The sequence below is a fragment of the Hyperolius riggenbachi genome, chromosome 11, assembly GCF_040937935.1.
Source record: "Hyperolius riggenbachi isolate aHypRig1 chromosome 11, aHypRig1.pri, whole genome shotgun sequence".
Taxonomy (NCBI): domain Eukaryota; kingdom Metazoa; phylum Chordata; class Amphibia; order Anura; family Hyperoliidae; genus Hyperolius; species Hyperolius riggenbachi.
In genome coordinates, this window is record NC_090656.1 from 86,540,475 (window position 1) to 86,612,563 (window position 72,089).

Sequence of the window (72,089 nt, forward strand, 5' to 3'; positions counted from 1 at the left end):
ACCACGATGACCATTCATTTTGAAAGACTGTAATTACTGTTTACATTGGGAATAATCATTCACAATTCCACTAAAGTCAATGAACCTTAGTGGAACAATCGTTTGCACGACAGCTCGCATTCCGTCATTTGTTTTCGCTGTCTGCCGATGTTAGAAGATGGATTGAGGAAAGATAGTTTGTTGGCAGAGCGCTTCCTGTGATCTGATATTCCTGTGGGTATGTAGTTTTAGGCCTAGGCCAGGCCAGTGGTCTGCAAACTCATTCAAAAGAGCCAAAGATCAGCAATACAACAATTCTTTTCAAGAACCATGCTTGCTTTTCGGAGTCTGTTTAACCACTTCAGCCTACAGGGTTGAAATTTTTGTTTGCATCTGAGCAACTTTCACCTCCCATTCATTTGCCAATAACTTTATCACTACTCGGCACAATGAATGGATCTATATCTTGTTTTTTCCGCCACCAATTAGGTTTTCTGTGGGTGATACATTTTGCTGAAAATTAATTTATTCTAAATCAATTTTAACAGGAATATTAAGAAAGAAATGAACAAAATCATTATTTCTCAGCTTTTTGCCATTATAGTTTGAAATTCATACATGCTACCATAATTAAAACCAATGTACGTTATTTGCCAATTTGTCCTGCTTATTACACCATTTAAATGATGTCCCTATCACAATGTATGGCGCCGATATTTTATTTGGAAGTAAAGGTGCAATTTTTCAATTTGCGTCCATCACTATTTACAAGCCCATAATTTTAAAAATATATAATTAATATACTCCTTTGACATGCATATTTATAAAGTTCAGACCCTTAGGTAACTCTTTATGTTTGTTTTTTTATTATTGTAAAACTTTTTTTTTTATTAAAAATTGTATGTGGGTAATTTTTGGTGTGGGAGGTAAACAGGTAATTTTTAATGTAAAAGTGTATATGTGTAATGTAAAATGTATGTGGGTGTAGTTTTACTATTTGGCCACAAGATGGCCACAGTGAAAAAGTCCTGGGAGTGATCGAGCTCGCTCCCAGGAAGAAGTCTGAAGCAAGGGAACTTTCTGAGCTCAGAAAAGCCGCAGCGTCTGAAGAGAGAGCACCCGCGACCCGCGGGAGTGCGCGCAGCCTAACTGGATGAGAAATTTCGTCCAGTTAGGCTGAAGTGGTTAAACTAGCTACTGACATTAAATAAAACCAGGTATCATAGTAATCTTATAACATGACCAAAAACTATATTTCACATTTAAATAGAAGTATGACAAAACTCACATTTAATGTGAAGAATGACCTTGCATTTCCTTGGAATTTTGATATTGATTTGATTGAGATGATTCGCTACAATAAGACACTGTCTTATAATCATTTTTCTTCTAAAAGATGTGATAGGGCTTATTTTCAGAGGACGTCTTATTTTTGGGCAAACACTGGTAGCATTCCTATACAAATTGTACATACTGCATGCCATGATGAAACATGCAACATACACAGAGCTTGTGGTTTGCGATATTGGCTCTCACAAGACATTGATTCTGCTGATCATGTGGGTAAGAGTCTATTTCTTGCAGGCAGAGTACTCTGTCAGGCTCCCTGGAGCTATGATAGGATAAGTTGTGTGTTCTGGGAAAAGGTGAAGAGATGAAGTGCTGCTGATGCTTATCAAGAAAGATCAGCACTGGCTCCAACAAAAACAGAAATTGCCTGACACATATACAGGACTGTAGAACTCATATTATACTGCTGCTCTCCTGTATCCAAGCTTTGTATTGAGCGTGACTTGCTGGTGTCATGTGGGCTGCTGCTAGCTAGGACTTAAATTCAGGGGATGTCTTATTTTTAAGGAAACACGGTACCAAAGTTATTGACACAGCATTTCATTAATAATGGTGGGTGACTGAGCCGACTGGGTTGATAGTACTGGGCTGACTTTAGACTTTTCAGCAGTGTACTAGTTATAACTAGGCCCTAGACTACATTGAAGCTTTAAAATCATGAAAAACTGTTCTGCCTTCTTTTGCCCTTCATAAAATCACTGAGTACTGTAAGAGACAGCTGTAAAGCATTTACCGGTTTATGACAATGTCAAGGCTGTGAGAAAGCCCTTCATTCAGTGCAGGCCCAAGATAAGAGCCCAGTCATGTTTGGCAATTATACTGAGTCAAGTAGGACAACACCAATATCCTGAACCACTGCCTGTTTAACCCTCTCACCTAACCTATTACAATTTACAAACCATTCCCTCCCCACCACCACCACAACTTAAACTTCACAGTGCTGTGAAGTGGGTACAAAAATCTGACTCAGACTCCTCACTTTATGAAAGCTTTCGACTCCAGGTACCCAAAAATTGCTCTGACACCGACTCAGACTCCACAGCCCTGAAACTTCACACAGATTAGATATTTGTAGCCCAAAACAGTTGTTTATGATATTTTTTATAAGAATTGTTATACAGATGCTGCTCAGCTCCCTGCTAGAAAGCCGCTTTTGTTCTCATAGAAGCAGTCTCGCTGTCTCTGCATCTGCGCCGTCTTGCCAGGGCAGAGCAACAGGAGCGCAGGGCCAACGAAACAACCGCTATGAAAATCTACATCATGTCAGAAACCAATGGCCACAAACACATCGTAAACGTCCACTAGTGAGATCCCAACATGACAAAAGAAAATATTCCTCTGGAATACACAGCATGATGGGAGAAAAAAAATTTGAATTAAAACTCTGTATTTTTAAGTTGGTGATAAAAGCATTGTCTGTCTGGTAATGTAATAAACACAAGCGCTGCATAAAATAGTGTAGTTTATATCAATCTTGCAGATGGCCGTGTATGCAGCCATTAGTACACAGCATTCCATGTACTCGGAATACAGCAATAACCACATTTACAGAAATCGGTTTATTGGCCATTTCAGTGCATACACAAATCCTAAAACGTAACAAAGAGGCTGAATCCTCAGGATAAAGAGCATGTCGGGTGTCTCAGACACAGGAGGAACCAGATCGTTCCCATAGGAGTCCTGCTATAAATGTATTAACCATGCCGATGCACAGCCGTTTCCTGGGAGACAGAATGGACCGTTGTAATCTCCTGATGAACTGGAAGGGGTCTACGTCAAGATGTCGTGGGCCTGGTGTTCTACCAGCATCTCCATACTCTTCACATCTGTGCACCAAAACTCCAGGCGGTCCTTCATGCCCTTAATCTGTGGGACAAACACAGCAACCATTAGAGACAGGTGATGGGGAAGTACAATACAAAGATTCCAGACATGGTCATGGCATAAAGTATTCACTGTACATGTACAAATGACACAGCCATCACAAATCAATTAGGAAAATCAGTGTCACAAGTGATTTCCTGGTCCTAGGCACTTAGGCAGAGCAAGCTTTACTTGTGTATAAGCTGAGACAAGCACAAAATCAAAATCAATTATTAGTGTTCCTGGTAGCAAAAAAGTTTTTGTACCGTGTTAGCCAAACAAATTATGTAGGTAGGAAAAACAAAGTTTTGTAATAGTAATACATTTAATGGCTAACTGATAGAAAATTAAATGATGCAAGCTTTCTGGGATCTAGTCCCCTTCTTCAGCAAGAAGTAAGCTGAAGTAAATCACTGATGCAGGTAAATAGTAAACACAAAGATGACAGTTGGGCTGGTTAGTGTTCCTAAAATCAGGGCTGCATCTAAGACTTTAAAGCGGTATTGTCACCATAAAAATCAAATTTCAACAGCAACTGGTCTGAGTGTATTAAGTGATAAAGATGCTAATCCTGCATTCAAAACTTTTTCTGCTGTTATGGTTTGGAGTTATCACATACTTTAGGAGCTCTGGCCCTAGTGCCAAACAGTGCCAAAAAGTTGAATGCTGGGCGTTCTTTTTATCTATAATATATTCCTCCTCTTCCATTTATTTCCCTGCCTAGCTGATCACTTGTGTTTACAAGCAAGGCTGAGAAGACTCAGTGATTGGATGTGTAAATAAAAAAAAAAAAAGACTCTGGGAGGAGGGCAGCTAATGAATACACAATGAGCAAGAGAAGGGAGGGGGGAAAACAAGAGTCAGGGAGGATAGGATGTCAGCATTAGCTTGGCAAAATGGCCACTGCCTGCAATAGGATTTTCTGCTTTTCCTTTATAAAATTCACAGGAATCATTACGTGGATAGCACAATACATCTGTTATGTAAGTATAAGTAGTATTCATCTACTTATATATGTGTTTTTTATTACTAGGTTAGCATGGGTGTCGCTTGTTCTTTAAAGTACTCACAGAATGGACTCAAAAACAGTTCACACTCAAGTCAAATTCCCACAGACACACTTGGATATGGGTGGTGAAATAGGCTGGATAGAGCGTACATGTGAGGATCATAGGAATTAATACAGCACACATTACACAGGAGTATACAGTATAACTTCCCTGCTACACACAAACCACCATCCTGCACACATCACCTCATGAACAAAGCTTTCCACAGTGTATGCACAATAACCCACGTTTCACCCCGACTGGGGGTTTCGTCAGGAATCAACTAAAGTGCAAAAGTAAGTTCTCGTGAACAATATGCAAAACAGTCAGACCCCTACACCATTTAGGCTATAGGTGATTGACGCATCTGTACAGCACTCAGCTCCGAACTGTTGCTGATCACTACTGGAGGAATTCTGTAACGGCTATCAAGGGTTGTATACATAGTCTACTAAATATTTACACAGACTACAACGGTCATTTGAAATCTGTGGTAACCTTTCCAACATTACACAGCAAGAGAGAATAGGTTTAGATGTGCCCTTAACACAGGATAGGATGGCTCAGACCTTGGCCTCTTTTTCTGACCAAAGCATGCCAGAAACCAACAGGATTCCCATAGAACTGTATAAGGAATTGTCTGTATGCGCTTCCAAATATTAACCGGAGATGTATAATCAATTATTGGGTTAGTCCACAAAGCATCGGCACAACATGTAGTATTAATAGCTCTGATCATTTATTAAATAGTGATAGTAAAATAACAGCAAATGCTGATCCTTTGTGGACCTTGCTGATTGTGACCCCTTGGTATGGAATTGGGGGGGTGAATAGGAGGATCTTGGAACACATTTTAAACCTTGGCCGATTGTGGGTGCTCATGTCTCTAATCAATTATTGGGGGAATAAAGGTTTGTGCCTACTCAGTGGAAGAAAGCACTCATGCCCAGGATTTCTCCACCAGGCACGAGTGCTTCCTTTTATTGGGTATGTGATGACTGGAACTAACAGTCACGTGGTCGTGTACAAGAGCTTCTGGGCAACAGAGTCCTAAAATAGCACAGAACAGCAACAAGCAGTGGTGAGACAATTAGCAAGAAATTCTTTATCACACATTTTATTCATTTTGAATATTTTAAAACACTTAAGGAGTCCTTTAAAAGATCACCATCACTGAAAAATTGTAAAACTTAAAATACATGTAAACACCGTAAAACGCACTATATAAATTACCTTTTACATAGTTTGCAGTCACCTACAGAAGGTAATAAAAATCTGACAGTTTTTTTTACTAGTCCATCGCCTCATGAGGGATTTTAAATATTTCCTTTAACCTTTACTAAAGCACTCCGTGGAAAGGATCTATACAAAATTCCAGCCGGCCTCCCTTCTCATATGCCACTAATTTGGCAGTTGGACTGAGTAACTGTTGTTCAGTAAGTGCTTTTAAAAATAAAGAAAACCCAGAGAATCAGACAATATTTACTACCTCTGTAAGTGACAGCGACATAGGAAAAATTTAATTTATTGTGATTTTACTCTGGGACAAATGAACATTTTACGTGTACGTTTTTTTTTTTAAATTTTTTGGCTATAGTGGCTCTTTAATAAAAGTGGCTGTGTGACCGGGCCGATACCGCTGCCAGTCACTGATGTCCGTGGCATTGGGCCAGTGGGAAGCAACGCAGTTCAGGCCAAATTTTCAGCCACTGCCACAACGCATCTCTACAAGGATGGGATAAGCTATAATGAGAACAGAGCTTCCTGTAGCTCAACAACTTCTGGTATATTGGCGCTGTACTGGGACAGAGGTAATATATACATTTATAAAAAATTACAAAAAAGTGGTGATGGGTGGCTGGGGGGTTGAAGGTGTTTCACTGAGTGCAGTTCCATCGCACTTTAAAGGACTTACAAGGTCAAATCCTAAAAAAAGTAAAATACCTGTATGTTAATTTAAGGCACGGAGGACGCCGTCCGCGCCCTCCGTGCCGTTCCGCCGGGTCCCCTGCTCTCAATAGCCCCCCAGCCAGCCCCCGACCGCTCGGCCCGGGTCGGGCTCTCTTGGCTGCACAAAGATGGCCACATGAGCCGCGGCTGCGCAGCTCTGGGGCCAACCCCCCGATTCACGCTACAAATTGCGTGGATCAGGGGGTTGGCCCTAGAGCTGCGCAGCCGCACTCGCGGCTAAGCAGACTGCGCAGCCGGCTCATGAGGCCATCTTTGTGCAGCCAAGAGAGCCCGACCCGGGCCAAGCGGTCGTGAGCCGGCCGGGGGGCTATTGATCGCAGGGGACTCGGCGGAACGACACGGGGGACGCGGACGGCGTCCTCCGTGCCTTAAATTAGCATACAGGTATTTGACTTTTTTTTAGGATTTGACCTCGTAAGTCCTTTAAGGCATCATAACTGGTCTACCAATATGGTTTCATAAGACTCCAACTCATTGCTTCAATCTTTGTTGAGTTTAGCAGGGCCTTTTCAAATGTGAATAAAGATTTTTTTTCAAACTGAATGACTTCCTAAAACAGGGCTGTCCAGTGTGAAAGCTGATCAGAGGAAAACCCTTTCAGAATAATCACCTCTGTGGCTAACAGGTATTGTGATGGATATCCTATGGTAATGCTGGCCATGTACTTCTTCCATAATACCAAAGGGTATAAAATGTAATGTCTAAGCTAATATTTATGCCACTGGCTTTGGATAAGGCTTCCAGAATGCTGTAACCAATGGGCAGTGCCATATAAGATGACAGAAACCAGCATCACTCCACACACATTTAAGATTGTCTCTCAACTGTTTATTTTGCATGGACACAAGGGATCAGTATGTCTGATGAAGAAAATATAACGGAATGAATCTATTATGAGCTGCAGGGGATGACTGATTAACTGTAAGATATAGATCTTCCCACTTATCAGCTGTATAGATGCATTACTTAATTCTCGTAGCAGTCTCCTCTCTAATCTATCCCAAAGATGTTCTATCAGGTTGAGGTCCGGGCTCAGTGCAAAGCAGTCACGTTCCTCTACACCCAACTCCCTCATCAATGTTGTTATGGACTTGCTTTGTGCACTGGTGCCCAGTCATGTCGGAGCAGGAAGAGGCAATCCCCAAATTGCTCCCACAAACTTGCCAACACGAAATTGTCAAAAAAAGTCTTGGTGTTCTGAAGCAGTTAAGAGTTCCTTTCACTAGAACTAAAGGGCCAAGTCCAACCCTTAAAAACATACTATTATCCCTTCGCCACCAAAAGATACACTTGGCACAATGCAGTATAGCAAGAACCGTTCTCTGGGCATTCCCCAATCCCAGACTCATAATTTTTAAGATTATAAAACAGTAGTGCGAGTTGTCACTCCAGAGAACACATCTCCAGTGCTCTAGAGTGGAGTGGTGATGTGCCTTACACCAGTGTTTCTCAACATTATTTTAGTATGTACCCCTTTTGAATATATGTGCTCATCCCTTGCTATACTAGAGACTATCTGAGGTACCTCTTGGCACAGATATATTTAATAGTAGTCAAGGCTGTGGAGTAGGAGTCAGACATTTTTGGGTACCTGAAGTCGGAGGTTTAATAACCTGAAGTAAAGTCGTCGGATGATTTTTGTACCAACTCCACAGTTGTGGTAAGTATAAGGGCTAAGGAGTTGGAGTTGAAGAGTCAGAGCAATTTTGAGTACCTGGAGTCGGAGTCGGTGGTTTCATAAACTGAGGCGTCAGAGTCGGATGATTTTTGTACCAACACCACTGTCCTGATAGAAGTACGCAGTACTGGTAATTGTTTCTGAACAGTTTGCAGGCATTTACTATTGCCTTTAATTAGCTAAAATACTAATTTGCCATCAAGCCCAAGTACCCCCCTGGACCCATCATAAGCACCCCTGGGGTACGTGTACCATTGGTTAAGAACCTAGGCTTTACACCACTGCATCTGACACTTTGCATTGCACTTGATGTAAGGCTTGGATGAAGCTGCTCAGTTATAAAAACCCATTCCATGACGCTCTCTATGCTTTGTTCTTAAGCTAATCCAAAGGGCATATGAAGTTTGGATGTCTGTAGCCATTGACTCTGTGGAAAGTTGGTGACGTCACACACATGCGCAGAGAGTGCCCGGCAACGGGAGCGCGATCTAGGACGCGCTCCGCCGGGCCAGCGCAGGCGTACTACTCCGGGTCATTGCGACCCGGAAGTAGTAAGAGGCAAAGAGACATGACAGATTCGACAGCCGAACTGTTCGCCCTACATTAGTCATAGGCAGCATTTTTCTTCCTCCAAACACAGCGAGTTGAGTTAATGCCAAAGAGCTCTATTTTGGTCTCATCAGACCACAGCACCTTCTCCCAGTCACTCACAGAATCATTCAGGTGTTCATTGGCAAACTTCAGACGGGCCTGCACATGTGCCTTCTTGAGCAGGGGGACCTTGCGAGCCCTGCAGGATTTTAATCCATTGCGGTGTAATGTGTTTCCAATGGTTTTCTTGGTGACTGTGGTCCCTGCTAATTTGAGGTAATTCACTTACTCCTTCCGTGTAGTTCTAGGATGCTTTTTCACCTTTCTCAGAACCATTGACACCCCACGAGGTGAGATCTTGCGTGGAGTCCCAGAGCGAGGTCGATTGATGGTCATTTTGTGCTCCTTCCATTTTCGAACAATCGCACTGACAGTTGTCACCTTCTCTCCCAGCTTCTTGCTAATGGTTTTGTAGCCCATTCCAGCCTTGTGCAGGTCTACAATTTTGTCTGACATCCTTGGACAGCTCTTTGGTCTTTCCCATGTTGGAGAGTTTGGAGTCTGCTTGATTGATTGATTCTGTGGACAGGTGTCTTTTATACAGGTGACTAGTTAAGACAGGTGTCCTTAATGAGGGTGACTAATTGAGTAGAAGTGTCTAACCACTCTGTGGGAGCCAGACCTCTTAATGGTTGGTAGGGGTTCAAAAACTTATTTCACTCAATGAAATGCAAATCAGTTGCTATCTTTTATTTAAGGTTATTTTTTCGATTTTCCTTTTGATGTGCTATCTGCCACTGTTAAAATAAACCTACCATTGAAATGATACTGCTCTGAGACTTTTCATTTCTTTGTCATTGGACAAACTTACAAAATCAGTGAGGGGTCAAATAATTATTTCCTCCACTGTATATATATTTTCTTCTCTTTTTGCATTGCTTTCCATATGTAGTTACATTTATGTAGCAAGAGTGGAGTGAACAGACAGCTATGGATTCACGCAAAGATGAACCCCCTTCCTCAGCTAGCAAGTCCCATGTCTTTGGCAAAAAGAATGATATTACTACTATGCTGTTGCATTTAACTGTACCAGTACTTGTTAACATTCACTAAATATGCCCCACAATGTAGTGTACTATTTGATGTATATTGCATGCACTGTGGATGTGTAATCAGGTGCTTCTGTAATATTTATTCATATAGTGTTAAAAGAAAAGAATGCAAGTCTGGAGTGTTCATTTTACACTCAAAGGTTCAGTAGTTATTTCACATGCTGAAGAGAAAACACAGGTTTCGGTAGCTAGATGGGTCAACAAAAACCTTTAAGTAACTAATCTTTACCTGCTGGAGATCCAGGACCCGTGGCTGAACCCATGTTATATGTACTCTCTTATCTACCTCATCAATGCTGCCCCGCAGCAAACCAACGGACAGTGCCTTCATTACAAGCAGCTCTACCTTCAAGGAGAACAGGAAGACAAAAACAAAAAAAGATTGACACATGAGTATATTTCTCAGCCATACACCAGTTCTTATAACACTGTAAAAACATTTGCTATTTGCTTTAGGAGGATTTCTGAGTTTTGGTCTGGTTTTACTATAAATGTTCTCGGGTCTTTTCATAAAGATGGCGATCAGGTAAAAATAGTATTTTTTTTTTCAGACTTCAGTTTAACCATTTACCGCCATCCTAACGTATTAAAACGTCATGCTTACCGCTATTAACAGCAACATGACGTTTTAATACGTCGCGCATTCCCGCCGCTGCTACCGCCGTGTGTCCGCCGCTACCGCCGCCATTACCGTCGGGATCCCGTGCTGGGTGATTGGGGAAGAGGACCGAACAGTCCTCTACCCAATCGCAGTGCCTGGAGTGAATGGACGTGACCGCGAACAGCGGCTACGTCCATTCACATAAACAGGAAATGTAACAGTTTAATAAAGTGTAAAAAAAAAAAAAAAATTAAGGAACACGTCCTATGAGTGTTCACTAGCGCCATCTTGTGGCCAAAAAGTATATTACACCTACAAAATACATAAATTTTCAAGTATATACACATCATTAATAAAATTACACTTCCAACCCTCCCCCCCCAAAAAAAACACTTGTAAAAACAAAAATCAGCTTAAAAAAAATAAATAAATAGTTGCCTTAGGGACTCAGCTTTTTTTATTCTATATTTTATGGGGGAAAATTAATTTTAATTTATTACATAGGGGCTTGTAATTATGGCCAGAACAAACAGAAAAATAACCACTTATATTTCAAAATAATATACTGTCGCCATACATTGTGGTAGGGACATAATCTAAACGGTTTAATTATCGGGACCACTGGGAAAATAAAATGTGTTTGTTTTATCCACAGGAGAATGTTTAATTTTAAAACTATAAAGGCTGAACACTGAGAAATAATGATTTTTTTTTCTTTTTTTTCTGTTTTTCTCATTAAAATGCATTTAGAATAAATAAATTCTTAGCAAAATGTACTATCCACAGAAAGCCTAATTGGTGGCGAAAAAAACGAGGTATAGATCATTTTCTTGTGATAAGTAGTAATAAAGTTATTAGGGAATAAAAGGGAGGAGCGCTGACAACTGAAAATTGCTCTGGTCCGTTAGGATAAAAACCCTTGGGGGTGAACTGGTTAAAGGACGCCGGACATGAGAGGGATATAGAGGCTGACATATTGTATTTATTTCTTTGTAAACATTGCAAATTGCCTGGTTGTCCTTTTGACCCTCTGCCACTATTACTTTTAGCCATAGACCCAGATCAAATATGCAGATCAGGTGCTCTAACTGAAGTCTGACTGGATCGTACTGGTGAGAGAGATGAGGCAAACACAGGCACTGCTGCTACTCAAATTTAGTGTGGAAGAGAGGCTTACATACAGCATGTCTGGTAGAGGGCAGCTACATGCGAATCAGTGGGTGCCGGGATGGAAGACCTCTGAGACGTCAGTTTCACAAAGCTGGCACTTGTTTACCCAGGAGGTCTTACAAAACGGATGTGTGAAAGAACACAGTTGTTTGCCTAGGTCGAGTACTCGGCCTAGTGTCCCACTTTGTTTACCCTGCTCCATCTCCCTAAAGGGGCCCATACACTCAGCCGATTTTTGGCCGATCGATTACAAATCGATTGACCAATCGACCAATTTGCGGCCGATTTTGGAAAATCTAGGTCGATCTGTTTAGATTGCTTATTTTGCATTGACCCTAATGGAAATCTGATGGCAAAAAAATGCCATTAGATCGATTTTCAATAGATTTCAAACTGAAATCTATTGGAAATCTGTTCCTAGTAAAAAAATTTCCTAAACACATCAGATAGATCAGAAATCTGATGATCTATCTGCTGCTAATCTAATGAGTGTATGTAATGCACTTTTATAAGGTATCTTTCTTATCTGTGGCAAACAACATATTTATAAAGAACTGATTAAAATGATCTCCAACCTAAGCCTCATACACGTGTATGATACATGTCACCCAGCGAGGGGTGTCCCTCGGGCGACACTGCAAGGCTAAGGCTGTACAGACGTGTCGCTAGACTGCAGGCTAGTGACCCGTTCTGTTGCTATGCGGAGAGGGAGGAGGTCCAACGGATTAACTCGCAAGGTGTGTCATGTGGCAGGCGGAGAAGAGCGGAGATAATGCTTTAGGCCAGCGCTCAGCCAAGTAAATCTGTCACACAAATGGCTGTCAATCGTTAGGGGAAATCTGGGGTCAAGGTACACACGCCAGATTCTCAACAGAGGTATTCCTTATCGGCTGCCTTAGCCGAGTTTCATCCACCGTGTGTATGTGGATTTAGATTTCCAGAGGAAATTTGCCATTTGCATAGTGGAAACCATCAGTAGCTCCAATAGAGAAAAGTGGTATATAACCCAGTTTGGCTCATCTCACCACTTTTTAAGGCTCCTTGCACACTAAAGTATTTTTTCATGTTTATTCTTCACTCAGAAACGTTGCATCACACATCAACAGTGCGACCATACAGTACCATGAAAGTATGCTTCACTGGCAATGCAAACACGCACGTTACCCTGCAAGTGCATCCAGTGTGTGACCCCGAAGGAACCCATTGTCCCACCGAACTATCATTGCATTTGTGATGCGATGCAAGGATTCTGTCCGTTGCAACACAATGGAAAAAGTGTGAAAGGACCCTAAAATTTGGTGTACACCACCTCCATGAATTCTATGAGCTGCGTACTGCTGCTATTACCAAAGAGTTGAACCATTCATGTGAATTGAGCGGCAGATTTCACATTTAGAACAATTATGGGTACAAAGAAATAATCTCCACCGTAATAAAGCTAACAGCTTGCAAAAACGCCTTAACCTCCCTTACTACCTGGGATGATATGTTCTGGGGGTTTCGTGTCCCCCCTGCACACCTTGGCGGAACCACAAACAGCCAATCAGATTTCACCCATTCACATCAATGGAAAAAATGTAAAAGGCTTCCATTCCCATAGCAATAAAGCCAGAGTCCCCAAACTTGGCACAGTTTGTCACTTGGTGACTGAGGTTAAAAATTCAGGAAAAGTGGGTAGAGCATAAAACAGACAATCAAATTTGAGCAATTCCATAGGAAAATGTAATTCAATAGGAAATTGAATTACATAATTCAATAGTAAAAGGTAAATAGGAAAATGTAAACTGCAGCCATTCTTAGACTGTTAATCACTGACTTTTCAAACTTGGCACAGTTGGTCACTGGCTGAAGGATATATATTCAGCAAAGTGGGTGGAGCATACAACAACCAATTAAAATTCACCTATTGATTTTCATAGATCACAATCTGACCAATGACCCTTTTCAGCACATCAGTTTACAGTTACACTATTTACTTTTGACAAAGGTATAAGGTTCAGTGATTACACTTCATTTACACGGACCTAAGAAGACCTATTGTGAAAGTACATTTGTCTGCTGAAAATGATGAAAGGCATGGCTTGAGGCACAGGTCACTATGCTGGACTGGCTGTGCCAGTGATCTCGTATACTTGGGGAAAGGATGTGTGCCGTGAATGATATGGGCCCACTCTGCATGTCCATAGATTGGTCTGCTGCTCTCCATTCTGGTATGACCAGAACCTCAGACTGACTGAGGCAGGAAGGAGACAGAGTAGGCAGCTGGAGGTTGCGAAGGAGAAGAGGAGGAGGAGGAACTGTGAATTGGTGTGGCCTTTTTTTTTTGGTTTTGTTTTTTTTGTTATGCAAAAATTGCTATATAGGTTTTACAATATGATTTCAATGCCTAATTTATGATATAATTATACTAATGTTAAGCTTTAGAAACAAAAAAATCTATTACTGAAGTTAAAGCTGTGTAAAGATGCATACATGCTCAAGTTATCACCCACAGGGATCATGGCTCAATCCCTCCATCTGCCAAGAACCTCTCGATCCAGCCCCCTCTTTTCTTGTCCCCACACCCTCCCTCTAGATCAGGCCTGGGCAAAGTTTATGCGGCTCGGGCCGCACTGAGCGTGCAGTAGGGGATTTGAAACTCACCGCACCATCTCCACGGCAACAGGACATCACATGACGTGACGTCAGGACATGCTAGCGTATTACACGCTGGCTGCCAGCATGTAATACGCTGGCGCGCCCTGACGTCTCGAGACGTCCTGTTGCTATGGAGATGCAAAACGGGACATCGGTGAGCGAGGTGACTTTCGAATCCCCCGCTGCCCTCTCGCAATTTTACAGGAAGGGGGGGGGGGGGGGGGGGAGGAGGAGGAAGGAGCGCAATCTGGCCACCTGTAGTTTGCCCAGTGCTGCTTTAGATTGTAAGCCTTTGGTATGTGGTATGCCCCTCTCTCCTTGTGTATTATACTTGAGTGTACACTCTACCCAGAATAATGTAAACATGTATAATAAGCACTACCACCCCAGTGTATGATCTGGCATTGTATTACTTCCTGTATTGTGTTGTTGTATCTTATTGCTTATTTACCTGTATTGTGTTGTTGTATCTTATTGCTTATTACCTGTATTGTGTTGTTGTATCTTATTGCTTATTTACCTGTATTGTGTTGTCTGTCACCCCGTTATCATTTGTAATCTTATTTATTTGTACAGCACTGCGTAATATGTTGGTGCTATATAAATACAATAAAAAATAATAATCCCTCGAGTGACAGCTCAGAGCTGAGTGTCGTACAGCCTTGCGATGCATTCTCTCGCTATGGAGGTAAGGGGGCAGGCCAATGGCATGGCTTACAGCAGGAGGGGTAAGGAGGGGAACAATGCACTCGGCTGGCACTCTGGATTTTGATGATGCATGAGGGCGGTGCACACACGCCTGGAGGTCCATCTCTGCTGAGTTTAGTCTACACCTTAAGACACCTAGCTTTTCTAAACATTCCCTGAGAGGAATAAACCTACATTGGTAAACACTATGGATCATTGAGAAGCACTCACATCATTAACATTGACTTGTGCGCTCTTTGCAATCTCTTCGAATGTTAGCTGGCGGTGGTTAGCTGGTCGTGTGAAAGTCATCTGGAAAGGAAATATGAGAAATGATGAAGCATGGCATCGTATCTGCTGTTTCTAAAGGTGCACTTCAACCAGTTTATTACAAAGAAAATATTAAAAAACTTTATATAAGATCTTACCTCCATTAAACAGAGCAGCTGAATCTTCTTAAGCAAAAGTGATTCATTGGCAGCAAGGTCAGGCTGGGGGCAAAACATAAGACATGTCAGCATGGAGGAAATAACTAACTAATGTTCTTTACAAACCTGTGTCCAACACATCAGTCCTTACCTGCTGTCCCCATGCTTTTTTCAAGGTTTGGAATGTCTCCACGTTGCCACTGTTGAAGGCATATAGTGTGTCTATCAGCCATTGCCGGTCAGAGTTACGCAATGACTCCAATATTGGGTGCATCAACTGGAGCAAGAGAGCAAAACTTCCATAAATTTTAAAGGCTTAGACAGTAATTATTGGTTGATTTTACTACAGTTTAACCCCTTTATGCATGTGATGATACAAACTGGCGCCTGTAGCATCTCTTTTGGCCACGTGAGAAGTAAGAGCATGAAAAAGAGTGCGCGATAAGAAAAGGGAATACGTTTTTAAAAGATACCCAAGGTGAGAGGTATATGGACGCTGACATATTTATTTCCATGCAAACAATGCCAGTGGCCTGGAAGCCCTGTTGATCTTCGCTCATAAAGTAGTGTCTGAGTCAAAACCCTGGAACAAGCATATGGCTAATCCAGTAAAACCTGAGTCAGCTGAGTCCAAGTTCCTGATCTACTGCATGCCTGTTTAGGGTCTATGGCTGGAAGTATTAGAGACGCGGGGTCAGGCGGACATCCAGGCAACTGGTATTGTCTGAAAGGAAATAAATATGGCAGCCTCCATATACCTCTCACTTCGAGTATCCTTTAAATGCAGAACACAGATGAGTTACACTTTGTGTGGGGGAGGGGTGTTTGCACAGGTTTACAGGCATTATAGGGATGAGTTTCTGATTTCTGCAGAATTCTGAGTGCAAATGAGCTTGCCGCGGCAGAAGTTGGAATGAGGAAATCAGTATGCGGTAATCAGAATTCCACACAATACCGCATTATTGAGACATTTTAGGCCAACCACAAGACTCGGATTGGACCAATCAGAGAATCAGTATTTCACATAGAAAGTCAGGTTACCACAGAATTTTACAGCCCATCCCAAGTATTGGAAGTATAAGCCAATCAGAGAATGTGCAAGTGTACTGCAGTTGCCAAATGGAAAGGCAGATCATGCACAATAGTGTTCATAAGCAAAAAATAGCGGATTCTGGGAAATGAAAAATATATACAGGTACATTTTTTCAAATTAACTATATGGACAAAAATAACAAGGAGCATTCCATGGAGATTGGAATTCCCCGGAAAACAGAAAGACGCTTCTTGGAAAGCGGAACTCCGTGCTTTCCTGTGCTTTTTTCCTTTCACTCCTGCAGATGTGACAGTGTACAGAACAGGCTGCATGGAGCAGCTAATCCCAGAGCTTCAGTGGATTAAAGCCTTAGGGCCAGTTCACACTACAAATCACAATCGCTGATTTTATGGTGATTTTGGGCTCCTATACTTTTGACAAAAAATGCTGAAAAATCACAAAAAAAGTGCTGCAGTGCGAATCCAACACAATACATTTAGCAAGTAGGGGTGTGGTCTCCACTCAGCAGGCCTTACAGAGATGTGAGTAAGCATCCAAATCCCAAAGCAGAGTCATGCATGACTATAGGGATTCCGGTGCATGCTGCGGGAAACTGTGTATGCCGTCCAGAATCACACCAGCATGTGATCTGGACAGCATGCTATTGTACAACATAGGCTTTGTTACCCCACCCGGCATAGATGCGGGGGAAACGCTGTGTATTCGTACATAGTGGAAACACGCTCTTAAAGAGTCTGAGGCCTCATAAAAATTCTATTTTTATTTGGCATTTATCTTCCACTACCACCAGTGCTAAAACGCCACATCCCCACGGCAGAACGCTGTATTTAAACCCCCTAAATACCGGGGCAAAATTCCACAATTTTCAAAGTCGTGGATTTTGCTGCCCGGGGAGGCAAAGCTTAGCACTGTAGCTCTGCCTCCATTAGCATCAGTCACCGCTGATCGCCGCTTCTCCCCCACCCCTCTCTCAGTGAAAGAAGAATGGGAGGGGCGAGGAGAAGCGGCGATCAGTGGGGACTGATGCGAGTAGAGGCAGAGCTACAGCGCTAAGCTCTGCCTCTACAAGGAATCGCTCCCCACATTTTGCCCCGGGGATTTGGGGGTTTATAAATAGTGTTCTGCTGCGGGGAAGCGGCATTTTAGCACTGGTGATAGTGCAGAAGATAAATGTCAAATAAAAATAGGATTTTTAGAAGGCTTCAAACTCTCCTTAAACATACGTTAAAAGAATTACTATAATTTCCACGATTGAAGATCATACATAACCCATCAGTACTCCCACAAAATATAACAAAGGAGGAGTCACTCACCAACTCTCCAAAGTTATAGACTCCATCACCGAGTAATCCAGCCAAGCCAAGTGTAAACGCTCTGTCCTGCTGCTCTGATACTGCAATGACAAAACACAGAGTCAGTCTTCTCTAGCTCCTGAAAGGGTACTTGGTAAAAAAGATCAGTTTGATACTTCCCCTTCAGTAGAGGGAAGCCTTTGGACAATCCTCCATCCACCTAGAGTGCACAGTTCCAGTGCTGGGACCCTCTTTGCTCAAGAGCTAGACAAATCTGTTCTTGCAGTAGCACTCATTCGCTAATGCTTCTTCCTTAGAGCATGAGGGCCTTTGTGCTACTATGCAGGCCATACTTATGGCTGTGCTTGTACATGGATGGAAGCGTGGCAGCTGAAAAGAGAGTCTCGGCTACCATCGGTGGGGTGAATGAGTATTGGAGAAGCCTCTTGTTCATCCAGAGGGTTCCCGCTACAGAGGTAAGTATCTAACTACTTTTTTTTTTACTCCACATATTTGCTTTGTGAAGTGACTTATTGCAACAAACAAATATAATACTAATTTTTTGCATCTTTACATTAAAGATGGCCATACATGCAAAGATTGACACCTGCAACGTGACAAACAGATCGATCCCTATCTGACCTGAATTTGATCAGAGGAATCGAATCCCTCTCAGAGATGCAGTCTGTACCAATCCCTGAAAAGTAGGATGATACAATCCAAGCAGCTCCACCCCCAAGGTTTGCTGCTAACGCCCCCCAAGCAGGAGTAGTGTTCAGAATGTTCTAGTTTTGGGGGAGGGAGGGGGAGAAGTTGGTTGCTGCAGAAGCTTTATTTCACACAAAAATTAAAAATGAAACAAACGCAATGATTACTGAGCTTAGACGAGATTTTGTCCCAGCAGTGTCTCTTTTTCGCCATGCTGGGAAATGTAGTCTGTGGATACGAGTACAGAGATGTTTTCGCATCCACGGACTACATCTCCCAGCATGCGGTGTGCTGGTACGAGTGAGACACTCCCGGGAACTACAAAATGCAGTACATGCGTCCGGTCCAAGGAGAAGATAGTACATCCCATACAGGCCAGTAATCTGAGGCTCACCCCAACCCCCGCCATGGCATGCTTCATTACAAACCTACCTCATGGGGAGGTTTCATTGTAAGAAAAAAATATATATCTACACCTATCTAGAAAACTACACATTTTTGATAGTTCATTTTTTTTTAAATGTAAGTACTGCAATTTAAAATAACTTATTAACCCTCTGGGCGATACAATTACATCGCCCAGGAGGGAGCGCAGCACTTTTTTTTTTAAATTTTTTAAATCATGTAGCGAGCCCTGGGCTCGCTACATGATAGCCGCTGCGCAGCGGCATCCCCCCACCCACTCCGATCGCCTCCGGCGATCAGAGTAAGCAGGAAATCCCGTCAGGAAATCCCGTTCAGAACGGGATTTCCTGCTGGGCTTCCCCGGTCGCCATGGCGACTGGGCGGCATGACGTCACCGACGTCATGGACGTCGTGACGTCAGAGGGAGTCCCGATCCACCCCTCAGAGCTGCCTGGCACTGATTGGCCGGGCTGCGCAAGGGGTCTGGTGGGGGGGCTGCGTGGCACAGCGGGTAGCGGCGAGCGGAAGGTACACGCAGCTAGCAAAGTGCTAGCTGCGTGTAACAAAAAAGAAAAAATTATGCAAATCGGCCCACCAGGGCCTGAGAAATCCTCCTGCGTGACATACCCCGAGCTCAGCTCGGGATTATCGCCCAGGAGGTTAAGTGCACATAAAGGTCCCTGAGCTTTGAAAGACAAAAAAAAAAATATACACCAGTTAACCGCTTCACCTCCAAGTATTTTTTCCCCTTAAAAACCAGAAGAATTTTTCACATTTCAGCACTGCGTCCATTCATCTGCCAATAACTTTATCACTACTTATCACACTGAAATGATCTATAGCTTGATGGTAGAGCATCTTCTCTACCTGCACAGGCACGTTCCCTTGTGGAGCCGGATATGAATAAATGATGAATACAGCAACTTACTCGGCAGGTCTTTGAGGTCTGTGCAGCCCAGAAATCTCAGAGCGTCTTTGTAGTAGGAAGCGTGATTTCCAATGGTCTGGTAATATTTGCTGGACAGGTCATAGAATCGGCTGTGCACAGATGTCACACCTGCAAGTGCTCCAAGCATCTCCTCCACTCCTTCAATTGTTTCCTAGGCAAATGAAAAAAATTGTCATTTTTCCCACATTAACAGCACATAATGTCTATAACTAATAATAATGTTCATAACAATATTCCACACAGGATCACCACAAGCAAAATCCATCACTAAACCACAGAGAGAATGTATTTGTGCATTCACATGGAAGTGGGTGCATATTAGGATTGCATTGAGAGGAAAAGGCGACATTCTCAACTGCAAAAATGATCACTGGGCACTTCCCTCGTACCACCCCCACCACCACACACTTTGCTTTAAGCCCAAATTCTATATCGTCTAATATTTAGATCCAGAATGGTGTTTTACAATTGCTGAGATCCAATGATCATTGAAAGAATTTTTATTTATTGTATTTTTGCATTTGTATAGCGCTGACATCTTCCACAACGCTTTAAACAGTATATAGTCTTATCACTCAGAGGAGTTCACAATCTAATCCATGCCATAGTCATGTGTCCATCATAAACTAAGGCTGATATGCGGGGACGCACACAAACTTATTTGTATGTTTTTGGGATGTGGGGGCGGAAACCCATACAAATACGGATAGAGCAATAAAAAAAAACTCCATGTAGACAGTGCCGCAAACCCAGAGCTTAATTCACCTTTGATACAAAAAAAAATCTTCCAAATTAGAGTAAAAAAAATTAAATAAAAACAAGCTACAAGAGGAAGCCACATGTGTCTGTTTGGAATGAAAAAAGTACTGCCTTATTAGAGACCACGGGCACAGCTTCCATAGTCTTCAGTCACACTGGTTGATATAAGATTAGCCATAAGGTACAACTGTCAAGTAGTTCTTGCTCAATAATCAAATCCAGCGGCGACTGGAGAGATATGTAAAGAGCGCACTTCCTCTTGCGCGACTGGCCGAACTAACGGGACCCGGTACCGGAGCGACAGGAAGCGGAAGATGGCAGCGTGGGAGCGATCTGAGCGCATGGGGCTGGAGGAAACCCCAGGTATGTGTAAAACGGTAAGTATTCTTCATCTCTGGTTTCCTTTAAGATGCCATGAAACGCAAGATGAACTCCAGATTCCTGATTTGCTGAGTCACCCTTAAAGGAGTCATCAGGGCAAAATTAATAAAATAAGTGCTACTTACCGGGGGCTTCGTCCAGCCCCAAGCTCCCAGCATGTCCTTCGCCGCAGCAGAACTACTGCGCCTGCGCAGTCCGCTCCGGCCCACGTGGGGGTGATTGACAGCGCCGCTCGTGCAGGCGCAGTACAGGCCGACCTGGAGGTCGCCCTGACGTCATCGCCGGGGACCGGGACGGAGCTGCGGCGAGGGACATGCTGGGAGCTTGGGGCTGGACGAAGCCCCTGGTAAGTAGCACTTATTTTATTAATTTTGCCCTGATGGCTCCTTTAAAGACATATGACTGACTGCATTTCTGCTGTATACCTATATTGTCAAATAAACTCCTTAAAGTTTGAAGAATTGTGATTTCCCTCCGTACCTGCTGCTGTGACAAATGTCAAGTTATCGTAGTTCCTGTGATATGGTGCTGAATGAAGGTGGTAACCCATAGCAACCACAAACTAAGTTTCTAGAGAGGGAATCCTCACACTTTTGTCCCCAGCTAACCCATGAACCAGTCGGATCCTCCCCCAATGGTCCTGCAGCTTCTGGTGCCCCCTGTAACTTACTAAATGCAAAGTAAACAGTGGAACATCCTTCTCTCCCTATGCATTGGTGGTTTACCCCATTCCTCAAAGCAGATTACGATAAACAGAGCTTGCTGGAGAGGTAGTAGTAACAGCTACTGCTCCCGCCTTCACAGCTGTGTCTCCTCTCTTCTGCTGCCACCTACCTGCGCAATCTCCCACACATCCTTCATCTTCTGCTGCTGTCCTCCCCATGTCTATACTGCACAGTACATAATCTACACTTCACAATGCTTTATTTTCATGTCAGTAAAATTATTTTGAATTCAGCAATTTCGATTGTCCAGTAAAAGGAAAACTGTGTCTCTGCGACGGGCACATACCTTTGTGGCTTGCAAGTCTCCAATATTCAGCTTCAAAGCGCCGATGGCAGTCCTGCACAGGATCACTGCTTCATCACTGCTTTTTACCTGGAAATGGTACAAACAAGATTGAAGAAAAATGCTACCAAGTTCAGAAAACAATCAAGCTAGATCATAATAATGAAACTCGATCTTCATGCTTTACTGCCCACCATCAAATACAAAGCATGAGCTTAAAAAATGCTGGGACACAAATTACAGGGTCAGACCACACTCAGAATGGGGTCCCTCACCCAACAGAGGGGTATCCTACTGAAGGGATCTGTAACATGCCTGCTGCTTATATTTGTCTCGGACAAAAACAAATCATAAATGACTTTTTACCAATGTTCCTGTCACTAACCGTAGGCCGTAAAAATGTGACAGATCTGACAGATTTTGAACTCATCCATCTCTTCGTGGGGGTTTCTCAGAAATTCCTTTATTGTCAAAAGCACTCCATGAATGGCAGTGGAACACTCCAACTGCAAAGATAGGAGAGACTGGCTTTCCATTGTAAAGGTCTTTTGCAGAAAGAATGCTTTTTGCAAAGAATAAAGGATAATACTGATAACCCCCATAAGGAGATGGACTAGTTAAAAACCTGTCATATTTTTAAAAAAGGTACTGTAAGCGACAGCAACATAGGAAAACATATTTATTGTGCATTTTCATCTGGGACAAATCTTCAACTAATACATGTATATTTTAAATCTCACAAATATTTGTGATAGTTGTCCTTTAAATTAAACTTGCCTCTGTTAAGTACAATGGACCCCGATGCCACCTGGCGCCTCAGCCAGCGATCAGTCCAGCAGATCGATTCGGCTGTTTGCTAACCGAGAGCATTGATTTCCCCAATCAGCCCATCCGCTGCCTGTCATCCCTTGCGCACCAGTTCATCGGCCTACCGCACAGCAATCGAACATATCCCTAGCCTGCAGTCTCTGTCCGACCTCAGCCCTGCAATGTCGCCCAAAGGATCGGCTTCCGGTTCCCCTCAGGCAACATGCCTTGTACACAGGGCTGTGAAGTCGGTACAAAAATCTTCCGACTCCAACTCAGACTCCTCAGTTTATGAAACCACGACTGAATCCAAGTCCGGGTACCCAAAATGGCCCCGACTCCGACTCCTTAGTCTAATACTTAACAGGGCTGTGGATTTTGTACAAAAATCATCTGACTCCCGACTCAAGACTCCTCAGTTCATGAAATCAACGACTGACTACCCAAAATTGCCCCGACTCCACAGCCCTGCTTGTACATACATGTGAGGCTTCAGTGCTGTTTTATGACTAGAATAGCTCACGAGTAAAAGTTCTCTACAATTCTATTGAAACGTGTAATACATTCACTATCATACAATATTGTGCTTACAGAACTTGTGGTCTGGTAGCGAGTTCTGGCAGAGATGTATATATTAATGTGGAAAAAGTACTGAAAGTCCATAGAAGAACCTCTAAACTGATTTAAAATATACCCATCACAATAAAAGCTGCTCACCTTCTCACGAGTCTTCTCTAGAAAAGTAAGAGCCACTGTGGGATCTAAAGACAGGAAACACAGCAGGATGAACCATTTCTAGCTTACGCTTCACACTGAAACCATGGCTTCTCTCTAGAAAGCCATCTCACTGATGAAAGCACATATTTACTCACCTGTCATCTGTCTCACTACATGGAGGATGATTTCAACCAGAGACAGTGGGTTAATCCTGTAACAAAATAAATGTGAGTGAGAGGGAGAGCAGACAAAGTATGACCCTAAACGAGTGGGGTCTACATCATACATGGCAAACTCTGGCCCGTGGGCCAAATCTGTCTCACAGTAAATTATGCCCACAAACGATTTCCTTGTTTTGCATTATATTTTGTCAACAAGCACCGGAGTGCTAAACCTATATGGCTAAGCACTGACACTATAAAGCCACATGGTAAAGGGAGAGGGGCCACTAGACCACAGGGAACTGTATTTGGGAAGGAGGGAGGACCACTAGACACCAGCGAACTGTATGGGGAGAAAGGGGGACTACTACTTACCAGGGAACTGTTTAGGCGTGGCAGGCCACTAGACAAAAGGAAACTGTATAGGGGAGGTGGGGAGTACTAGATACCAGGGAACTGTATAGGGAAGGGAGTGGGGGCACTAGGAAATGGTATAGGGGAGCAGGGCCATTAGACACAATGGGGTACTATATAAGGGAAAGAAGTGGCCACTAGACATCGAGTTTGGCCCAAGACTTGGTCCCAGTTTTTAATTTCAGCACAGTGCATTTGAGTTTGACACCCTTGGTCTAGAATAGATCATACATGTCAAACTCCGGCCGGCGGGCCAAATCTGGCCCTTGGAGCCATTAAATTTGGCCCCAAAGTGGTTTCCCACTTTGGAATAGGTTTGGCCAACTCTAGACCACCAAGGAAGCTATATTGGAGGTGAAGCCTTATATCAACAGGGAAGCCATATGAAGGGAGGTAAGGGGAAAGCACTAGACACCTGGGAACTGTATAGGGCAGGTTGGGGGTCACTAGACACCAGGGAACTGTATAGGGCAGGTTGGGGGCCACTAGACACCAGGAAATTGTATAGGGGAGTGTTGGGTTCTCTAGACACTAGGGAACTATATAGCGGAGGGAGATCCACTAGACACCTGGAAACTGTATAGGGCAGGGTGGGGGCCACTAGACATGAGGCAACTGTATAGGGGGGGAGGGAGTTCACTAGACACCAGGGAACTGTATGGGGAGGGAGGACCACTAGAAAACAGGGAACTGTGTAGGGGAGGGAGGAGTACGACTAGACACCAGGGAACTGTATGGGGGTCTACATTAGACACCAGGGAACTTTATAAGGAAGGTAGGTGGCCAGTAGACATTGAGGTTGGCCCACGACTTGGTCCCAGTGTTTAATTTCAGCCCACTTTGTATTTGAGTTTGCCACCCCTGGTCTAGATTAATAAGGAAACCTAAACTAAAAATGGTAGCCATTCTCAACTGGCATTCTGATATTTAGGATTCGGTAGCGTCCGAGACACACCAGCCAGAAGCAATCAACCAGGGAAGAGACAAACTTCAACATGAATGCTTGCCTAGGGACAGTAACTTACTTCAACAGCCAAGTAAGGATCTGTCTGCACTGCCTTTTTAGGGTGAAGGAAGTTGGGCCTCTGCTCACCGTTTCTCCTAATCAGGATTCAGCAGGGGGTGTGGCAAAGCTGCCACTTAAAAGAAGCCTAAAGTGAGAGGTATATGGAAGCTGCCAAATGTATTTATTTATAAACAATAACAATTGCCTGGCAGTCCTGTTGAACCTCTGCCTCTTATACTTTTAGCCACAGACCCTGAAACAGGCAAGCAGATCAGGCGTTTGACAAGATTAGCCGCATGCTTGTTCAGGTGTGTGATTCAGACACTACTGCAGCCAAAGAGATCATAAGGACTGCCAGACAACTGGAATCATTGAGGCCAGTTTTACACTGGAATTTGCGCAACTGCAGTGCAATGCTCCTGCCTTTTGAAAACCGCTTAATATTGTTCACTTCCTGTGGCTTGAATGAGTAGTGAGATAATGATGTTCCTTCTCTAAATGGTGGCCTCACTATTTTAAGGCACACATTGCCCTCCAGGACTGTTCTGCAGCCACGCTTTCAAATGCAAAAGGCTTGTTCATAGCTAGCAGACAGGATGGACATCACCAGTTAATTGGCGCCTGCGCATACACACTGCCAACATTTTTAAGAACCCACGTCACCATTGACTACTTTTGGCGCCGCAGGATCAAGCGGTAACACGCTGCAGACTTTGCGTCAGATCGGATGCTTGAGGCGCATCGCACTGCATGGACTCTCCAAGGTTTCATAGATTTACGTTGCACTCATGGCACCATGAAGTAAGAAAGGGTAACGCAATGCAGGTTACCAATGCCAGTGTGCAAAGGGCCCTAATGCCTTGCTACATGCCCCATTGACTGCTGCGTCTTGCTACCCATCCTTCTGACTGCTACTATTGGACAAAGCTGCAAGCCTGAGTAGCTAAGGGGCTGCAGGGCTTATGGGGGCAAGGGAGAGGTGCCAGGTATGGCCAACTTGTATTTTATTATCAGTTTACAGCAGGTGTGCTTTAAGATATTAAACTAGAACATAATTTCCTTACCTGTGCTCAAAATCACTGATGAAGTTCTCATATATCTGTGGAAAGAAAAGCAGATTATTATTCATATCCTCCAGTAGAAATAATACTGTGTGCATTATTACTGAAGAGGTTTTAGGGCTCTTTGAGACTACCGGAAAAGATTCCGATCACTAGCACAATGCAAAAGGCTAGGTATAGTTAAAACTGATGGAAACTGTACTGACTGTTTCCATTCATGTGATTTGTTTGCAGTGTGAGCACAAGCGTCGCCCTGGCGCATTTGCTGTGCAATTCGGCTCCTATACATTATATAGGAGCGCAGGATCCCAGCCCAATTGTGGTGGTGGAAATTAGGAAGAAACCAAATCTCATCACAACACAACTGGAAAAGAGCCCTGAAGCATACGAGCATAGACTTATGTATGAAATCTCACCCTTACCTTAATCAGTCCATCTTCTTTAGCACACTCAGGATCCTGCACAAAGTCCAGCAGTTGCAAAGTCAACTGATGCCATAACCTGAAAATGCAATCACTCAATCAGTCCATGCACAGTACCTTACTACCAGCTCTACATCAGCATGCAATCTAAAAGTATGTATCTAAAATAATGTCTGTTGAGGTAATACACTAATATCCCTATGTAGTGAACAGATGATCGGGTGATCCCTGGTTAGCTGCAGAGTGTAGTAAGAGGATGATGGGGGTGACCTCTGGTTAGCAGCAGTGTGTAGTAGGCAGTTTATGGGGGTGATCCCTGGTTAGCAAGTATGTAGTATAATGTGGGTGATCCCTGGTTCGCAGTAGTAAGTAGTGGATGTTGGAGTGATCCCTGGTTAGCAGCAGTGTGTAGTAGGCAGTGTATGGGGGTGACCCCTGGTTAGCAAGTATAATGTGGGTGATCCCTGGTTAGCAGTAGTAAGTAGTGGATGTTGGAGTGATCCCTGGTTAGCAGCAGTGTGTAGTAGGTAGTGTATGGGGGTGACCCCTGGTTAGCAAGTATGTAGTATAATGTGTGTGGTCTCTGGTTAGCAGTAGTAAGTAGTGGATGTTGGAGTGATCCCTGGTTAGCAGATGTGTAGTAGGCAGATGATGTGGGTGATGCCTGTCTATCAGTATTGTGTATTGATAGATGGATGATCAGTATGCAGCAGCCCTCACTTTTTGCCATAGAGCTCTTCCAGGCCATGCCACACGGCGGCGGCCTCGGGCGAGGCGCTCTGGCTCTGTTGCTGCTGTAAGTAGCCGGTGACGTCCCTCATTTCCACGGGAGGCCCAGACCTGATTCAGGAAAACGTGAAAGAAACACCGGTCACTGTAACCGGAAGTGTCAATTGTAACCTGCAAACTCACTTCCGCCGACGTGCAGCGCTCATAGCCGTAAACTGCGGCCACAAACTACATCTCCCGGCATGCTGTGCTGCACAGTGTAGTCTCTAGTGTAGTCTGTGGGCTGTAACTAAAAATAGATTGCAAGTACTCTGACAGCTCGCGTTTGTTCTGTATATTCTGACAACAGAGATAAAAGGAGCAAAAATGTATACGGTGACTGTAGGAAGAATGGTTCATGAGATACAAATAGCTCTAAGTTGATGCAAATTCTGCTGCTAAATTTATCCTGAAACTTTATGCAGTTTGAAAACTGCTGCTGTCATTTTATTTTTTCAGCTGCAATTTCTATGCATCTGCATTTTTATTCATGTTTTAAACAATTCTATTAAAAACACCTAGTAATGTATGGTAGTCTTCTACCCTTTCAGGGCTGGCACCGTGTTTTCTATGTTTAGCAGTTTCGGATAGTGTTGTTTCCCTCTTGAATGAAGGTTAAACTAGCTGGCAGCAGAGCAGATTGCAATGGAGTCACTGGAAGCCTATTGGTGGGAGCCTGGAAAGGGAGGAGAAGCAACACCAATACATGACAGCCTGTACTGAATAGCACAGCTTTATGCATACCTGCATATGCTCTGTGAGGACAAACAGTTCACTCACCGCTAACAGAAGCTGCACACAGTGTAAGATCGTATGTACAAAGCTGTACAGCAGAAAGGAAACAAATACAGCCTCTGTCATAGCCTAAGCTGATATACACTGTATACAAGTCACATAACACTGCCAGTCTTATATACTGTGCTCAGGGTAACTGGTCAGAAATGGTGACTGCACCTAATTCCTGGGGATCTCTGAGGGTAGTTCTGGGGTCATCCAAACCTCGACTCATCACAGGTAACCCTAACTTCTTATTACTATCTTAATATTATTACATAAATGTGTATACAGGATCCTGATAACTATTATTGTCACTATTATTACTATATGTTCAGCCCTATGTGTATGCACCCTCTCTGTGTGCCCTTCCTAATTATGGCTCTGTTTCCCATTCAGTAAGAAGAATTTCTACCAGCTCCTTTCAGCTGCTGCCATCTACTGGCAGAAATGGCATAACACAACTGTCCTGCTGTTTAAGAAAGGGACCAAATTCTTACCAAAGGTGAGTATTATTACTGTATTATTATTTAGTATTTATATAGTGGTGACACCTTCCGCAACGCTGTACAAAGTACAGAGTCTTGTCACTTAACTGTCCCTCAGAAGGGCTCACAATTTAAACCCTACCATTGTCACCTCTCCACACGCTCTTCCGATGCAGCCCCACTGTGCCATTCTCTCCACTGGTTACCCATTACCCAGAGGATCCAGTTCAAACTCCTGACTCTAACATACAAAGCCCTCCATGAGTTGTGCCCTCCATACATCTCATCACTAATCTCAAGATATTGTCCCTCCCGCAACCTTCGCTCCTCCCAAGAAATTCTCCTGGCCTCTAAGCTGATCACCTCCTCTCATGCTCGCATCCAGGACTTTACACGAGCATCATCCCTTATCTGGAACTCTCTTCCACAGCCTGTACGTCATGCTCCAAACCTGGACATCTTCAAACGCACTCTTAAAACACATCTTTTCAGACAAGCTTATGGGCTCGTTTCCACTATTGCGGTGCGGAATCGCCTGGATTCCACCGCTGATGAAATCGCATGCGGATGCGATTCCCCATGCAGGTTTTGCCGCGAATTCGCATAGGTGAGAGTGTATGCGATTTTAACCATATCACTGCCTGTGTGAATTTACATTGGTACCTAAGCGAATTTGCATGCGAATTCGCGGCAAAAAACGCATTGGGAAAACGCATGCAATTTCCCTATTAAATGCATCGTGTGCGATTCGCCTGCATTCCACAAGCACGCAAATTCTGCAGGGTGTTCCGTGCAGATTTTCTCCGCACAATAAAACGCTCCCGCAGACGCATAAGTGGAAACAGGCCCATTCACTTATATTGTCTATGCGAATCCGCATACGCAAGACACATGCGGATTCGCGATAATGGAAACGGGGCCTAAAACATTTTATAGCCCTTATTTACTTATCTGACACAATGTAATCAGAGGCAAAGGGTCACTGCCTCATCCATCCTCCACCCCCTTACCCAGTGTGTCCCCCACTACCCATTAGATTGTAAGCTCGCAAGGGCAGGGTCCTCCTCCTAATGTTTACTGTTTTTGTCACAATATTTGTGCTGCTTGGAACTCTGTTGTACATTTTGTTAGTGTATCTATTTTCCCCTTGTCATCTTATTGTGCTTTGTAAAGCACTGCAGAAAATGTTGGCGCTATATAAATAAAAAATAATAATTGTCATATGTCTATGTATGTATTGTGTAGTGTATGTATTGTAGTCAGGGCCGAGGCAGAGGCGAGAGAGGCTCCAGCCTCAGGGTGCAGTGTATCAGCTATCATTCTCCTATTGAGTTTGAAGCAGAGAGAAATAAGAAAAGGGGATACATGACAATGACTGCAAGCCAGATAACTAGAGATTAAGGTGTTGGGGGCCCTGGGGCTCCTCTTAGTCTAATAGCAATCAGTGTGTGGTGGCTGCAGGGGGAGGGATGGGGGGTGAACTATGGTGTCTCAGCCTTGGGTGCTGGAGGACCTTATCATGGTTCTGATTGTAGTCTAATACCGTAGTAATCATAGACCTGTAAAGCAGTTTGATTAATATGTAAATATCAGTTCCATTGGAAACAGAAGTGACAATTGCCAAATCAAAAGCAGGGTTGCTAGTGTCACAGTATGATCTTTATAAGCAGAGAGTTTAGCAATTTGTTCAGAATGATGAGACTTAAACCATGGTATAGTGGATAGTACCCTTGCCTTGCAGCTCCAAGGTCTGACAGTCAAATGTGTCCCACAAATTGGTAAAGTAGGGCCTTGGGCAAAAAATTGACTTGGGGGACAGCGGCATGGGAGCGATCCAGGCTGATGGGGCTGGAGGAAGCCCCAGGTATGTACAAAACTGTTAGTTACTTCGTATCTGGGTCTCTTTATACCATGGTATAGTGGATAGTACCCTTGCCTTGCAGCTCCAAGGTCTGACATTCAAATGTGTCCCACAAGATGGTTTTCGGTAAAGTAGGGCCTTGGGCAAAAAAATTGACTTGGGGGCCCTTTACAATAAATGTTGTTCTGACAGTAGAGTTATTGCGTTCACAGGCTATTGTGGGGAACAGTGTCAAAAGCCTTTGCAAAGTTCAAGTACACTACATCTATAGCTTTCCCAAGATCTAAATTTTCATTCGCCACTTTATAAAAGCTGAGCATGTTGGTGAGACAGGACCTGTCTTTAGTAAAGCCATGCTGTGGTACTGAAATAAGATTATTCTCCAGTGTCCTTTATATGAAACATTGTGATAAGGTGCTGCAAGTCGCTTTGCGCAGACTCTATCACAATGAACTAACTTCATTTTATTTTGTCTCTTATGACAGGTGGGTGCGAGCCGGCAATAGCATCTTTCCTCACAGAAGAGGACACAGTACAAGTGAAAGCCTGACTCTCTCTGATGTAGCTGACAGGATAAAACGGGGCGAGTACAAACGCATTATAGCCATGGTGGGTGCCGGGATCAGCACTGCCAGTGGAATCCCAGATTTCAGGTAATTAAAACTAACACTGAAAACATTACACATTTATACAGCACTGACACATTTTTCTGCATCACTTTACAGCGAAACAGGAATGAAGGGCGCAGGAGCCCTTTCGGAAAAAATGATACTGCCATAGGCACCTATTATAAAAGCCGCAATTAGCAGCAAAGAAATGAAAATTGGGTGCACGGCGGTGGCCGCTATCGGGCACCTCCGAGCACCAAAATTGACCTTCTTTGCCACAAATCGTGGCTTTTATAATGGCCGCGATATGCGGCAAGCAAGGTAAATTATGATTACTGGTAATTATTTTAAATATTGGTGCCCGATAGAATCTAGAGCGCCAGGGCTTGCGGAAATGCGAATAGCGGCATTGTTTAGAGCGCGCTCTAATCGAAATTTACCTTGTTTACCGCACATCGCCGCTTTGCAGTAGAGGGGAAAGGAAAGGTTTAGGAAAGGGGGGGTTAGAGTTAGGCGCCACCAAGGGGCTTAGGCACCAGGGAGGGTCTTATGGGGCTTAGGGTTCAGCACCAGCAGGGGTGTTTTTTAGGGTTAGGCACCACCAGGGGGAGTCTTAGAGTTATGCACCACCAGGGGGGGTCTTAGGGTTAGGCATCGGTAGAGGGAGGGTTCTGTGTGAGAGTAGGGTTTGGTTTAGCCATAGTAAATTATATGTAAACGTTACCGATATTTTACTAAGATTCTACTAGCAGCAAACTCCTGCACCTTTTTTCCAGGCTCCATTTTTACATGTATGCGCTTTACAGAGTATGCCAATTGATTGGTTATTACCTGTACCACAGCCTTGTTCCAGTTTTGGTGGTAAACAGGGCTGGATTTGTACCTTCCATTCAACAAATAGTTCCTGTAATTCACGCTCCTGCCCAAATGTGCACAGCAGCCGATAGTGTTCTGGGCATGCATACTTGAGAAATGACGCTGATGTATGACCGGTACTTGTCAAGAATGCATAACACTGTACCGGCCTCGGTTGCTGTGCACATCTGGGCAGGAGTGCGAAATTACAAGGAGCGTGAGTGGCCAGAGCATGCACTGCTTCTTTGTCCTCTGTGCGACTGGCTGCAGTCAGAGCCATAAACAGGTGGCAGGGCAGTGCAGTGGAGAGAAGCCCATCCAAAACAGAGAACAGGTAAGTAGCAAACATCCTTTCAAGACCCACTTTGGATGTTCTGTTGTAATTAGAGTGGACCTGAACTCAGAACTTCCTCTCTGCTCTAAAAGATATGCAACAACATAACCTTTAAAGAAAAACATTTCTTTGTTACAGCTGATACAAATCCTGCAATAAATCTGCAGTGTGTCTAGTTCCTGCTTTCATGGAAGCAGCCATATTGTTACAACATATTGTTACAGCTTGTGATTAGACACAGATGAGGGGGAATTAGACAGGCTCTCTAAATACATACATGGTACATTTCTCTGTTTTCCTTCTGTCCTGTGCAAGAGTTCAGCTCCACTTTAAAGCATCTGAATGACATTTATTTATACTTGCTGAAAAATCTATGCATCTCTTTTGAATGTTGAATGTACATATGGTGGTGTGCTCTAACATATTGACAGTATACAGGAACAAAGTCTGAACAAGGCTTATTAGCAGAAAGCTTACTCATTTTCTTTTAGGCCAATAAATGGTATCATCCTGATTCAAAACTTTCTGCTTTCGCTGATGGCTAAGATGGTACAATGCTCTACTGCTACAGGAAAACAGAAGGATGCCAAACCATACACACTAGCATAAAGGTAGTAACAGCTCAGGTGTCCTTTAAAGTGACACTTTAGCAATGAAAGGGAAGCAAACTACATTTTTATTCTCAAAACAATTGAGATGCGCAATTGTATATAATCAAATCAGGCAGTGCGCCAATATTTTTATAGACAGTTCAATGTTGGGTTTGATATTAAGCGCTACACAATCCTGCTCCTGAAGGAGGGAAATCCTCTCTATCACAAAAGTTATTTTTTGTTGCCAAAATGGTTCTCACCACCACCACACCAAATATTGGAAAGGGACTCACCCTTTTCTAAGACCCCCAATTAGGTTTTAGTCTCGCCTTGGGGTTATTCCCAGGTCACCCCCGACCTTATCGAACTGTGTCTTTAGTGGGCTAGGCCAATCCACAAGTGCTGACAGATAACCTCCAAATAAAAAATCTCACATAGCATAATACTGTATGACTTTAAAAACCTTAAACATTTATTGCACTTACAATTTTCTCCAGGTAAAAGACAGCATGAGTTTTTCAACGGGCTCTCCCCCGTATTGGTGGCCTCCGAAGGGCTCCCCAAATGTTGCTACTCGGTCTAGCTGCCGCGCGGTCAGCCTTCCGTGTAGTTTCCGCGTTTGCCCCGCTGTTAGCTCTGCACTCCACGCCGTCTCAGGTCCCGCCCGACTAGTTTCGTCACAGTGCGTGACTCATCAGGAGCTGGTGTTCTGATTGGCCAGGAGTGCTTTATCCCCACTAGACCCATCCCATCTCTACAAACTCCCCAATGGCGGCGCTCGATTCTCGTATGCGTCCTCACCACGCTAGGACACCTTCTTTTCCCTCTAGTCGTGCTCCGCTTGTGCACAATGCGACCTCCGCATCCCTTTGGTCGCGCCGCTGCACAGCGAGATGCAGCATCCTGGGCTATACTTCATATATCCCTACATCACATCAACTCTATATACATTTGTAAACTCCCTATCAGCCCAGCATGCTGAATCCAAGGATCCCAACGCCTTCCCCAACACTGGGAGAGTCCGTTTTACATAAACAACATTATAAAAATAATTCTAAAATTACAGTATCAATATTTGAATTTAAAATATATGAGGCACTATATTGGAAGACTATATCATACATATGGCATTAGAAAACTTTATACGCAATCCCCACCACGTAATTTGCTACATATTCTACCTTTGCTTACCTACCCCCAGAGCCCACCATCCTTTAATGAGGTCTATAATCTCAAGCAAAAAATCTCCCCCCCCCCCCTTATTCTTTATCCCCATGTCATGTCTCTCCCAGAAAACACACCAGGTCTATGTCTATGTTGAGGCCCTTAGGTCTCAACGTCCCCATTTCATATATGACTCGTGTCTCCTCCTGTGATATTTTTCTCAGCATGTCAGTTCCTCTCCACTCTGCTTTGATTTTTTTCAGTCCACAAAATGACATTAACTTAGGATCACACCCATGACATTCCCCGAAGTGTGTTGGAACACTATGATTATGTTTACCCCTTTGGACATTTCTAGTGTGTTCCCCCATCCTTTCCCGCAGCTGTCTAGTTGTCCTTCCAACATATTGGTAGCCACATGGGCACCATAACACATATATTACATATTTATCATTGCAGGTTATAAACTGTTTTATCTTAAACTTCCGTCCATTGGCAAATGATACCACCTCCTTTGTTTTCACTGCTTTAGCCTCTCTGCACGCGTTACACTTCCGGCAGGGGAAGAACCCTTCCTCCTGTCAACCTTGTAGTCTTTCTTCTCTTTTTGGGGGTTCTACACAGCTGGGGACCATCAGGTTCCTCAGATTTGGGGCCCTTCTGTATACGAACTTCGGCTTTTCCGATATAAGATTCCTTAGTACATGATCTGTGCCCAAAATACCCCAATGTTTCTTTACCACCCTCTCCCAATTTCTTTACTGGGAGCTATAATTCGTTATAATAGTCAACTTTTGATTTTCTTCACTTCTTCTTCCCTCTCCAAAAATGAGTTCCCTTCTATCCCTCATACTGATTTCTTGAATTTGTTTATCTAACTCCTCTTCTCTATACCCCCTCTCAATGAATCTCCCCTTAAGTGTTCCACTCTGTTGGTAGTAGTCATCTATGGAGGTGCAGTTCCTTCTCATTCTTAAAAATTGCCCCTTCGGGACATTTTTGATCCATCTTGGGTGATGGTTGCTTGATGTAGGTATATATCCATTTCTATCTGAACTCTTAAAAAAAAGAATGAGATAAACAAATTCAAGAAATCAGTATGAGGGATAGAAGGGAACTCATTTTTGGAGAGGGAAGAAGAAGTGAAGAAAATCAAAAGTTGACTATTATAACGAATTATAGCTCCCAGTAAAGAAATTGGGAGAGGGTGGTAAAGAAACATTGGGGTATTTTGGGCACAGATCATGTACTAAGGAATCTTATATCGGAAAAGCCGAAGTTCGTATACAGAAGGGCCCCAAATCTGAGGAACCTGATGGTCCCCAGCTGTGTAGAACCCCCAAAAAGAGAAGAAAGACTACAAGGTTGGCAGGAGGAAGAGTTCTTCCCCTGCCGGAAGTGTAAGGCGTGCAGAGAGGCTAAAGCAGTGAAAACAAAGGAGGTGGTATCATTTGCCAATGGACGGAAGTTTAAGATAAAACAGTTTATAACCTGCAATGATAAATATGTAATATATGTGTTATGGTGCCCATGTGGCTACCAATATGTTGGAAGGACAACTAGACAGCTGCGGGAAAGGATGGGGGAACACACTAGAAATGTCCAAAGGGGTAAACATAATCATAGTGTTCCAACACACTTCGGGGAATGTCATGGGTGTGATCCTAAGTTAATGTCATTTTGTGGACTGAAAAAAATCAAAGCAGAGTGGAGAGGAACTGACATGCTGAGAAAAATATCACAGGAGGAGACACGAGTCATATATGAAATGGGGATGTTGAGACCTAAGGGCCTCAACATAGACATAGCCCTGATGTGTTTTCTGGGAGAGACATGACATGGGGATAAAGAATAAGGGGGGGGGGGGGGGGGGGGGGGAGATTTTTTGCTTGAGATTATAGACCTCATTAAAGGATGGTGGGCCCTGGGGGTAGGTAAACAAAGGTAGAATATGTAGCAAATTACGTGGTGGGGATTGCGTATAAAGTTTTCTAATGCCATGTATGATATAGTCTTCCAATAAAGTGCCTCATATATTTTAATATATTTTGAATTCAAATATTGATACTGTAATTTTAGAATTATTTTTATAATGTTGTTTATGTAAAACGGACTCTCCCAGTGTTGGGGAAGGCGTTGGGATCCTTGGATTCAGCATGCTGGGCTGATAGGGAGTTTACAAATGTATATAGAGTTGATGTGATGTAGGGATATATGAAGTATAGCCCAGGATGCTGCATCTCGCTGTGCAGCGGCGCGACCAAAGGGATGCGGAGGTCGCATTGTGCACAAGCGGAGCACGACTAGAGGGAAAAGAAGGTGTCCTAGCGTGGTGAGGACGCATACGAGAATCGAGCGCCGCCATTGGGGAGTTTGTAGAGATGGGATGGGTCTAGTGGGGATAAAGCACTCCTGGCCAATCAGAACACCAGCTCCTGATGAGTCACGCACTGTGACGAAACTAGTCGGGCGGGACCTGAGATGGCGTGGAGTGCAGAGCTAACAGCGGGGCAAACGCGGAAACTACACGGAAGGCTGACCGCGCGGCAGCTAGACCGAGTAGCAACATTTGGGGAGCCCTTCGGAGGCCACCAATACGGGGGAGAGCCCGTTGAAAAACTCATGCTGTCTTTTACCTGGAGAAAATTGTAAGTGCAATAAATTTTTAAGGTTTTTAAAATCATACAGTATTATGCTATGTGAGATTTTTTATTTGGAGGTTATCTGTCAGCACTTGTGGATTGGCCTAGCCCACTAAAGACACAGTTCGATAAGGTCGGGGGTGACCTGGGAATAACCCCAAGGCGAGACTAAGACCTAATTGGGGGTCTTAGAAAAGGGTGAGTCCCTTTCCAATATTTGGTGTGGTGGTGGTGAGAACCATTTTGGCAACAAAAAAGAACTTTTGTGATAGAGAGGATTTCCCTCCTTCAGGAGCAGGATTGTGTAGCGCTTAATATCAAACCCAACATTTTTATTCTGGCAGTTCTCATAGATGGTAGGAGCAGGACAAAAAAAGTTCAGGAAAAAGTTAACTGAAGCAGGGAAGAGATCACTGCTAGCTAGGAAAACAAAAAGAGAAACAGTCATAAATTAGGGTTAGAAAGTAATTAACAACTGCTGGGGTCAGTGTCACAGCTGTAAAAGAGGTGAAGAAACTAGCAGAGCTCACTGATGTTTGTAAATGCCTGTATTAAACTCAGCGGAACTTAGTTCTATCTGCTTTGTAATGTAAATCCCTGGTATTTCTCACATCCACTTGTACTGTATGCCCATCATACAGAGGAATGGATCATCAGGTGACAGCAGATGAGATGCTGATTGTCATAACACATCAGGAAGTGAGAGAGAGAGAGAGAGAAGCAGGGATTGGGGAACTGTAGAATTCAGCTATTAGTGCAGAACAGGGCGCAGGATGGCTGCGCTGCGGGACCAGAAGAGATGATTTACTTTGACATATGACGTCTTCTCTCTCCAAGTCCTGCTGCACTTTTTATCTTATCTGATTTTACCGCCCTAGGCCATGGCCTTTCTGGCCTTCCTAGAAATCCAGTCCTGGTGGTAAACCAGTTAACTTTCCAGTATAATCTTTGGTAGGAAATCGGAGTGTGCAGAGATGCAGAAATGGGGGAGAATATTCAAACCTCATGCAAATAATATTCTGGATGGGACTCCTCCAGTGGACCTAAGAGATTTGCTGTCAGGAAAAATTAGTGGGGAGGCCCTATGATTTTGTTACACCCCCAACCAATGGGATTTGTTGAACAGAGAAGAGGCAGCTGCATGTAACATGACAAGATTATTCTAGCAAGATAGAAAAAGACTTCCGGCAAGTACAAAAGTCTTTCAGTAACGTTGCAACTATCAAGATAAGGTACAGGTGATGAATGAGAAAAAATGAGGTCTTAAAGAGGCACTTAAGCCAACCTTTTTTTTTAAACCTGACAGTGTGCACAGTAGAGGAGCCAGATAAGAGTCTTACCGCAGTGTTTGTTTTCTTATCTGGTCCTCTGTTTCCCATAAATCCGCCCTGACAGCCAGCCCTGTCGGCGCCTGACGGCGAATGACCCAGGATAGTAAACACATAAATCATTCCTTCCTCGCTGGGTCCTTCTGCCGCCGGCGCCGCTGCCTGTACTGAGCTGTGCGAGTGCCTGAACATTGGAAGCGTGCGCGCGTGTGCACGGCGCGGGGGGGGGGGGCGCGTGCACGGCGCGATTTGCATTGCATAGAAGCAGTGCATGAGCGAGCGTAGCTAGGAGGCAGAAGATGTAGGAAGCTAACAAGCGCTGGCTGACCCGGAAATAGTTCCGGCCAGCAGCGCCATTTTGAATAAATTAAAATTAATCACCTTGCCGGTAACAACGTAACTAAAGGCTCCAGAGCGGCGCTACACAAGCGAAATTGCAGGGCTGGGAAAGAAGATTAAGGTAATATCTTCATTTTGAAAAACGATCCTGGCTTAAGGTTCACTTTAAAGGCACAAAAGACATTTAGGCCCATATCTATTAACCTTTCTCCTGAGATTTCTCCAATTAGATATTTTCACACCCTGCCAATAAAGTAACATTGGAGCTCTTACCAAGCAGGAAATTACTCAAAATAAGTCCGGTATTACTTTTTAGTACTTTTCAATTGCTAAGTGCTGAAAAGTTTGTTTGTTTTTTAGATAAGATGAAACATTATCTCCAGGGAGAAGAATCAGGAGAACAGCTAATTAGGTAAGGGCCCAGTGTGTTAGGTCCATAGAAAACAACAGGAGCTGCATTTTACAGGAAAAGTGTTGGGCTTCAGGGACTGCTGCAGGAATAAGTTAAGGCAGATGTTTTTCCGAAGGGCTTTGGCTAGCTACTCTAAGGTGAAAGTATAGGTATCCATAATGGGAGCATGGACGTATTAAATCATGTCACATTACTATTCAATAAAGGACACCTGAAGTGAGAAGCATATAGAGGCTGCCATATTTATTTCCTTTTAAACAATACCAGTTGCCTGGCAGTCCTGCTGATATTTCTGGTCAGTAGTGTCTGAATCACCCACCTGAAACAAGCATGCAGTTCATCTTGTTAGATTTTTCTCTGAAACATCTAATCTGCATGCTTGTTCAAGGTCTATAGCTAAAAGCATTTGAACCAGAGGATCAGCAGGACAGCCAGGCAATGTGCATTGTTTAAAAGGAAATACATATGTCAGCCTCCTTATGTCTCTCACCATACCCATTTAGGTACCCATAATGGGAACATGGAAGTATTAACTCATGTCAAAATACTATTCATTCAATGGTACATTCACGTATTAAATGCTCGTGGCCACAGACATCTTAGGTCATTGGGTAGTACAGTATTATTATTATTATTTATTGTATTTATAAAGCGCCAACATATTATGCAGCAATGGACATTAATTTAGGTTACAGACAATATTTAGGGGTGACAAACAGCAATATGACAATACAGGAATACAAGAAAAACCAGATCACACAACACAGTATGAGTACCAGGTAATACTTAGTCAGTCACTGGATGGGAGCGTGGAGATTAGGCAAGTTAGGTTCACTCAGATGCATAGCATGGGTGCACAGTAATGGAGGCGCATGATCAGATAGGACACAAAAGGAGGAGGACCCTGCCCAATGGCTTACAATCTAGAGGAATAGTGACCTAAGGGAACACATCATTGAAATCTGTATCTGGTCACTTCCTATCATAGGTATACTGTATGCTGAGCACACAGATGAAACTGCAGAATAGGGAATACATTCCGGTTTATTGAAAACAAGCCGGCACTGTCCCTGGTGCTGACTCACACCTTTGGCAGTTTGACTTAGGTGATGACATACAATTTTATTAGATTGTTTAGGTAACCTCTCACCTTAGACAGGTGTTAGTAGAATTGCTCAGAGAGTGCCACCTGCTACCAATATAATGACTCTTTCTTCTTCAGGTCTCCAACAAGTGGCCTGTACAGTAAGCTGCAGGAATATTCCCTACCATACCCTGAGGCTATATTTGATGTAAGCTACTACTTGCACGACCCACGTGCCTTCTTGCGGCTTTCTAAGGAGCTCCTCCCTGGGCGACACTTTCCCAACCCAGCTCATTACTTTCTGCGTCTTCTGTATGACAAGGGGATACTGTTACGCCTGTATACACAGAACATAGATGGACTGGAAAGAGGTAAACTGAGACTGTATTGAACATAAGATGTGAAGTTGAAGAGATATATTACATACAGGCGCTCAGTTCCATAGTTTGAAGGTTCCAATTCCACATAACCCCTAAAGATGCCGTAATGGTGAAACCTGGTCGGGTTTGAGAGTGGGCAATATTTTATTATATGATACAATTGCATTTGGCAGATTTTAACAATTTTGCTGCTTGCACTTAAAGCAAATCTGTGAAGTTTGCTTCAACCAATTTGAAATACTGTACAAACCTCAAGAGGGGGAACCTCCTCAGCCAGGCAGATCCAGCGATGAGACCCACGAAGTGCAGCCGCACTGGGCCTGTGCAGTAGCATGCACCCGCTGGCAGAAAAAGCTCAGGCTCTGGCAGAAAAAGCTCAGGCTCTGGTGGAAAAAGCCAAACCCAACAGGGTCCATACTACTGCACAGATGCAGACAGATTGCGCATGCAAAGGAGCATGGACCCAATCAGGCTTGGCTTTTACTGAAGAAAGCTTAGCGAGTCCGTGCCACTGCGCATGCGCAAGCCATTGACAAGTGGTTTATCAGGTGTTTTAGCCAGTGATTGGGCTGGAAGAGGATGCGGAAAGCCTGCTTCCCCCTCCTGAGCTGAGTACCTCATAGAGGGACTTTTTAACCAATAGGTACACTTTCAACAGATGTTACTGAGAGCGTGTATATGCATTCAAACAGTTAACACAACGCTTTCTTCTTCAGTGGTAAGCTTCCTGTCACATTGGAAGAGGTGATAACATTATATTTTGTTTACATTCCTTTCTCAGCTACAATTAGTAAGCATTAGCAAAGTGCTAAAACTGAGCTCTCTCTGCTTCTATTATGTGTGCAGATGAGAAGTGATCACTAGATAGATTTTAATTTATAAATTCAGCAGCTATGCAAGAAAATGCAATGGCAGCTTTCAGAGCAGACAAACTGCACTTTGGGAATTTGTAATTTGTAAACAGACAATATTACTTGTGTATAAAAGCAAATATGGTAACTTTATGAGTAATAAAAAATAGGAAAACACATTTTTATTACGTCATGTCTGTGTTTTATCCCACTTTAACTTATTTTACTGTATTGTTGAAATTAATAAATGTTGTGCAACCTATTACTGCAAAAACACCAGAAGTGATTGTGTTTTACTGTATTTGTGGTGATGGTCAAGGTAACCTGTGAGTTTGTTTTTGCACAGGGTGACTGCAGGTTTTGCACAGAGCTAATGAGAGTGCTGAGGAACTTGTTTAGATAAGTGAAGTTGCCTTCCATGTAAGCCAGGAAAGGGGGCATAAAGGATAACATCAGTATCATTAGGAATGATGACAAAATGGAACATTAATGCTCTGATCTTTATATTTCAGTGGCTGGAATCCCAGCAGAGCAACTTGTGGAAGCGCACGGTACCTTTTCATCAGCTACATGTACCATGTGTCTGAAAGAATATCCAGGGAAGACCTTCCGTGTGAGTGATCAGACATCTGCTTCATTATTTCTTATGTACAGCAGAAAGTGTAGCCAGTGGTAACTATAACCTCCCCCCAAAAAAGTGCCCCAGAGCGGTACTTACCTCGGGAGGGGGAAACCTCTGGATCCTAATTTCCCCATCATTCTAATTACTCCTGTTCCAGGGCTGGCAGTCCCCAAAATCCACCAACATGCGTAGTAGTCTTCCGAGTCCAGGACCACAACAATCCTGTGACAAGCTTTGCTCAGGCACACTTGCGGCTTTCCTTCAGACTTTGGTAGAAATAGCTGAGGCCATTTGGATCTGCTCTACTGCACAGGCGCGAGGTGTCTGCACCTGCACAGTGGAGTGGATCCGATCAGGCTCAGCTATTTCTACCATAGCCCATCAGTAAGCTACTACTGCGCCTGCGCAAGGACTGTCACAGGATTGTTATGGTCTTGGACAGTTTAAGGGTCCCAGCGCAGGATCGAGAGGACGGGGGAAGCCTCTTTAGGATCCATCACAAGGTAAGTACCCCCCCATTGGCTCTTTTTTTTCATTACAGATTTTTTTTAAGCAGAATGCTAGATGTGGAAAATAATTACCTGTAGGGAGTTAAATGTGCACTCACCTCCCCAGAAAGGTTTCTCTGACCCTTGGTCCTCTTCTTCTGCATTCTCTAATCCTATACCACACCTGTGACAGCAGGGAAGATCCTCTGTGTATGATCATGCACCAAGTCTCACTATACACGTATTGATAATATACAATTTTGTAAAGTTAATGTGCTCACTGACGGATGAACTGATTGATCACTATGTTCCAGTGCCTCACGTCACAGCGCAGTAGGCCACAGTGACACAGTGCGTGCGTCACTAGTAAAGGCACTGTCTGCAGCCTAGTCGCCAGGAGGTTCTCCCCATCAGCACTGTCCTGGCAGCTTGGAGAAAAGACGCTACATGTTGAGACAGTGGGGGCGGAGGCAAAAATTTCAGCAAAGGTTAAACATTTGTGAGCACAAGGCAGCTATGCAGTGTCCGCAACGGACGTGGCCATTTACTGTGCATAAGATACTATAGGTACTATAAATACCATAAGATACCATATTGACATTGGCTGGCGAAGGGGTCACTTCTTTCTCTGCCCAGGGCCATCACGAGCCTAGAGCCAGCCCTGAATTCAATTAAATTAAGTGTGAAAAAGTGACAGGGTGACTTTTAATTACCCTTTGCTTTAGTTTAGACAAGTGAATAGCTAGTTCATTTTTATTGTCACTTTTTGTAAGAACAGATTGAAGTTTCACTTGTACAATCAAAGAAGAGATTAGATACAATTTCTGCGCTGTTATGTGCAAGTTTATCTTTAATATTGTTTTGCTTGTTTCTAATAAATAAACTAAATTTACTTTGGCCACCTCTGTTGACTTTGAGGGCCCTTTTCCCTGATCAGTTGATAGGCTGTGAAAAGTCTGTTGAACTCTCACAACTGCTTGCAGCTGCCTGGCAACTGCTTGCTGCTATAATATTTATTGGACAGCGCTACAATGATTGGATGGTTATCTGCCTGTGTAAAAATCTGAATGTTCCACAAGAAATGACGGCATTAAAAGCTCATATTAAAAGTTCATAAAAATACAGTATAAATGATTGTCCACTGTGCACTCTCGTCTGTTGTGTGCATTTGTGCTCTGTAGGGAGGGTTAAGCAGGTTCCCTTTAAAAGTCTGCTTAGTGTCACTCAGTAGCGCTCCGCTTTGATCAAAATCATCAAGGTAAAACCCATAGGAATTGCACTCACCTGTTTCTTATGAGCACTGTGAGATTGGTCATATATCGCTTGTGTACAGTATGTGTTGCCTCTGGTCTGAGGGGTCTCCACTCCGCAGGCGGGCTGTCCAGTCTTCAGATGGTTGCTCCTTCCCAGATGCAATATTATTTCTCAGTTACCTCATAAAGAAATAGAAGTCGCATAGCGTAATTCCGTATGGTATAAAAAGTTTTTATTATTAAAAACTACTCACACTCTGCAGTGGTAATAACAGCGCATAGAGTATTAACGGGCTCTCCCCCGTGCCTGCCGGGTAGGCTCACTAGGGTTTCCACATTATCCCCGCTGCTATCTCCTCCGTGCAGTCCTTCCTGGATGTCCGTGGCTCCATCCAACGCGTTTTGTCATACGCTTGACTCATCGGGGGCGTAGTTTGCCGACGGACTTTTGGTGTACTTATCGAGCACACTAGGTCCTCCCCCACGCCCCTTCGGGCGAGTAGAGGGCACTCCATTGCTTGCCACAGGTGGAAGTGGTCAAATGGACCTAGCCTGTTAATACTCTATGCGCTGTTATTACCACTGCAGAGTGTGAGTAGTTTTTAATAATAAAAGCTTTTTATACCATACGGAATTACGCTATGCGACCTCTATTTCTTTATGAGGTAACTGAGAAATAATATTGAATCTGGGAAGGAGCGACTATCTGAGGACTGGACAGCCCGCCGGCGGAGTGAAGACCCCTCAGACCAGAGGCAACACGTACACAAGCAAAATATGACCAATCTCACAGTGGTCATAAGGAACGGGTGAGTGCAATTCCTATGGGTTTTACCTTGATGATTTTGATGAAAGCGGAGAACTGCTTGCTGCTGCCTGGCAACTGCTCACTGCTTCTTGATAACTTCTCACTGAGCACGGAGTTCAGCTGCCTGTGGAAAAGGGCCTAAGTTCAGTTACAGTTGTAGCTGCACATAAGTACATTACAAATGCCTCTTACATACTTTTGTATTACCCGATACATATATATTTATATGTATATATCCTCCATTACATGGCTGTGATACAGCAACTAAAGAACGGACACAGAAAGTTTTATTAACATTCCCCCGGGCTCTATCCAGACACACAAGATTTTTCTTTCCCTTTAAGATTGCCACACTTTCGTTTAGGAACTTAGATTATCATCTGGTACTCTCCAGAACAACTGTTGTACACTATTTGAGGTTGTCTTTAACCCTCATTGGCAAAGATTTCTTACGCACAACAGACATTTCTATGGGCACAGAAGAGCATTTATACTTAGAATACGCAGCAAACCATTGAGTAAATTGGTTATGGAGTTCGCCCTCACTTTTTTACTAATTTTACTCAGGGAGCTAATTGTTTGAATTGAACTATATGTTTTTTCTCTCTTAATACCTTACAAACAGTTAATCAGTCTCTCGCATGAAAGCCTTTTCAAGCTTGGTAGCAAAGGTGTCTAGATCTTGCCTCGTGGGCAGCCCAAAAGAATACTCACGCAAATCATCATCCATACCCCGTGTGTCTGTTGACTTGGGTGCTAAGCGCTGGTTTGACCGATTTCCTCAAACCACGTGGTGAGTCTCCAGCTTCAGAGAAAGCCCCCAGTGCTGGGAGCTTTCTCATAAGCTGGAGCAGGCTTCCCTTATCTCTGCCCTAGGACCTGGCCAACTGTTTACGCTGCTGTAAGTGCTCTGGAAGGGTGAATCTCCTCTCTCCCTCTGGCTGCTCCGGCCCGAGTCATTATTAGCTGGTATAAATACGATCCCCAAACCTGACACAGACCACACTGTATGGTCAAACTTCAGACCTATGTATGTCCTTATTGAATATAGACATCAAAATGTTAGCTAAAGTCCTAGCTAATAGGCTAAATAGGGGAATATGTGCTCTTGTCTGGTTGGATCAGGTAGGATTCATGCCCCGTCACCAAACAGGTGCCAATACCAGAAGATTTATGCACCCAATATCTACAGTTTAAGCAACGGATACTCCCATGATGCTACTGTCTTTAGATATACATAAAGCATTCAATATGTTATCGTGGTATTAACTGTTCCCTCTTCTGGCGAGATAGGGATTTGGTCCAAACCTTTTAACCTGGATCAAAGCATTATAGCATCCCCCTCACACCGATTTCCAATATAACGAATGTAGGTCATCCAGATTTCCTATTCATTAGGGAACCCATCAGGGATGTCCTTTATCCCCCTTACTTGTTGCTCTTCTTATGAAGCCCCTGACCTTAAAGAACAACTATCAAAAAAACAGTTTTTCTGTAAAACCCACATACCTATAGAGCTTTAAGTCATCAACACTAGAAATCGGAGGTCTCTCAGCACAGCCTGTGTGAAAAAAAATGCCTTGTTTACCAGCTGTTTGTAACAATTTTGTGTCGCCATTGGGGGGAGGGGGAGGCAGAGCTGAACTGTAACCTGGCTGTAAACTGTTTACTATAGACTGCGTGGCAGAGAGAGACACACAGGATCACACTGACAGAGCTGCAGCTGATGATTATTTACACACATTTGAAGCTATATTTCTGCTTTCTATCATTCTGAATACATTTTACTCACAGTATTAGAGCCAGTGAAGATTGTTTCCGTATGCTGGATGAGCTGGACACAGTCCTCCATAGTACTGCCCACAGTGAGAACTGTTCTCTGTATTTGTCATTTTCTTCATATAAAATAGGGAAGGATGAAAAAAAGCCTTTGTATTGCTATTTGCTAGTAATTACTGGAAATATATGTGGCATTTAGAATTTTAGTTAACTTTGATAGTTGTCCTTTAATGATTAACAATCATAGTGGCATAGGTGGACTGATGTTAGCAGGTTGTCAGCATAAACTCTGCATGTACAGTATGCAGATGACGTGGTTCTAACAATCACTAATCCACAACCTTCCCTTTCAAATTAAGCCGATTTTCTACTCACTTTTGAAGACATCACTGTACTCAAAATTAATAGCCTTAAGTCCAAGGCCCTTAATGGTTCACTCTTGGAATCATTGGTATGGGAACTGCAAGCATCCAATGAATTGAAATGGGAGCCAACTAAACTCAAATATTTGGGAGTTTGTCTAACAAAATTAGTTTGAAAAGAAACTAGTGGAGCACTCCTCTTAATTCCAGGTGGGATGTGCCGCGGTGGATCTGGCACAGCATAGCTTGAGAAAGAAGCGGTTGCTTCGAAATATCGCATTGATCCTTGCTGTGATGTTTTATCTTAAATAAAGGAGCAAAATACTTACCTGGATGGTGCCTGTTCATCTGTTTAACACCTAACAATTCATACAATATTATGTTTAAAGCCAACTACACCAAATTAATTGTTGAAGTTACACAATTTATGGAATGCTGGAAACATTATGCAATCTTTTGGCTAGGACGTATAACGGCTATAAATGCCGTGGGGAAAGTCCAGGCCCAGGTTCTCTAGGAACATGTTGTACAGATTGCAAAGGGATGGGAGTCTTGGAGTACCAAACATAACAGCTTACTATAGGGCAGCTCAAGTAACACAATTGGCAATGTGGCATGAGATATTGCACCCTCCGTTATGGGTCTTTATAGAATAGTCCCTTTGCATGCTCATAGCCCTAAATAATCTCCGATGACAGTCAGCATCTCAGCGTGGATTTATCAAAGACCCAATACTCAATACAATCCTTACACATTTGGGACCAGCCTAGAACTAGAGGGGGACTCGCCTCTCTGCATGTACCACTCGCCTCTTCCCTTAATGGGAAGAGGTGAGTGGTACCCAGACTTTCCACTTGGGCTAGATAATCTTACAGTTTACATAATATGACCTGGTCACTGACAGATCAATCAAACCCCTGAACTCGCTCAAGAAGCATAAGCAAATTTTAAACAAAGAACTATTTCGTTATTTACAAATATCCTATTTTATCAATGAAATTATCAATTAGCAAGATTCTTTATTGACAAGATCTAGCTTTGAAAACGAATGTGTCACAGACCCATGGCCTGCAGGTTTCATCTCTTTACTATACAAGGGCCTTACCTCTCCTATTGTCCTTGCTAAATCTCCATATATTTTAAAATGGAAACAGGAACAGGATTTGCTCTACATGTGGAAGTTTGCCCCAAGTTGCTCCATCAGCATTTCCATTGTAGAGACGTAGTGCAAGGTTTTACTGCAATGGTACCTGACGCCTGACTGGTACGCAAAATTTGACTCTAGGTCTATAGGCTTATGTTTTTGGCCTTGTGGACAAAGGGGTACATTTTCAAACTTATGGTGGTCTTGTCCCAAAGCACACAGGTTTTGGATTAGAGTATATCAGGTAGTGTATACCACCATCAAATTACAAATGCCAAAATTACCATTGGTTGTATTATTGGGTCTGAAGCCCGCTAAAGTATCAAACTTTCAATATAAATTGATTATGCATATTTTCTTGGCAGCAAAAAGAGTAATGGTGAGCTCCTGCAGGTCCCTGGCACTACCATTTACCCTATTTAAGTCATATTTGAGACATGCTGTCTGCTTCGATAGAATGAAGGCTATCTTAGACGATTCCTTACCAAGATTTGAAAAAGTCTGGAAGCCCTACTTTCTTAATGATCCGCACTAGACACCCCAATTCCTTATGTAAGTATAAGGTAGTTGGAGGCCCTTTAAAAAAAAGACACTGAAGTATAAGTTTTTACCTTATTTTCTTATTCGTCTTCAGCATTTAATTCTAAGCTGAATCGCTGCATTCCCGTGGCAGAATGAGTTATTTATAGCCATGAAATTGACCTGCAAAGTTCCACAACTTTGCAGGTCGTAGATTTTGCTGCCTGGTAGAGGCAGAGCTTTGCGCAGTAGCTCTGCCTCAACTCCAGTTAATTTCCGCCTCTCCGCCCCTCTCAGTGAAAGAAGACTAAGAGGGGCAGGGAGAGGCAGAGATTGAGGCAATTTCAGGGCAATAAATAACTCATTCTGCCACGGGGATGCAGCGATTCAGGTTAGAGTTTAATGCTAAAGAAGTATAAATAAGAAAATAAGGTAAAAAAACAAGACTTCAGTGTCTCTTTAAGTCTTCTACGGGCTCTAATAGTTTGTGATGGGCACTTGCAGACACATTCTTCTCCTTCTTACTTTCTTCTGTTCACCCTCTTCTTCTCATTTCTCCTTCTCTGTTTTATTTTGTTTCTCTCCACTAGCAGGTCACTTCCCTGCTAATTGTTTAAATCAAATAGGGAAGTATATTTCACCCCCAGATGTTGAACAACAGGAGACAAGGTAATGAAGTCCTAATGGTTGAGACAACATGTCCTGTATGGTGGTCCTTAAAATAAGCAACATTCCTCTTCTCTTTTATGTTTGGACTCACCTGGAGCTTCGGTATATTATGTCTTAGTGCTGCCATTACTCTTTATTGTCTGTGACATTTCACCCTTTTTAAGAGGGGCACTTCTTACCATATGCTCTGGTATCTTAAATGCCCTTTGGATAGGTATTGTTATGCTTGTTTATATGTTGTAAACCTCCATAATTTTTTTGAAAATGAAATAATAGTCTTCCTGGTTTTGTGATCTGTGTTCCTACAGGATGCTGTGATGGAATCCCAAGTCCCTCGCTGTGCATCATGTGGTGGCCTCATCAAACCTGACATCGTATTCTTTGGAGAACAGCTTCCTGCTCGCTTCTTCTTACACCTGACTGACTTTCCTCGGGCAGATCTCCTCATGGTCATGGGCACTTCACTGGAGGTTAGCCAGATATGATGACAACCCCTCTCCCCCCAAATATAAAACTTTTAGTTTGAAACATCTAGTACTACATTTACTAGTACTAGTTACATTATGAATCCCACAGGTTCATAATGTTTGTTTTTAAACTAAGCTGTACGTTAAACTTTCTCTTGGATGTGTTTGTATGGTTATGCCCATAGGAAGCTGCCAATTTAGGTGCATGCTGGGAGTGAAATCCAGTATTAGCAGGAGGAAAGGTGGCCATACAGATCAGGTTTCCTTTTTGTATTGGCTGTGGACAGGAGCAAGCACAAGCACTCTCGTCTGGGTACACAACCCCATATGCAGCAATCGGTGATGCACTGTGTGTTATCACACCTTCCTCATATGGCCAGCATTCAGTGTTTCACTAGTTTTGATTAGCAGTAGCTCATTTGTAGGATCCAACCAGACGGACTACCCTTCACTTCCCACATACATCAGTGAGTATTAAAACCCTAGACCCAGTTGCTGGTTCAAAGATTTTCTTTCCTTTAACCACTTTTAGCAGTTCCCGTAGTAACCCCTGCATACTGGGAACACCCCATAAGATCTGTGGTTTTGGAAATGCTCTGAGTCATTCCAGCCATCTCGGTTTTCCCCTTGTCAGAATCACTCACATTCTCACTCTTCACATTTTTCCTGCCTCCAACATATCACATTCAAGAGTGTTCACTTGCTGCTTAAAGGGATACTTAAGTCAAATAAAAAAAAATGAATTTTACTCACCTGGGGCTTCCCTCAGCCCCCTGCAGCTGTCCGGTGCCCTCGCAGCATCGCTCCGATCCTCCTGTCCTCGCTGGCGGCTCCTTCCGGTTTCGGTGACAGCCACCGACAGGCTGGGAACGCGAGTGATTCTTCGCGTTCCCAGCCACAAGAAGGCCGCAATAACAGCATAGAGGGTGCTATTGTGGCTGGGAACGCGAAGAATCACTCACGTTCCCAGCCTTTCGCCGAAACTGGAAGCAGCCGCCGGCGGGGACAGGAGGATTGGAGCGATGCTGCGAGGGCACCGGACAGCTGCAGGGGGCTGAGGGAAGCCCCAGGTGAGTAAAACTAATTTTTTTTTTTATTTTACTTAAGTATCCCTTTAATATATCCCACCCCTTGTCAGGTGCCAGGCGCTATTTTACCAAGATAATGTTATTCACATCGCTGTGTGTTTGTGAGTCTATATAATTAATATTTATTTGTTTATATAGCGCTGACATATTACACAGAGCTGTACAGAGTATATTGTCTTGTCACTAACTGTCCTTCAGAAGGGCTCAAAATCCAGTCCCTACCATAGCCATATGTCTATGTATGTATGTATGTATGTATGGTGTAGTGCATATCTCATGGTCTAGGGACAATTTAGAGGGAAGCCAATTAACTTATCTGTATGTTTTTGGGATGTCGGAGGAAACTGGAGTGCCCAGGAGAAACCCATGCAGACACTGGGAGATCGTACAAACTCCTTGCAGATTTTGACCTGGCTGGGATTGTAACCGGGGACCCAGCACTGCAAGGCAAGAGCGTTAACCACTACGCCACCGTGCGTACAATCTCTCTATATTGTATTCTAATATGTTATAATATGTTAAACCTCTGGCTATAGTATACTACGTTGTCAGGTATCAGCTAGGCACCTGTATGACTATACAATGTATGACCAATTCTGATATAGTAAACTACATGGCCAAGTCCCTTAGAGCTTACTATATGGGAATTCTATTGTATATGACTTTCTAGACATCACAGTAGTGCAGTTATTATCAGTGATGCTTCTTATGACTAAGGCCTCGTTCACATCATTTAGCACAGATGGATGTGCGATCACAACGCGTCCGATCGCACGCCATCTGCGCTACTACGTGCTGTGCTGCAGATCCCATTCATTACAATGAATGGGATCTGCGCTGCGATTACCAAAAATGCGTGCAGCACGCGTTAGCGCAATATGATGGGAACGGTAGAAGGGCTGTCTATGCCCTTCTACCATTCTTGCGTGTCGCACACTATACGCACTGCCAAAATGCGCACGGCAGCGTATATAGTCTGAACGAGGCCTAAGGATTGTGCAGTACTCCTGAGGGATCCGTAGGCCTTCAGAAGGAGACTAAGAAAAAATGGAGACACTGGGAGCCCCTTAACATGTAGTATGCTGACATAATGTTTAGCGTCAAAGCAAAGTATGAATAATACAAACAGGGGTTGCAAGTGAAGAAATCCCATCCTCACTCAAGTTCTTGGGTCTTTAGGTCAGGTTGGTCGCACTCCAGAAAAATAAATATTTTAAATTCAAAGAACTAAAAACAACATTGGGTTGTTAGGGTGATAAGAAGGCACCCTAGGAAAAAAAAAAATACAGACACAATGGGAGCCCTGCTGGAGTAGTACATTCAAGTAATGTGAACTAGAGCAAATGAATGATGGCACTCACAAGGAAAGGTTACACAAGGGGCAACCAACCACTGCAGGCAGGTGGAGATGCACAAACCCGACTCCACACCAGTACACTGGACTCGTTCGCTCTCTTGGTAAAAAAGGAGACTAGATGGCTATGAGGTGGTGTCAACACACCATTACCAACTAGACTGCCCTCCCGAGAGAGGGTGTATAACACAAAGGGGCGGGAAGATGCACTCCTTATGCTGGCTTTAGATCAGGGGTCTCAAACTCGCGGCCCGCGGGCCATTTGCGGCCCTCGATACAATATTTTGTGGCCGTCGCCGGCAAAAGCTTCCTTATAGTTCGCTTCAGTGCTCCCAAGTAATCCGCCGCATCCCCGCCACTAAAAGAGGGCTGCAGAGCCCCCAAATCGCCCGGGGGGCAATCCGCCGGCATTTCCTGGAAGGGGCAGAGCTTTCAGCTTCAGCTCTGCCCCTCCTGACATCAATCGCCGCACGGATCGCCGCCTCTTCCCGCCCCTCTCTGTGAAGGAAGAGTGAGAGGGGCGAGCAGAGGCGGCGATGCGCCGCGATTGTGAAATTCCTTATGCGGCCCAGACTCATCCTGACTTTGCCTCCTGCGGCCCCCCATTTAAATTGAGTTTGAGACCCCTGCTTTAGATGCTTTTGGCATTTTGATTCTGCCTAAGGAAGTGAGCTGGGTCCAACAAAACGCATTGGCAAGTGCATATTAAAATTTGTTATTAAATATTCAAATTTGTCTTCATTGAGGTAAGCCACCTCATCTTTATTCTATCTTAGTTAATCTTTACGCAGTTTTATCCTATTCTGGGTGGCTATTTCCCCCCACCCCCTTTGTTCTAAAAATAACATTGCCCCCTACTCAATGTTGAGCGTCCATGTAAACTGAAACTGGAGAGGAGAAGATGCCCAAAAAATAATATCGTGGCAATAAATAATATGAAAGTAATAAATTAGCTTACCTCTAGAAAGGACAAAGACTGAGTAAGGTAATAAAATGTGCTGTAATTCAGACACTTATTATTTATTATTATTTAGTGTTTACATAGCGCCAACATGTTCTGCAGCGCTGTACAGAGTATATTGTCTTGTCACTTAACTGTCCCTCAGAGGAGCTCACAATCTAATCACTACCGTAGACTCATTTTAGGAGACAGCCAATTAACTTATCTGTATATTTTTGGGGGATGTGTGAGGATACCGGAGTGCCTGGAGGAAACCCACCCAGACACAGGAAAACATACAAACTGCATGCAGATAATGCCCTGGCTGATATTCAAACCATGAACCCAGTGCTGCAAGACGAGACTACTAACCACTATGCCACCATGCTACCGACACTGAGATTACGCATTTCATGGATCACAGTCCGCTTCATCAGATCAATAAAAACAGTGTCTTAGATGCAGGATATGTGAGCCAGGAGCGCCTGTTAGCTTTTATGACTACTAAGTTGTCTGTTGTCTATTCCTTTTTTTTTTTATTTGCAGGTGGAACCTTTTGCCAGTTTAGTGTATGCAGTCAGGCGGTCTACACCACGAGTTCTTATAAATCGAGACAATGTAGGTCCATTCTTGCAAAATCTGGATGGACTTAATGTGGTGGAGCTAGGAGAAGTCACCAGTGGAGTGAAGCACTTGGTGCAGCTGCTGGGTTGGGAGAGCGAGCTTGAGGAGCTGGAGAAGAGTGGCAAGGTATATATTAGGAAATACAAATAGCAATCATGTCATGTGATCAAGTAGGATCTATACCGACATCTGTTCTAACTTCTCTCGTTACAGAATGCTGCAGATCCTCCTACATGACCCAGCTGAGACTCATGGCCTATATTTTGTGTTCTCGCATAAGTCAAGTCTATGAAGAAATGTTACTGTGGATATAATCATGTATACAATTGGCTAAAGATCTTCTCCATGTCGAGATCTAAGTCAGTGGCGTAGCTAAGGAGCTGTGGGCCCCGGTGCAAGTTTTACATGGGGCCCCCCAAGCACTCTATACATAACAATTGATACGGCGCACCAAAACCTGCAAATGGCAACCACAGTGTCAGAGGTGCAAGAAGGGGATGGGGAACAGTTTGTTAATGATTACTACTATTTAAAGCATATATAGAAGTGATTATTATTACCAGCACAGGGCCAATAGAGAGCTAATAATGTGCTTGAGGGAGCCCCTCTGACCCAAGGGCCCCAATGCAGTTGCTACCTCTGCAACCCCTATTGCTACGCCACTGATCTAAGTACAGGGAGTCCCCGGCTTACGAACACCAGACTTACAAATGAACCGCTGATACAAACAGTCCAAAAATGCTAAATTTGATTCTGTAGGAACAACTCAAAACATTTTTTCAAAAACAAAACAAAAACCTTGTTGTTTTTGAAAAATCGATTTTAAAAATAGAAAAAATGTTTTTTTAAACTCGGTACGATGACATTTTGCTATGGTACACTGAGGGGACAGGGGGAAATAGGTGACACAGTGTGTGTGTTTGGGGGGGGGGGGGGGGGGCAGTGGTGCCACAGAGGCAGGCACTGGAAGCACAGTGGGGTATAGAAGAGGTACAGGGGACAGAGGTGGTACAGTATTTCGACTTAGGGACTGATTTAGGTTATGAACGAACCTACAGTTCCTATCTTGTTTGTTAACCAGCAACTACCTGTATATCGTTTTAATTATAAAAAAAATTCTTGCTGTATGTTTTGTGTGAAAGAGGGCTTCTATATCTGAAAATACTGTTCTAAATTTTCTGTCACATGACCTGAAGCAGTAGATGAAGAGGTTGATAGCAGACTTTGTTGTAGATGATTCTGGCACTTGCTTCAGCATCATGATACAAAAGAGAGGCATGGACTGAATCCGCTGAGAAGAACATACAAACTTCGTGCAGACAGTGCCCTGGCTGGGATAGTGCCCTGGTTGCAAGGCTAGAACACTAACCACCGCGCCACTGTGCTGCCCATTTACCTTAATGATGGCATTGTTTAATAGACTAGTCCACCCAAAAGTGATATTACAGTTTTAGGAGGATTATGGTGGGCTGCAATTCCACATTACTCCTGTATTTCTTGAGTGCTGCAGCAGAAGTATCTCCATGCCGTAATTCCTACCTCTGCTCCCCTTCATGGAGTTTAGAATTTATGACCCCCACTTATTAGTGTTCCCACTTCATCATTTACATCCTCTACTACATAAACATTTATTCAAATGAGTCAAGAGTTTAGTCTTGTGTAATTCCATTTTTAGTGGTCTCTGCTGAGGCAAAACCAGCATTAAATTGTTCAGAAACAAATCTAAATCTAGCAGTACACTGTGTTAAGGTGGCCATACACTGGCAGATGACCACCCAATTTTACCAACAGATTGACACATCTCTGATCAAAATCTGATTAGAGAGGGATCTATAACTGCCACACTCTGTTGTATGTGGTCCGGTCCAGTTCTGCATCGTGCCTGAAGAAGACACTTAAAGAAAACCTGAACTTAAAATTCAAAATAACATACACAAGTCATACTTACCTCCTGTGTAGTCTACTTCTCAATCTCTTTCTCCTCTCCTGCGTCCTGTTTGTCCACTCTGGTCAAGGGAATTCTCCGTCCTCCATTTTGAAAATGGCCATTACCCCATAACGGCTTTCTGATCAGCACACCGTTAAACTGTAACATCGCCCACTTGAGCCATAGGGAAACATGGACATTCAGCTGTAACTGACAGCAACTGATATATTTCAGCTTTGACAAAATCATTGTCAGAAGAAAATGGTGAGCTTCTGAGAGAAATTGATGGCAAGGTAACTATGTAATGTTCATTTGAAGTTACCTCATGTGTTTATTTTAAATAATTTTACTCAGTACAGGTTCCCTTGAAAGTTTTGAAAGCTTGCAAGGGTACACTATATTATATGGGGGGGATGGGAGACCTGGGCGGGTCCATCAGTCAGTACTCAAATCTGACAGGGGACATTGATAAGTGTGTGGGCAATTTTAGTTAGTGAATTAGTAGCAGATCAGGCAAATGATTGATATTTTCCTGATCGTTTATCTGGCCAGCCTCCTTACAAACGTTACACAAGATTACAGCATGTCTAATATTGATAACACTGTCATAGCATCTAGTTTTCTATTGTCCAATATAGTACAAAGCAATGCATCCATTGCTCATGTACTGCCCCCACCTGCGCCCCCCCCCCCCCCCCCCTTCCACCAACTGGCATTGATCAAAAAAACAATGAACATGTCTGATCAATATTTCTTTTACTAAGTTTTTATTGAAAAAGAGACAGCCATTGATTGTTACATACTCAAAATGATAAGCATATGTTAATATACAAGTCATAGCTTCTCTTATTACAAGGTATAAACTCAACAAAGTTAACCCATAAAACATTTATACCAAAATACAAGAGGTATCACGTCTTACTGGATTCAGGAGGAACCAACAATACAACATAGTACCTACACCACTGACCAGGTTAGACATCAGAGTTATTGTGATCCGCTAGTAAAGCACAGAGTTCTGTCCAATTTTCCCAGTTTTGGGAATACTTAGGCATTGTATCATGCATGGTATGATTGATAAAGTCCATCAATTTCAAATCTTCGACCCTGCTTATAACTTGGTTAAAAGGGACCGTTGTCTGCTTCCAATTCCTGGCTATTGCCCATAACAGTGCACATATTAATACATAGTACATACGTCTCCATTTCTTAGGAACACTATTATTAGATGCCAATAGTAAAGCATGTTGCGGTGCTAGGTTTACCGACCTTGAGCATAAATTGCTTATACTGTTTTTAATTTTAACCCAGGATACCTGAACTGTTGGGCATTCCCAAAAAATATGTCTTAATGTGCCCTCATCCTGACAGCCCCTAAAGCACAGTGGGGAGACTGCTGGGAATATTTTATGTAACCGAACTGGCGTTTTGTACCATCTAGTATGTAATTTAAGGGCAGTGTCCTTAAGTGCTGGGGTTCTAGTCGCGTTGACCATATTTAGGCCAATATCTTGCCAGTCTTGTACCGAAAGATCGAGTTGTAACTCTCCTTCCCAATCCAGCATATTTTTAGTTTTCTCAACCTGTAACATGTTGATCATATGTTTATATATCCCAGATATTATCCCTGAGTTCCAGGAAGTTGTTAAGCACAGATTTTCAAAAAATGTGCAGTTTAATCTGGCATATGGGCCTGTATGTTGTAGGAAAAAGTGCCTAATTTGTAAATATCTAATATATATTCGGAGGGTGGGGTATTAGTGTTAAATTGAATTACCGAGAAGGGTATAAATTTCTCTCCTAACCAGAAGCGGTTGGAAGTGGTGTACTTATTTTTGATCCACTAATCAAACTGAGTACTGTTTTCAAAAGCTGAAGGGAAGTCTGGGTGACCGATAAAAGAAAGGTTAGGCGGTTTAGTGGATTGTAGTTTCATCTTATCTTTGTAGACATGCCATATAGTCAATGAGTCTGTTACCACTAAATTAAGTTTTTTAATTACTTTGATATGGGATTGAGAGAAGGTAAGTGCGGAGGTAAGATTAAAGGGGTGTATAGAATCCCTCTCAAACTGAACCCAGGGGACAGAGGCCTCAGGTTTAAACCATGCAGTGAGTTGTGCAAGACGTGTTGCTGCGTAATAATAGGAAAGGTTAGGCATCCCTATTCCTCCTTGTGTATTTTGCCTGTATAAATATATATTTTTAAACCGTGCCGGTTTGTTGTTCCACACAAATTTATTTAACAGCTTCTGTAATTTAAGAAGAATCTGTCTACCAGGGTTTAGTGGAAGTGCCCTCATATAATAAAGGATTCTAGGTAGTATAATTAATTTAATGGCTGAAGCTTTACCCAACCATGAGATTCTAAAATGTGTCCACTCTTTTAGGGTTCGTTCTATGGATTTTACCAAAGGTTCGTAATTAGTCTTAATCAGTGTATCGATTGAGTGTGGTAATTTTATTCCTAAATAGGATAGTTCTGTGTTCATCCATCTAAAATCAAAATTAGCTTTATACAGCTTGACTACTTGAGGGGGTAAATTGATAGTTAAAGCTTGGGATTTAGTAGTGTTCACCTTAAGACCTGAGAGATTTCCAAATTGATCTAGTAGTGGTAATAAATTGGGCATTGATGTTAAGGGCTGGGACAGAAATAGGAGAGCATCGTCAGCGTATAGACTGATCTTATATTCTTTACCTTCTTTGAGATAACCTTTTATATTTGGATTATTTTGTATTGCTAAAGAAAGGGGCTCTATGGCTATTGAGAAGAGTAGGGGAGAGAGGGGGCACCCCTGCCTAGTTCCTCTAGTGATTGGTATTGGCTCTGATAGGATACCTGGTAGTCTTATTTTAGCATGGGGTTTGTTATATAAGGCTAAAATTGCCTGTATAAATTCTCCTGTGATGCCCATTTTGTGAAGTACCTTATGTAGATAGGGCCATAGTACTGAATCAAACGCTTTATGTAGGTCTAGACCCAACAAAAGCAAACGTTGGTCGTTAATTTTGGCATCTTGCAAGATGTTGCAAGCTAATCTAGTGTTATCCGTCGTTTGTCTCTGAGGGATAAAGCCAGATTGGGAGGGTGATATTAGGTTATGAATAACTGTAGATAATCTAGCTGCAAGGATTTTTGAAAAGATTTTCATATCATTGTTTATGAGTGAGATTGGCCTATAGTTTTGTGGCAAAGTGTGATCTAAGTTTGGTTTTGGGATTAGGGTGACAAAGGCTTTTGTTAGATCCTGTGAGAATTTCTGTCCTTGTAGTGTGTCGTTGTAGAGTGTTTTAAGCTGGGGTATAAGATATTGCTTACATTTCTTATAATATAATCCTGTAAAGCCATCAGGGCCTGGGGCTTTGGAGTTTTTGAGGGAGGCAATTGCGTTCTCTATCTCTAATGTAGATATTGGTGAGTTAAGGAAATCTTTTTGTTCTATAGTGAGAGAGGATATTGGTAGGGATTCTAACCATTCATCTAGTTCTGATGAGGGTTGTAATTGAGGTGCGTTAAATAGCTTCACATAAAATTCCTCAAATATTCTTAAAACCTTGTGGGGGGCAGACTCAACAGCTCCATGTTTATTCTGAAGTCTGTACAGATGTGGAGGTTTATAATATTGGGTTAATTTCCTTGCGAATTGTGTGCTAGGGGTATTACCGTATAACAAGAATTTAGCTCTAGAGAATTTTAAGGTCTTCTCTACCGACTCCGAAAGGATTTGATTTAGAGTATTGCGTTTTTCTCTGATTTGGGTCAATTGGTCTGGGTTTAATGTAGAGCTGTGCTGTTTATACAGTGCATCCAGTTCTGACGTGAGTCTTAGTATTGTGGTCAGTCTTTCTTTTTTCCTTCTGGATGCCATCTGAATTAATTTACCTCTCAATACTGTTTTATGTGCCGCCCACAAGGTTTCAGAGGATACTGTTCCATTATCATTGAAGAGGAAATATTCTTCAAGAGCCTTATATATTTCTGTTAAAAAGGTGTCGTCTTGCAACAACAGGTCATTCAGACGCCAATTTTCAATAGAGTATGGGATCCCCATTGTACCCAATGTGCCCATCACTATTTGGTGATCTGACCATACACATGAGTGTATTTCTGCAGCAGTTGCGTTGGCCATCAATATCGGGGAGAGAAACACATAATCCAATCTCGCATAAGTTTTATGTGGATTAGAATAAAATGTGTAAGATCTGTCCCCAACATTGAAGGCCCTCCATACATCTGTCAGTTGATATTGTTTTAAAGCCTTACTAAGTCTTCTGGGGAATGATCTACTAACATCTGTGGCTGTGCTTCTGTCAATCATTGGGTTGTTAACACAATTTAAGTCCCCAGCCAGTATCAGATGACCTGAGATATGTCTCTCAATTTGGTTAAATAAATCTACAAAGAATTGTGATTGTGCTACGTGTGGCGAGTAAACATTACATAAAGTAACCTCTTTTCCATTCAGCAGGCCCTGTATGACTAAGAATCTGCTGTCTGGGTCTTTGTACACTTTCTTTGCCTCAAAAGGTAGACTATTTCGAAAAAGGATAGCAACACCCCTTGTTTTATTAGTGAATGTGGTATAGTAGCTTTTTTGATAGGTCTTATCGAAAAATTTAGGACTATCTGCTGCAATAAAGTGGGTCTCCTGCAGAAACAGGATGTCTGCCTTTAACTGTTTGTACTGCCTGAATGCTTTTCTCCTTTTATTGGGCGAATTAAAGCCCTGTACATTGTGGCTAATTATCCGTAGTGCCATTTGTACTTGTAGTAAGATGGCAAATGATTTGTGATTAATCTGTGGGGGTCACCATCTCCCTGCAATAGTTTAAGTGCAGATTGTTTGGCCTGTGTAAGTATTTTGAGCACAATATCCTCCTGAATCAGAACATAATAAAACCGTAAAGCTTCAATTATTAACAAAACATATAACTGGTGAAAGAAATAAAACGTATATAAAACCTGGAGATCCTTATTTGGTTGATTAAACATAGATTCTTTTGCCCATATTGGGTTATAACATAAAAACTGTAGGTTCAGCAGATACCATCCCCAATAAATAAGGGGGAGAAGCACCTGAGATACAACAATCAGGGAAAAAACCCATGACTGAGGGGGTAGACACATTGCGCGTAGCCTAGTCCAAGGAAGGCCATAGAGTACAGTCTATATCATATATATGCATGTTGGAGTGTTCAAAAAGCAGAGGGATCGTGAGATAAGGATTCTTATAAGAAAAAATTGCACATAGTAGGATAAGAGTCAAAGTTAAAGATTGTATATCACCCGTTCCGATGTAGTGGTATTGAGGACCCGTCAAACAGCCGTCCTTATGTAGATTCATATGGGGTCCGCTGCTCTAGGTGAAAAGTTGCCAGCTCTTGAGCCTCTCTTGGACCAGATTGGAGATAATGGTTGTTGTTGGGATCTCGGGGGTGAGGCAACATCCCGAACGAGGCCTAGTTTTGAGAGCAATTTCTCTCCCTCCCGCGGCGTGTAAATTATATGAGTGAAGTCCTCTTGCGTCACTATGAGTTTAAAGGGGTATCCCCATCTATATGCAATTTTTGCAGCAGATAGCGCTGAAGTAACTGATTTTAAACCTTTGCGCTTTTCTAAGGTAACTGGAGAGATGTCCTGGTAGATTTGAATTTTGTGGTCTTCATATGTGATTTCTTTTAGAGATCTGGCAGCTTGCAATATTTGCTCTTTGACAAGAAAGTCTTTCATGCATAAGACAACGTCCCTGGGTGGTAGATTAGGTGCAGGTATTTTTCTGAGAGCACGGTGTATCCTATCACAGGTGAAGGCTCCGTCCGGAGCTTCTGGTACCAGTTGCTGGAATATCTTGTTAACATGTGGAGGCAGTTCCTGATACAACTCCGGGAGGCCTCTAATCCTCAGGTTATTCCTTCTATTTCGATTGTCCAGGTCTTCAGACTGAGTTTGTAGTAGCTTGACTGTGTCTTGTAAGGTTTTATGTGCCCCTTGTAATTCCTTATGAGACCGGAGTAAGTTGTCATGCTTTGTCTCGAGCAGATCAGTTCTGGATCCTAGAGATGCAATCTCCTGTGTTAACGTGGCTTCTACCCGCCGGAGCTCTGTTTGAAATTTCCCCGCTAGCCTGGAGTACATTTGTTCCAGACTGTCCTCCAAGTCCTTTTTAGTAAGCGGTTTGTCCCTTTCGGGACGGGTATTAGACCAGTCTGTGCCTATATCTGATAGTGAGTCCTGTGACGCAGTCGGAGAGCCGCGGCCATCTTGGTTCGACATGGCTGCCGTTCGTGGTCTTAAAAAATAGTCTTTAACTGACCTCTGCGCTGTAAAGGAGCCGGTTTTTCTTCTCCGCGACATGCACTGTATATTCAGAAGGGGGTGGCTGGTGATAGTGATCTTGCTGCGGTGATAATACCCCCGGAAAAACGGCCGTTTGGACAAGCGGTGTGCGGAGCTACATCTCCATGCTTCCTCCTTCCAGCGCGCCGCGCATGCGCCCCCGTCTGATCAATATTTCATTGGTGTTTCAATGAAATTTGCATTGCGGCATCCTAGTTTTCAATAGATTTAAAAAAAAAAATTTTGAAGCCTAAAATCAAATCCATTAAAATATTTCATGTATGCCTACCTTAAAGCGGTATAAAACCCTGACATATATTCAACAAAAACATGTTTGCCTACTTTTTATATGCCATACGGTTATCATATTTGCATTTGTGCAGAAGTATTAGTATTCATTTAGAAGTTATAGGTTTCCAAAAGTACAGTTTTTTGCTTTGTGAGCTGACTTTGCATTTTATTAATAACTGGTTTTATTCGTTGCTGTTTTGCAGGCAGACATGTTTTCAGTGTCTCTCTGTCTCCAGCAGCTCCTGCACAGTCAGAGAATGTGTCACATTCCTCACTTGATACATTTAAGTAAACACAAGATAACATTATCTAAAGTTCGGATGCGTCTGCATTTCACTGCACTGAACTTTCAAGCTCTGTGTGTAACCCTTCAAATGCTGGTCTAGTAAAAAAAAAAATGCTGGTTGCATATAATATGCTGTAAATAATGTTTAAGAGCAAAGATGAAATGCAGGGTTATATTCCACTTTAAGCACTTGCAATCTATCTGTGAATTAGGAATTTTCTCAGAGCTGTCCAACAATTCCGTTTTTTTTCCATTTTTTTAAAAACTCGCATGATTCTGTTCACATACAAAGGTTCCTCGCATATGCAAACCAGGATACCGTACACACACCAGGAAACAAAGGTAAGATTGGGTCTCCCTCATTATAGTTATGGATTAAATGGAGACCTGGAAAATTAATTACAGGGATGTTACTGGTAGCATCCTTAACCACCCTGGCGTTCTGATTAAATCGCCAGGGTGGCTGCGGGAGGGTTTTTTTTAAATAAAAAAAAAACTATTTCATGCAGCCAACTGAAAGTTGGCTGCATGAAAGCCCACTAGAGGGCGCTCCGGAGGCGTTCTTCCGATCGCCTCCGGCGCCCAGAATAAACAAGGAAGGCCGCAATGAGCGGCCTTCCTTGTTTTGCTTACATCGTCGCCATAGCGACGAGCGGAGTGACGTCAGCCGACGTCCTGACGTCTGCCGCCTCCGATCCAGCCCTTAGCGCTGGCCGGAACTTTTTGTTCCGGCTACGCTGGGCTCAGGCGGCTGGGGGGACCCTCTTTCGCGGCGGATCGCCGCAGAGCGGCGGCGATCGGGGCAGCACACGCGGCTGGCAAAGTGCCGGCTGCGTGTGCTGCTCTTTATTTCATGAAAATCGGCCCAGCAGGGCCTGAGCGGCAGCCTCCGGCGGTGATGGACGAGCTGAGCTCGTCCATACCGCCCAGCTGGTTAAAGGACATCCGAGGTGAAAATAAACCGATGAGATAAACAATTGTATCTATCCTCCTACTCCTAAAAATGACTTTTTTTAGATACCACCACAGTTTTATTTTATAGTTGAATCTACTTTTTAAGTTTTTACTGTTTCATACTTCAAAAACACATTCATTGAAGTGAGCTAGAGCTAAAATCTATTGACCCTTTCTATCTCTTTCCTGCTTTCATAAGCCATTTACTACCAGGAAAGTATTTTATGGTTGTAATCCCTTATCAGTAAGGGTTACGATATAGTCTGTGTCACAGGAGCCCTAGTGGTCAGACCGAAAATGGCCTTCCAAACGGTGCCAGCGCACCGTTTCCCACGGCTGTTCCGTGACACCTCCCCTTCCGGTTGCTGTGTAAGGGGTTGTCACAAAGACATCCACCGTAGCAGCTGTTGGGTCTAGTTCCCCCTGACACCGGGACAGCCCATCAGCGTTCCGGTGTCGGCTGCCCGCTTCGTGTCGGTCAACCTGGCTGACGGGTCTCGAGCTGCCGGCACAGCGGGAAAACCCATTGGCGCCTGCGGCTCGGTTCCACTGGACACGTCGCGGTCTGCTACCCTCAGGTTTGACCCGACATGGACCGTTCTGGACAGGGCGTTTGCGCCACTGCAGTCGGATGTGGTGTCTGCCGGGACTGCTGACAACGGGCAGTGGTTTGGGTAGGTCAACAGTCAGCCCACGCAGGGGTTCCCTGCGAAGTGGCTGTGGACCTAAGGGAACCTCGCGGGAATCCCTGGACCTTCCCATCTCCTGACAGACAGAACATGCTTTGCAGTAGTTTGCTACATCCCTGTTCATCCTGGGCCAATAAAACTGCCTCCGAATACAGGCAAGTGTCCTGCGGACACCAGAGTGACCTGTCAGGGAATTATCATGTGCGGATTTCAGCACGTCCCCTGAACGCACTCGGGACCACAAGCCATTTGGTATTCGCATGTGATCTACCGGTAGGGGGCTGTACAGACTCGCTGTACAGTCTCCCACCTTCCCAGTACACCTTGAAAGCGGCCCCGTCTGCAAGGGACTCAGAGGCTTGCTGCCTGAGCACCTCCAGGCTTGGGTCGCTTTGTAGTGCTGCTGTGAGGACGCTGTCAGTTTCAGCCAACTTGCTCATGTCACACGAGGCCAGCGGCTGAAAGGTCTCATCCCTGCGGTCAGAGGAGGGGGAGGAGGCCGGAACCCCCTCCACCTGTTCTGAGCTCGGGTCCTGAGCGGTACTGCTAGCACAGGTATACCTTCGGAATGGCACAGAGTGGCATTACTTAAATCATCGTTGCAGGCATTAATGACAGTGACAGACCTAGACACACTTTCATTACAGACCGTTTGTACATTAAACACAGGTACAGTTACATTTTCATCACAACAGGCAGTTTGTACATCAAACTCAGGTGCCGTTGAAGCAGGCACTATTGAACCTGGTACCCTTGAACTTGGCACATTCAACCCATCTCCCCCTGGTGCTCCCCCAAGTGTATAAAGTACCTGGTGGTGGGTGGAGAGTCCGTCTCCTTCCGTGAGCGACAAGGCGGTCGTGGCAGGTTCGTAGTAGGACACAAGCTTGCCCAAATCAGTCCCCAGCAACACAGGGACTGGGAGATCCTTCACCACCCCAACAACCCTTTCTTGGACCCCTACCCCCCAGTCAAACTTCACTCTCGCGTGGGCTATGTGTGAAAGGGTGCCCTCCAGTAAGGGCAAGGGATCGGCTGGAGCTGATGCTCTCTTTTAGCACAAGGTGTGAGTGAACCAACGTGATGTCAGCTCCGGTGTCTCGGAATCCGGTGACAACTTGGTCGTTCAAGGCTAACAAAGAACAGTAGTCCCCTTTAAATACCGCACCACTCCATCAATTGTAATCAATTCATCATCTTTATTCAACAAACATAAACACTTAAAACCAATGTGAGCAGCCATGTAATAATAATAAGATAACAGTCCATGATTAATGTATAAATAAATCTCCACAAGAGTATCAACAAACAGTAATGCCCCTGAATACATATAAAGTAAAAATAAAAATACTGATGTAAAAATCTACCCTGCTAAGCAAAAAAGTGATCCAGCAACAAGGACAGTGAAAAACATGCTAAAAAGTGACCATAATGCTTGAAGAAGAAAGACCAGTACCAACCAGATAAATTGAAAGTGATACAGTGTATATAATCAGCGTAATAACGCTGTAAATAAGGTGCAATTAGCCATAAAGGTGCTGCGTGCACAAGAGAAAAAGACAGCGACTAGCGCTGAGGAAAGAGCTTAACGCTTACCAGAGGATCTGAGTGTGGAGATGAACTACCATGGCATACCAAACCTGCCGTCGCGATTCGCCGCTTTCCGCAATATAGCGGCTTCCACTGGGCATAAAAACCTGAAAGTGTCCTCGGCAATTTAAGGAGAAGGAACTAAGTGGGCGGGCCCGTGAATACACCTATCACATCACGTTGTGCACGGCCGTGCACACACCAGGAAGGCTCTGCAGCGCTGATTAGCGCTACATCACTTCCTGCTCCTGACCCTAGGGATTATGGGTATTGTAGTCTCCGAGGAAAAGATAAGAGGAGTGAATAAAGGCTAATGAATATGGCAAAAGAAGCCAAAGGTTATAAAGATAATTAAAAGAACATAGCTCAAAATATATATGATCACATAGTGTATAAATAAACACCAAAAATACATAAAGAGAGATACGATCATTCAAACATAATAACAATGCATGAAATATACGTAGAGGCTGCCAATGTCGCCATCATGTGGCCAAAACACAAAAATACAACAATAATTCTAGACACAATGCCAGAAGCTATGAAACATAGGATAATTCTAAGGAAATATATATCAATTTAGACAAATCTTCAGAGGAAGACCATGGATCCCATGAATGAAGGAATAATCCTCTTCTTTCATCCAGATGACAAATTGTGACCAATGTACTATAAATAAGAAACAGAAAAAACAAAGAAAAGAAAATTAAATTAAAATTAAATTCACAAACATGGCTCCTGTCTTCAAACCTATAACCCCCTTGCAGGATCCAATTAATGCAATAATGGAAACTTCAAAGAAAAATGATTCATAACGGGAGGACTACTCACTAAACCTCCACGTATCTTGAGAATTAAAGAGACATAACCATAATAACATGCCAAGCCCCAAGAGTAGACTAAAGCAGTTATAATGTGATAAAGATGGAATATCACCACATAAACACAACAGGAATGTGAAATATGGTGGAAAAGAACAAACAAAGGGGGAGCAAGCCACTTACCAATGGCCACCAAACCACCCAAAGGAGTGATATTCAATGCAAAAACCCCAAGAAGGAAAAGTCCTCATTTAGACCTACCGGTGATCTGGACCCCAAATCATAGATCCACTTGGTTTCTTGTCTTAGAAGTGATGCTACCACATTACCGCCCCTGGAAGACAAAACAACACGTTTAAGGCCACATACAGTCCATCCAACAGTACTACCTGCATGGGCCCTCAATGCATGGTCCGCCACCGGGGTTCGTATTTTCCCCTCTGCAGCATCTCTCTCCGCCAATCGAATGGTGGAGAGGTGCTTTTGTATTCTAGTTTTAAGTTTGTTTTTTGTTTGTCCAACATAATATAGATTGCAGGGGCACCTAAGTAGATATACCACTGCCTCGGTTTGGCAGTTAATAAACTCATTGATGCGATGTACCCTATTGGTCCTTGGACTACAAACCTCCTTTGTGGGTATCATGAGTGGGCAGATGTTACAGCGACCACATGGAAAGCTCCCCCTAATTCCATGACCTCTACTAGAAGATCTCTGAAAATGGCTCCTACACAATTGATCTTTAAGATTGGGGGCCCTCTTGGCTGTTAGGGACAGTCTATCTGTAATGTAATTCTTCAACACTGGATCAGTGCGCAGAATTGGCCAGTGTCTAGACATCACTTCCCTCAACTCATTCCAGCATGTGTTAAATGGTGTACACTACACATCCTCACCACATTGTTAGTTTTTCTTTTTTTACCATAGAGTAAAGTCTCTCTTTTGGAGTACAATGCTCTCTGATAAGCCTTCTTAATAATACCTTTAGGGCATTCTCTCTGCAGAAATCTTCTGTCTAGATCAGCCGCCTGCCGCTTAAATTCCTGGTCATCCGAACAATTTCTTCGGAGCCGCAAAAATTGGCCTATTGGAATGTTGTTTTTCAATTGTGTAGTATGAAAGGAGCCGTAGTGTAGTAAACCATTCACTGCTGTAACTTTTCGAAACAAGGTACTTCCAATTTGATCTGTCTCTGTAAAATAAAGATGTAGGTCTAAAAAATCCACCGAATCTTTAGAGAAATTTGAGGTCAGGACAATATTCTTGTCATTATCTCCCAGCCTAGAAATGAATTCCCTGGCTAGATCTTCAGGACCCTCCCACAAAATCAAAATATCATCTATGAAACGGTACCACCCCAGAATGTTAGGGTGGTACCGTTCCATCAAAGGGCCCCACACCACCTCTCTCTCCCACCACCCCAAAAATAGATTGGCTATGGCGGGAGCGCACTTGGCACCCATGGACACACCGTGTGTTTGCAGGTAGAATTGGCCGTCAAAAATGAAAAAATTATGTGATAAAACATACTTCAGGAGATCAATCAAAAAGAGATTAAACTCCCCCCTACCTGTGGTAGTCATGGAAAGAAAATACCGTACAGCCCCACAAGCGTCATCATGATGTATGTTTGTGTAGAGTGACTCCACGTCCAAAGAGATGAACATTGTACCTGGAGGAATAGAGACATGGTTAAGCTTTGTTAATAGGTCCAATGAATCACGTACATATGAGTCCAATGTCACTACGTGCTCCTGAAGAAAAAAATCAAGGAAACTACAACTCTTCTCAATAAGGCTCCCAATGCCTGAAACTATGGGACGGCCCGGAGGTCGACTCAAATTTTTGTGTACCTTAGGTAACAAGTATAGGGTGGGAATGACAGGTTCCTGTGTTGTGAGATACAATCTCTCTTTTTGGGAGATTATCCCCTTCTCTTTTGCCCCATCCAAAAGATGGTTTAAAATATTTTTGAATTGAGGTGTAGGATTCCCCGGTAGACGCCTATAGTATCTTTTATTGCCAAGCTGTCTCCTCACTTCTTCAATATAAACCTGTATTGGCCACAAAACAACATTGCCCCCCTTATCTGCTTCTCTAATAACAAACTCATCTTTTTCAGTTAATTCTTTAATAGCTAGGCTCTCCTCCTTGCTCAGATTGAACCCATGGGGTTTCTGTACATTTATCCATTCGATATCTTGTACTACCATGTCAAAGAAAATCTTAATTGGAGGAAACAACGACAGGTTAGGCAAAAAAGTGGACCGGGGTCTAAACCTACCTCTCAACGTAGAAGAGTTCTCATCAGATGCTGTATCACTCTCATTTTCATTCAGGAGTTCCATCAAGTCTGTTAGGACTTGTCTGTCATTGGTATCCAGTAAATCAATAGCCTGTTGTGTTCTTAAATCCAGATCTCCACCTTCACGATGGTACATCCGTTTGAGCGCCAATCTCCGGCAGAAGAGGTAAAGATCCTTAACCACTTCAAAAATGTCCAAATTTCTAGTGGGAGAAAAATTGAGGCCTTTCTGTAACACACTTTCCTGTGCAGGGGTCAGTTGGTACTCTGTTAAATTGATGATCTGCAGCTGATTTGACTCCTCCATTATTCTGGGCTCACCTGCAGTTTCCTCCTCTTGTTGTTGTAGTCCCCGGAGCTGTTTATCCCTCTTTCTCTTGAAAGCAAGGCCGCCCCCTTCTGCCTCGCTTTCTGTGTCCAAAAAATCTGTACTAGTTTCAGACGCGGATGTAAATTGCGGGATGCCAGGTGTAATGATGTTGGGGTCCCCATTCTTAGGTTTTTTTGGTCTTCTTGGTCGTCTACCGTATCCCTGACCCTTTCTATCCCCTCGGTGTTTCCACCGGAAAGCTTTGCCAGACGAGTAATCGTTCCTATCACGTATCAATTTACTCTTTTTACCCTCAATGGTATTCTTTTCAACCTGTTGCACAGCTTTACTGAGCTGACTCAGGAAGGGCTGTACAAATCTAACACTGTCAAATTTGTTAAGTTGAATTAGTAATTTATTAATCCTCTCCTTCAAACGGGGTAATAGATCTTTATCATGCTTTAACAACATGTCGATAATAATAATCGAACATCTCCCAAGTCCCGACTCCCAATCCTTCTTCTCTTGTTCCGTCACTTCCCAAGAGGGAAATATTTGGACCCTCAGGCCTCTGGGGAATATGCCTTCCCTCTTATAGTTCTCAAGACTATGAACGTTCCACCAAAGCTTTACATACTCAGCATGAGCATTTTTAGTATCGTTACAAAGTTTCCTAAAATCCGGGGGAAATCTCGATTTCTCCCTTATGCAGCTATTTCCAAAAATATCCTCCAACTGGGAACTCCAGCCTCTCTCCAGGCGATTCAGAGTATCCATAGTATGTTTAGGCTATGTTGACAACACTGGCAACCTCTTCAATCAACAAAATCCTATATATATTTTAATGAGGACAATTTGGGATGTGCTATAGCCCTGAAAGAGACCAAAAGAAGGTCACAAGATTAATCCTTTAAAAACATGAATGGGCAAGCACCATCAACCATTCCCCAATAGTAAGGGAAAAATTATACGAGTGTGCAGAAAGGAACAAATTAATATACAAGGCTAACAAAGAACAGTAGTCCCCTTTAAATACCGCACCACTCCATCAATTGTAATCAATTCATCATCTTTATTCATCAAACATAAAAGCACTTAAAACCAATGTGAGCAGCCATGTAATAATAATAAGATAACAGTCCATGATTAATGTATAAATAAATCTCCACAAGAGTATCAACAAACAGTAATGCCCCTGAATACATATAAAGTAAAAATAAAAATACTGATGTAAAAATCTACCCTGCTAAGCAAAAAAGTGATCCAGCAACAAGGACAGTGAAAAACATGCTAAAAAGTGACCATAATGCTTGAAGAAGAAAGACCAGTACCAACCAGATAAATTGAAAGTGATACAGTGCATATAATCAGCGTAATAACGCTGTAAATAAGGTGCAATTAGCCATAAAGGTGCTGCGTGCACAAGAGAAAAAGACAGCGACTAGCGCTGAGGAAAGAGCTTAATGCTTACCAGAGGATCTGAGTGTGGAGATGAACTACCATGGCATACCAAACCTGCCGTCGCGATTCGCCGCTTTCCGCAATATAGCGGCTTCCACTGGGCATAAAAACCTGAAAGTGTCCTCGGCAATTTAACCACTTGAGCAGTGGTGCTCAGCAGAGCTCGAATATTCGAGTAGCTCGAATATTCGAGCTCTTTTCCAGCTATTCGAGCTCGGTATTCGAGCTCCGAATAGCTGTAGCTATTCGAATGGGCTATTCGCGTACACTCGAATAGCCCATTCACTATTCGAGCTATTCGAGCAAACGGCGCTATTCGAGCTCGGTACCGAGCTCGAATAGCGTCATAGCCCAGATTGATGTCCTTAGAGCCAATCAGTGGGCTCCCAGTCCCTCTGACGGCAGCCAATCACAGAGGGGGACCCTGGCCAGCCCCTACCCTATAAATAGCGGCCGCCATGTTACGTTTCTCCGTCCTTGCCTGAGACTTGCATAGAGAGAGAGTTGCTCCTTTGTGCTTTGGCTTAGCAAGAGCTTTATTGTGGTCATTTACCTAGCGTTTTTGCTCACATACACCTCCTATACACACCTATATTGTTGTTAGTTAGTTAGACATTGTATTTTAGTTAGTAGCTTTTGTGTTACATAGAGACAGGCCAGCTGCTGCAGGCTTACAGCTTTAGGCCTCAGGGCCTGCCTGTGTGGGCAGCTGTCCTCCTGTCCTCTGTTTATTTCTCTCTATTCTATACCAGTATTTCTGCTGTCCTTTACTACTGATTGTATTAGTATTGTAGTTATATACTGTAACTGTACTAGGACACTCACTGTCACTGTTCATAGGCTACTAGCTGCTCCTGCGTGTGTGCACTCACTGTCTGTGTACACACTACACACACTCTATTTCCAAGTTCTGATAACTGATTGATTATTGTAATTGAATATTGTAATTAGTTAGTTGTACTCACTGTTACTACTTACTGTACTAGGAGTCTAGGACACTCAGTCACTGTTCATAGGCTACTAGCTCCTGCGTGTGTGCACTCACTGTCTGTGTACACACTACACACACTCTATTTCCTTCTGATAACTGATTGATTATTGTAATTAGTTAGTTGTACTTACTGTTACTACTTACTGTACTAGGAGTCTAGGACACTCAGTCACTGTTCATAGGCTACTAGCTCCTGCGTGTGTGAACTCACTCTCTGTCTACACACTACACACACTCTATTTCCTTCTGATAACTGATTGATTACTGTAATTAGTTAGTTGTACTTACTGACTGTTACTACTTACTTACTTACTGTACTAGGGACACTCACTCAGTCACTGTTCATAGGCTAGCTCCTGCGCGTGTTTGCGCGTGCGTGCACTCACTGTCTGTAGTGTACACACACTAAATTTACTTGTGATTACTACTGATTATTGTAACTGCTAGTTGTACTTCCTGACTGTTACTACTTACTTACTGTACTAGGGACACTCACTCAGTCACCTCACCCACCAACCCACTCCATTAAAGTACCCCACTTTTCACCCGCCCTTTTAAAAAACTTTTGTCTATACGCCCAAAACATCGAAGATGTCTGGAAGTGGCAGCCAGCGCGGTTTGGGCAAGGGGAAGGGCAGCAAGGGAATCAGGAGGAGAGGGAGCAGCATTGTGGCAAGCCGCGGGCGCGGGTGCGCCACCATGCACAGTTCCGCAGCAGCAGCAGCAGTGTCAGTGGCTAACATTCCTCCCATAGCCACTGGCCGTGGACGCCTTGGGCGCCGCCCAGCAGGAGCATCTGCAACTCACGCTGCAGAGACACAGCAGCAGCAGCGTGTAGCACCTGCTCCGATTTTCCTCCAGCCGGGTCGGAAACGTCCCATTGAGGAAAAGAATGCAGACACTGTGGTGCAACTCATGACGGAGGATGAGCAGCCCGCCATCAGCTCTGCATCTGAGGCCTCCACCCTCACCACCACCACCACCACCCCTGTTCGCAGCAGCCGCCCAGCAGGGTCTGGGGAGGAGGCCAGTTCACCGTCACTCGCCGACCTGTCATTCAGCAGTCTTTTGACCCCAGGCATCATGAGTAAATTGTCTGCTGTTGTTGGCGATCTTGAGGAGGAGATGCTGATGGGCACTTTGGGGGATGAGGGATTGGACAGCAAGACTGTGGCGACAGTCAAGCAGCCCATCCATGCATCAGGAGAGGAGTTTGGGGGGTCCTCATCCCAGCAGGACATGTTTCAGGAGGGGGAGGATGTTGATG

At 43.4% G+C, this 72,089-nt stretch overlaps 2 protein-coding genes across 2 annotated transcripts; one reads left to right on the plus strand and one right to left on the minus strand.

The window, feature by feature from the left end:
* Nucleotides 1–2,873: 2,873 nt before the first annotated feature.
* On the minus strand, nucleotides 2,874–27,175 carry PSMD13 (proteasome 26S subunit, non-ATPase 13). Its single transcript, XM_068260923.1, has 13 exons — nucleotides 26,981–27,175; nucleotides 26,261–26,339; nucleotides 25,842–25,876; nucleotides 23,352–23,407; nucleotides 23,197–23,240; nucleotides 21,676–21,762; nucleotides 19,504–19,675; nucleotides 17,484–17,563; nucleotides 15,268–15,393; nucleotides 15,117–15,179; nucleotides 14,920–15,000; nucleotides 9,823–9,939; nucleotides 2,874–3,195 (listed from the first exon to the last, which is right to left on the minus strand). Exons 1-13 carry the CDS (start codon nucleotides 27,079–27,081, stop codon nucleotides 3,100–3,102), a joined length of 1,137 nt encoding a protein of 378 aa, XP_068117024.1. The 5' UTR covers nucleotides 27,082–27,175; the 3' UTR covers nucleotides 2,874–3,099.
* Nucleotides 27,176–27,195: 20 nt separating this feature from the next.
* SIRT3 (sirtuin 3) lies at nucleotides 27,196–53,786 on the plus strand. Its single transcript, XM_068260924.1, has 8 exons — nucleotides 27,196–28,042; nucleotides 28,202–28,307; nucleotides 30,637–30,804; nucleotides 39,649–39,881; nucleotides 41,254–41,354; nucleotides 48,694–48,855; nucleotides 52,781–52,984; nucleotides 53,072–53,786. Exons 1-8 carry the CDS (start codon nucleotides 27,970–27,972, stop codon nucleotides 53,093–53,095), a joined length of 1,071 nt encoding a protein of 356 aa, XP_068117025.1. The 5' UTR covers nucleotides 27,196–27,969; the 3' UTR covers nucleotides 53,096–53,786.
* Nucleotides 53,787–72,089: the final 18,303 nt, after the last annotated feature.

What these genes read in the sequence shown, in the direction of transcription:
- PSMD13 (XM_068260923.1), bottom strand. Translation starts at nt 27,081, where the DNA reads ATGAGGGACGTCACCGGCTACTTACAGCAGCAACAGAGCCAGAGCGCC. An exon ending in GAAGAGCTCTATGGCAAAAA is followed by an intron (nt 26,340 to 26,980) that starts GTGAGGGCTGCT and finishes TTGCATTTTCAG; the next exon opens with GTTATGGCATCAGTTGACTT. An exon ending in AGACCTCAAAGACCTGCCGA is followed by an intron (nt 17,564 to 19,503) that starts GTAAGTTGCTGT and finishes TTGTCATTGCAG; the next exon opens with TATCAGAGCAGCAGGACAGA.
- SIRT3 (XM_068260924.1), top strand. Translation starts at nt 27,970, where the DNA reads ATGGTGACTGCACCTAATTCCTGGGGATCTCTGAGGGTAGTTCTGGGG. An exon ending in GGACCAAATTCTTACCAAAG is followed by an intron (nt 28,308 to 30,636) that starts GTGAGTATTATT and finishes CTCTTATGACAG; the next exon opens with GTGGGTGCGAGCCGGCAATA. An exon ending in CATAGATGGACTGGAAAGAG is followed by an intron (nt 39,882 to 41,253) that starts GTAAACTGAGAC and finishes TTTATATTTCAG; the next exon opens with TGGCTGGAATCCCAGCAGAG.